This window comes from Microcaecilia unicolor, chromosome 4 (genome assembly GCF_901765095.1).
Source record: "Microcaecilia unicolor chromosome 4, aMicUni1.1, whole genome shotgun sequence".
NCBI classification, from domain to species: domain Eukaryota; kingdom Metazoa; phylum Chordata; class Amphibia; order Gymnophiona; family Siphonopidae; genus Microcaecilia; species Microcaecilia unicolor.
Window position 1 is genome coordinate 86,069,701 of NC_044034.1, and position 72,089 is coordinate 86,141,789.

Here is a 72,089-nt window from a genome sequence, read left to right on the forward strand (position 1 = left end):
TCTTAAAGGATCATCATTGCGTTCCGTGTTCAGTTTAAAACATTGCTCCTGGCTTTTAAGGCTTTCTATCAAGGTAATGTGGTTTATTTATCCACACTGACTGTTCCATACTCCCCAGCACGGGTCATAGTAACACTGGTAACATAGTAGATGACGGCAGAGAAAGACCTGTACAGTCCATCCAGTCTGCCCAACAAGATAAACTCATATGTGCTACTTTATGTGTATACCTGACCTTGATTTGTATTTCACTATATTAAACTTGGGTTCAAAATAATTTATCTTTTTTTATTTTTATGTATGCACTTTAAAAAAATACTATAAAGTGTTTTAAATTATTTTAAATGTGCTCAGACCATACCGTTTACACCCATTATATCCCCAAGAGGAATATGTGGTGGTGTCACAATAGAACCCTCATTGCACATATGATGTTCCACCTCCTAATATTTGTGTATGTACATACAGCTGAGCCCAAGTAGATCTTAATCACCGGTGTATGCGTATATTTATAATACATATGTATAGGTCATAAACTATTCACATTAAATATTGCTAGACTTGAGCTCAAACCTCCACCCATAAATTATGGTGCTTTCCTTATTACTATCTAATACATTTGTTAATAAAACATACCATTCAACATTTGTTTGAACCTAAAGGAGGTAAATGTTAATTCATGACACCCTGATCTCACTTCCTCCATTCTACAAGTGCACGCACCCTTTCAAGAATTTCCCTGTTTTGCATACAGCAGGGCACAAAATTTGGGGGAAATCCTCTTCAGGGGAAGTTGCAGTCCTCATGGGTACCTGTGAGCAATTTATGAAGTCCACTGCAGTGCCCCCTAGGGTGCCCGGATGTTGTCCTGGCATGTCAGGGGGACCAGTGCACTACAAATGCTGGCTCCTCCCATGACCAAATGGCTTGAATTTGGCCGTTTTTGGCATGGACATCTTTGGTTTCGAAAATCGCAGAAAATCAGAAACGTCCATGTCTAGGGACGACCAAATCTAGGGACATCCAATTTAAGGATTTGGACATCCCTGACAGTATTTTTGAAATAAAAGATGGGCGTCCATCTTGTTTCGAAAATACAGGTTTCCCCGCCCCTGGATTTCACCATTTTGCAAGGACGTCCAAATCACAACTTGGATGACCCTTTCGAAAATGGCCCTCCATGTCACCTGTATTGTCCTTATCACTTATTCTTTGGTTCAATTTCCTCCTGTATAGTTTCCTGTAGTCATTAAGCACATCATTAACTCCTCTGGAAACTTTAAGACTATGTTGACAATTTGGATGACCATCCATAGTTCCTCCCCCCTCCAAACATTCCATACCTCATATTTCCTCTCACCACATGCATACTCTTTTAGTAGACACAAAGGGGCCCTTTTACAAAGTGGCGGTAAGCCCAACGTGGGCTTACCACTTGCTAAAAGGGATGTACTACCGGGCTACCGCAGCAGCCCAGCAGTAGTTTCCACCCCCAGTTCGCAACATTTTCTGTGGTAGCAGCAGCAGGGCTATTTGTCCTGTGCACTAGGGCTCCCAGGGTAACCTGGCGATAACTGGGCAGCACATGGCGATGTCCAATTACTGCCGGGTTACCGTCGTGCTATTTCCGGGGTTCTTTATCTCCAAGAAATGGTGCATGCACAACCCAGAACTACCACTGGCGGTCGCGTTGGGCTGGCGGTAGTCCCAGAATAGTGAGCGGTAAGTCTGCGTAGTTGCAATGCTACCTGGATCATGACTCAGAGGTCTTTCTTTCATTTCTTGGAGAAGATCTGTCATTGCTCTGTTCATCTATAATTAGCTCCTGGACGTTCTTGGTCCACTCCTACTTTTTTCTGCTTGTTGTATTGAATATAGGGGTTTCTTTTCCTGCTTTCTTTGTTTGAACAAGAAATCCTGAATATTTCCTGTTGGAAAATACATGTGAAATGGACATCCATTTTGGACATAATGAGCTGGATGTCTCTGACCTCGACATCCTTTTGACAATGCCCCTCTTGGTGTGCAACTGCTTGGGTATAGTAGCATGGGTGTGTCATGGGTGTTTCATTTAGCAACATATGAAACTTATAGAATAATATACATTGAGTGTGTGGCATGGCATACTTAGGTCTGCCCACTTACACCTCCCATTGAGTTGATATAAGTAGCTGTGCCTGTATTTTGGTACACCAATGCTGCCATACACTTGAGTTCTATAACAATTTAGTCACTCATATGCACTGTTATAGAATTGATGTTAAGCACAACTTTTTTTGTGGCACCTAATTTATGGTGTCAATTTATAGAATTGCCACAATAACCTACCATAAATAAACCCATCTGTGCTTCTATATATCAAAGAGCAATGTTAAGAGGAAAAATCTTATTCCATATACTGCAATTTTGTCTAGGTAGGAAAAGTTGGAATGAAATCAAACCATATTCCTCTCATTATCATTAAAAGCTTTAACAATGACAGTTTAACAATGACTTACAGTGCTAGCTGCTGCTGGATGTTTCCCAACACGCTCATAATTTCAACCTGATTCGGCTTTAAATTTACTTCTATTATCAGTGCAATGGACCAGCACAATTTAACTTTGAATAAAGTAACTTCCAGTTCAGGGCTCACTTTTTGACAGTCTAACAACTTGGATGAGTCATCTGTGTTGAACCAACTGAGTTCTTGTTTGTCCTTGTCATCTTTTTCTACTTCCTTTTTGCTTTCCTGTCTTCAGCATGTCTCTTTGAGTAGTTATTTGATTCTGATTTTGGCAAAGTATTTTTCTTTCTTTTTAACTATTCTTAAGTAAAAATGTGCGTATTGCATGTTTTGGTGCCTTACCACATGGCTTGAACCTAATAAGAAAGTTATGTGCCAAAATGGGTCAGACCTATGGTCCACTGAACCCAGGGGCCCTTATACTAAGAAGCGTAGGTGCCTACGCGCATACAACGCATATCAAGTTAGAACTACCGCCTGGCTACTGCATGCCCCTGGTGGTAATTCTAATTTCTATGCGCGCCCAATATGCGTGGCAGAAAATAATTTCTATTTTCTACCGCATGGCGCTAACCGTGCAATAATCGGCAGTGTATGTGCACTGATGATTATCGCCCGGTTAACGCGTGAGACCTTACCGCTAAGTCAATGGGTGGTGGTAAGGTCTCAGGCCAAAAATGGACGCATGCTGATTTTTGTTTTGCCACACATCCATTTTCGGGGGAAAAAAAGGTCTTTTTTGCAGGTGCGCTGAAAAATGGACCTGCGCGCGTTCAATCCACATGTCTACACCAGCACAGGCCATTTTTCAGCGCACCTTAGTATCTTGTCTCTGACATTAGCAAGTCCAGGCTGTGTGGAAGTAACTCTAAGATTGCAGATAGGAAAGCCCATTCTATGTTGCTTTCTCCCAGAAGCAGGAGATGCAGACACTCAAAGCTCTCCAGCTATATAATGGTCCTTATAAGTATAAAATTTATTTACATCATACTGATTCAAAGTGTGGTTAGCGTTAGGTTTACCTAGTAGTCGAAGTGCATTAATATGCACTGTTTACATTGGTCTTAGCATCACTTTCATAATGCTAACATGCATGCAACTATGCAGTTAGCAACCTCAGAAGGCAGCATTGACTTGGGGCCTAAAGATCAGAAACTTCCTGCTTTCCCGACTCCATACCAGGTATTACTTTTTGTTCCACTCATCATCCCTAAAAATATTCAACCTCTAATTCCAGTGATCCCCACCATTATCCTCAAACTAGATAGAAACTTCCAGGTCCTCTGTCTTCCATAAACCTTTGAAGCAGATAAGGAGACCTCACTACCAATATTATTTTTTGGGGAAAGGGATGGTGAAAGTAGAGGTAAGTTTTTTGTTTGTTCAGGATTGTTTTGTGGTCTTCATTTCTCTAATCTTTTTTGGAGTATTTATTCCTTGCTTCATTGTTTTTATTGAATTAAGTTAGACTCAGAATATGTTCTGTTTTTCAAGCATTTATTGGTCACACTTTTCTTTTGGTGCAATGGGTCTGTTTGTAGTTGTCCTCTGTATACCTATCCATTCGGTATGTTTGTGTATATACATTTTTTCTTTGTGGAAGGCATTTTATTTATACTATATAATTATTTCTTCAGTTATTTGATTTATAACTCTATATATTTTTTTTGGTGTGCTGTATAGCTCTCTCGTTCTCTTCATATCTTGATGGTAATGTGAGCTACTGTCACTAGGTGACATATACTTTTTATCCCTCCATTTTGGAATGTTTCATGTGAATGATACATATTCAGCAATTTTAGGTATTACAATGCACAACACATTCAAATAGTTTACTTAGGCATTTGCCTGTTTAGTCATAAATACATGTTTTACACCTATGTTTTGTATAAAGTTGATGATCTATATACATATATATAGAATGGCCCATTTTAACTGATTTACATTTTTTGAAATAACAGGAATTTTATCCCTCTGTAGTATTTTAAAAATGTTTTTATCCTTTTACAGTGGATTAACTTGCATACATAAAGGAATTATTCAAGCCTATCAGCTTCTTCTCAGAGGCTTGACATTATTTCATTGAATTATATTTATAATTAATATGTAAATATAATGTAGTTTTAAATGGTGTCGGATCATGATGTCTTGAAGTATTTTACTTGTTCAAGTTGTATGAATGTATTTTTTACTATTAGATCAGGATAAATATATATGTAGATATGTCGATGTTTCATCAGCCTGACCTATGCCTTTCATTTATCAGTCATTTATTTGACAGTTATCACTTTTCAATGTTTGGTGTTTCTCTGTCCACAATATCTGCTCACATAATTATAATATATTAACATTTGTTTTACATAATTTATCATTATATACTTACAAATGTGCAATACTATTATGAATGTCCGTATAAGTTTGGCTACATATTTTATTAAGGCGGGTATATTTTATTTGAAATCTCTTACTATTATGTTCTTAATTTGTCCTGTTTTTTTTTTTTTTTTAATATTTTTATTGAATTTTCCTTACATTTATGTAAAAAGCATAAATTGGAATTAAAGAAATATACATTCTATTTGAAATAAACAATCAGGCAAAATGTCAATTATGTTAGTCCACATTAAATGATCCAAGAACTAGGTACTTAAGTTAACAAGGCTGAAACAGTTTGCTATCACAGTCTATTTACAAGAGGAAGGGCAAGAATCCAAATCGGGGCAGCCGATAAAGCGTACAATTCAAAGTTAACAACACATTACTCTTTACTAACTATAAATTCCATTAATTTTCCTGGTTCAAAAAAAATATAATTTGTGGATTCTAAAGAAACGTAACATTTACAAGGAAATTTAAGTTTAAAGGTCCCTCCTAATTGGAGGACCCTTGCTTTCAATAGTAAAAATTCTTTTCTTCTTTTTTGTGTCTCTTGAGAGAGATCAGGAAAAACTTGAATTTTTGAGCCAAGAAAAAGTGTAGAGATATGACGAAAAAAAAGTCTAAATATGTTATTTCGGTCCAATTCTAATGCAAAGGACACTAACAACGTTGTCCTTTCCGTGATAACTTCCATAGAGTTCTCCAAAAATTGTGTTAAATTTAGGTCAGTCTGGGGAGGTTGTAAATTAGAAGCTCCAGCACCAGAAATATATATTACCCTAGTCAAGGGGGGAAAAGCTTCTGAGGGAAGCCCCAGAACTTCAACAAAATATCTTTTTAACATTTCTTTAGCTGGAGTCAAAGGAGACTTAGGAAAGTTCAAAAAACGAAGGTTATTCCTCCTCAATTGATTCTCTATATAGTCAATTTTCTTCCTTTGAATTGTTATCTTTAATAACAGCCAACATAGAGTTTTTAGTGGATGTTACCTGGGTTTCAAGGACATCAATCCTAGTCGTCTGTTCAGAAATCTTACCCAAAAGTTCAGAATGAGCCTGAGAAAGTTTCCTCACATCTCCTCGAAGATTTTCAGCTACTTGCAGTAACGTGTTGTTCAAGCCCCGAATCGCCTCCCAAATGGAGTCCATTGTCACAATCGCTGGTCTTACAATCTCCCCGATGCAAACGGAGGGCTCGTTCTGATATCGCTTGGGCTGTGAGGCTTGCGGCGTCAAACCCGTTAGCGAAGATGTTTCCAACGGAGACGAGGTCGCTATGGGGTCTCCACTGCTAACCGCAGGGGCTACACTTCCGGAAGCTCCCGCGGGTTGCCTCTCCATAGCTAACATATCCCCTCCGGGTCTCGGGGGTGTTGCAGTTGGAGGGGGACTAAAAGTCACTCCCTCAACGCTGAGGTCCGAGGTCTCCGTCGGACCCCTCGAAGCGCCGATTTGGGTTCTCTGTAGCAGCAGTCCCGACTCCTCCAGCGTCGACTGTCGGGTGGAAAGGGCTTTAACCAAGCCTGTGGAGCCAGGTACGCTGGTTTTACCCTTTCTCTTCCCCATAACTATAAAGGAAATTCTCACTCGCAATTTGGTGTTAGAGAGTCAGGAGCTGCTGTTCATACTTCCTTCCTAGTCGCCATCTTGGATCACCTCCTCAATTTGTCCTGTTTTTTGTAGAAAGTTGATTGTGACCCCTGAGGCAGGCACTTTGGCGCCGAAACACGGACCATGTCGGGTCCTTGATATGAATATTTAGAATAAACTGTTTTTTGATATTATCTCCCTATTGGTTTGCGCATTTGTCAGCTTCTACTTTTGCTGTTTTGCTTTGACTTTCCGTGGAGGCTCCTCCTGTTTTCTTGAAAGTAGAGGCCCACCTTTGAGTCAAGGGACTGTGGAGTAAGTTCCATAGGCTCTCTCACATTATGGAGTGGCCTAGAGCACCGGTCTTGACCTCCAGAGGTGGCTGGTTCAAATCCCACTGCTACTCCTTGTGATCTTGCACAAGTTATTTAACCCTCCATTGCCTCAGGCACAAAATTAGATTGTGAGCCCTCCAGGGACAGAGAAATACCCAGTATACCTGAATGTAACTCACCTTGAGCTACTACTGGGAAAAGTATGAGCAAAAACTAAAAAAAAAATTATGCACATTACCAGAGAGAAACTTGAATTGTCAAACACCACAGTATGAGCTTGATTATGTTGTTTTTCTAAAAATGTTTATGTGTCCCTGATATCCTATATTTTGCAGTATAAATTGGTATCTTTCTAACTTCACCACACATAAGGAAGCAATCCCTACAGTATACCAATGAAGGAGGTATAAGTAGTAGGGAAGAGATGCTGACCAACCAATAAATCACCTGTCCAGAGGTTGATTGTAGTAATAATTTATTGAATAACAAGACATATGGTTTCAATGGGCAGGATCAAGCAGCATTATAAATCTCACACTGCTTTGGGATGTAAGTTCAAAACCAGAACTGGCCAAAAAATCTACAGCCTGGAACTAGGTAACTTGACATCTCTGTGCAAGCATTCTAGGATGAAGAATTTTTGGCCAGTCCTGGATTTCTGCCAACCTCATCCTGGTGCTTTATGGGATCTACAAACAAAAAAAGTAACAAGACTTCAAGACTGAAACAACAGTGATTTTTTATTGACAGGTGACCTGACACGGGCCGTGTTTTGGCGCAAGAAGCGCCTGCCTTAGGGGTCAAGGTCTCTGTTCTGCAGTATGTAAAATATATAGATCCAATGCCTCAGAAATTGAGAGAATTTCTCATCAGTGAGCGTGTCTGTAGAAAACATTACAGCCGCGAGTTGGAGATTGAGCTCCGTTTGAAGCCTTGGATCTATATATTTTACATACTGCAGAATACAGACCTTGACCCCTGAGGCAGGCGCTTCTTGCGCCGAAACACGGCCCGTGTTGGGTCACCTGTCAATAAAGAATCACTGTTGTCTCAGTCTTGAAGGCCCAGTGTTACTTTTTTTTTGTATACTCTATATGTTTGCTGTACTACCCTCTCTATCTGTTTTGCTTTATGGGATCTGCAACAATGATTTCAAGGGATAGAATCATGGACTACAAATACTACATTGCTTTGGAATGTAGGTTTACAACCAGGACTGGCCAAAAAGTCTCCCTCCTGGGATGGGTAACTTGGCAGCAGTGAACACTATTTAACCCATTAGTGACATAGCTGCAGTAAAATATGTCAAGCTGCGTTAGGGCTCTTTAAATCGCATTAAGGTGCAAATAAGCTGTTTAAGGGGCCCTTTTACTAAGCCATGGTAGGGCTACCGCGTGGGTAGCATGCGCCAAATAGGCCCTTCCGCTGGGGTAGCAAAGTAGTTCCAAAGTTGGTGCACGTGGTTTCCCACAGTAGAAAATAAATTTCTATTTTCTACTGTGGGGCATTCCTGACGGTAATCGGCAGTGCAGCCACATTGCCACGCACTGCACAATTACCGCACCAGTAGCAGGTGAGCCCTTACCACCTACTAAATAGGTGGCAGTAAGGGCTCAGGCAGTAAATAGCCACATGCTAATTTTAATATTAGCACATGCCCATTTTAAATAAGGCCTTTTTCCTGCTGGGGTAAAAAGTAGCCCAGTGCGTGCCAATTTCATGCGCCAAAACTAGTGCAGGCCACTTTTCACCATGGCTTAGTAAAAGGACTCCTTAGTGCTTTAAGTATACGGACCCCCCTCCCCTCAATGTACAAAACCACCATGACTAGATTTGGAGAAAAAACATACTTAAACCTCATTCTGAGATCACCAAATTGTTTTTAGTTAAACTTTATTTATCACAGAAGCTGTGTACACTTCAACATTATGAAATGTTGCAGGCACCTAAAATGTAGTATTTACATTCATGCGGCCCTCTGTAAAGAAAGGTTGCCCTCCCCTGCACTAGAATAACGTGCTGCATGCGCACTGCGGGCAACAGCACCAACAGCCCTCCCAAACCATCACACTTGAAATACCAGCTCCACCTCAGGCGTATGCCTACAATCAAGGAGGTTTGATTGAGAACAGGAGATGACATGATGTCAAAAAGTTGAAGCCACTTGTTAGTCTGTGTTTCTCCTTCCCTACGCAGCCATCATTTTGCAAACACTCAAAAGAAAGCAAACAACCTATGAGCTGTTGCATCCATGTTGTCATTCTTTATTGTTGGTAGCATTTTTATTTAATCTCATTTATATTTTCAAACATGCCAGCTTGTGCAGCGTACAGATGTACACAGAGGAAGTATAACAGAATAACTTTTCATAGGTAGAGTAGTAATTTGTTATAAATCGTTATTAGTATATTTGGAGAGGCTGATTATAGGGACACCCTAGCATGTGTTATATCAGTGCAGAGATTGTTTTCTCCAGGCAAAGGGCCACAACAGACATCATGTTGTGAGAACCAGGTGCTCAACATTCAGAGTTTTAATCTATTTATTTATTTACTTATTTATATACGCAACCAACTCACAATAAAGGACACACACTAGACATTATCACATATAAATTCGATCCCGACTCAAACCTTATATTAATAGACACAAAATGGACACCCGCACCGTGGTCAGACCACTACAAAGCATACATCTCACTCCAATGGCGTACGAAAGACTCTATTAACAAACAAGAACGAAAAACCTACACCACGAGAGGAAAAATAGACCCGGTAACATTCTGGCAACAGATCTATCACAATGGATAGACAATAAAAACAGATACAAACATATTCCTACGAGAATGGGACGATAGATGCAAATCAATACTAGACAACATCGCCCCAACTCAAACCAGAACTTCACACAGAAAAAAATCAACACCATGGAAAAACTCAAAAAACAAGTTAGAAGATTAGAACGTGCATGGTATAAAAAGAAGGACGAACCCACACTCAACGCCTGGAAACAACTTCAAAGAAAATACAAATATACCATAAGACAAACTAAAAGACTATACTACAAAACTGAAATTGGACCAAACTACAAGGACACGCACAAACTCTTTCAACTCATGAATAAACTACTAGATACCACACCAGTCACTACCAATAACGAAGATACACCAGGAGCAGACAACCTCGCGAAATACTTCAACGAGAAAATCGTTCAATTGCGAAAAAAAAAATACCTGTCAGTACCATTGACTATGCCGAATTCCTTGACCACCTAGACCTAGACCCTGGCGTATACCCAGCAGACAGAGCCTGGACCAACTTCGAGACATTATCGGAGGAAAACATCTTCCAAACGCTCAAAAGATTTGCCAAATCTCACTGCAAACTAGACACATGTCCAAACAACCTTATGACATATGCCCCTCAACAATTTATAATGGACCTAACGAATCACTTAAACTATATGTTACAAAACGGACTCTTCCCGAAAGAGATAGGAAACATTCTACTTACCCCTATACCCAAAGATACGAAGAAAAGTGTTAGTGAAATAACCAACTACAGACCAGTAGCATCCATTCCCTTAATAACCAAAATAACGGAAGCGATGGTGACTAAACAACTCACACACTACCTAAACAAATTCTCAATATTACACGACTCCCAGTCAGGATTTCGTTCACACCACAGCACAGAAACAGTACTAGTCACTCTCATGACTAAATTCAAACAAATGATCGCAACTGGAAAGAACATACTACTTCTACAATTCGACATGTCTAGCGTCTTCGACATGGTTGACTATGGAATACTACTACATATCCTTGAGTACTTCGGAATTGGAGGCAACGTTCTCAAATGGTTCAAGGGGTTCCTAACCACAAGATCATACCAAGTGACATCCAAATCGACCACATCAGCCACATGGATACCTGAATGCGGAGTCCCACAGGGATCCCCCCTCTCACCGACTCTATCCAACTTAATGATGATACCCTTGGCCAAACTACTAACAAACCAAAATCTCAACCCATACATATACGCAGATGACGTAACGATCTACATCCCATTCAATCAAGATTTAAAGGAAATCTCCAATGAAATCAACCAAAGTCTACAAATCATGCACTCATGGGCGGATGCATTTCAGCTGAAACTCAATGCAGAAAAAACCCAATGCCTAATACTCACCTCTCAGCACAACATGAACAAATTCACCACCATAAACACACCTAAACTGAATCTTCCAATCTCAGACACCTTAAAAATCCTTGGAGTCACAATTGACCGACACATAACACTTGAGAACCATACGTAAAACACAACCAAGAAAATGTTCCACTCAATATGGAAATTAAAAAGAGTAAGACCTTTCTTCCCTAGGTCCGTCTTCCGCAACTTGGTGCAATCAATGGTACTCAGCCATCTAGACTATTGCAACGCACTATACGCTGGCTGCAAAGAGCAAATAATCAAGAAACTCCAAACAGCCCAGAACACAGCAGCTAGACTCATATTCGGTAAAACAAAATATGAAAGTGCTCAAATCCTACGAGAAAAGCTACTCTGGCTCCCAATCAAAGAACGTATCACGTTCAAGATATGCTCCCTAGTTCACAAAATAATTCATGGGGATGCACCAGCCTACATGTCAGACCTGATAGACCTACCACCCAGGAATGCCAAAAAATCATCCTGCACATTCCTCAACCTTCACTTCCCCAACTGCAAAGTCTAAAATACAAACTAACGCAAGCGTCCACCTTTTTCTACCACAGCACACAATTCTGGAACGCGCTACCGCACAATTTAAAAATGAACTATGAACTTACTAACTTCCGCAAACTACTGAAGACCCATCTCTTCAACAAGGCATACCACAAAGACTAAATGTAAACCTCTCCACAAGTATCCAGAAAAGACTTAGCATATCTGCTTGTTAGACTACTATCCTGTCTTATCATAATCATGACACCCAAGATCTGTCTGCAATACTAAATATCTATCTTATCATGTATTTCCATTATTCATGAAGTATTATAAGCCATATTGAGCCTGCAAAGGGGTGGGAAAATGTGGGATACAAATGCAATAAATAAATATATCCCACATTAAACATGAATTAGGTTGAAACCTGGGAGCATTTAAAATCTTTTTTTTTTTCCTGTGCCTAGATCTAAAGAGAAAGATGGTTTGTGGGAACTTGCTCCTTTTGTTTTGTGGACTGCAGTGGTATATTTTTAAAAAATGCACTTAATATTGTTTATTACTACTATTTAAAGGAGTCAATAATGGGCAAAGCATATTCAAACTGTCCAGAGTCAGTCTAAATGTGACATTTTCCAGTTCTGTGTTATATATTTATTTCTTCTTCAAGTCATTTTTCAACAGCGTTTTCTCAGTTATTACCCAAATGTGATCATAATTATAATGTTAATTAATAAGTTTTGGATGTTGTTGAATTCAATTATTCTGTTTCACTGTATTTACAGTTTTGGCACAGAATAAGTCATCACAAGGACAAAATATAAGAAAATCAATGGACTGCATTAGGGGCTTATAGCCCATTAGTTATGTTTAAACAAATGAGAGATATGCATGAAAGAAAATATTTATTTTTATTATTTTGACTTATGAAAAATATTTGTCCCTGAAACATGGTCAAATCAGAATAATCCATTTGAACAAAAGAGATGAGGTGATCATGTGATTCCATGTGCCCTAATAAAAGGAGAGTTTATTTTTACTTCCAATCTTCATAACACCAGGCTTCCCAAGGCAGATTACAACAGTTAAGATGAACTCATCAATAAACAGGATATCCTCACTGAAATTTGACCATTGTATTACTGTATTGTATAGAACAGTGTAGAAAAATGAGCATAAAATACAGACTTCATTAGTGCTGTTTCCACCAGCTACAATAATTTTTGAAGCTGTTTCATGATATGGGAACCTTTGAAATAAATTAAAAAGCTGTCAAATAAGTAAAAAAAAATATTTTTTTCCTCCGCCTTTAAAGGCACTGTCTATTCAACTGGAACAGCTTTTGACTTTTTACAGATGGACCACGCATAGGTAGTCCCTTATGTCTAATAACCTTTAACTCTTTTGTTAGCATTTGCTATTGTTTTGGGAGAACTAGTGACTCCGCCTATTGCCAGCGAACTCGGTCTACTCGCTTTAGCCCATGGGCTAGGTAGCCTCAAGGAGGTTTAATAGACAGGAGATGAAGTGACGTCAAAACACTGAAACCAATTAGGCCAATCTGAGTTTTCCCTTCCCCGCACAGCCATCATCCCCGTATACTCAAACCAAAGCAAGCAAACCTATGAGCTGCTGAATTTACATAATCGTTCTTTATTGTTGGTAACATTTTTATTTAATCTCACTTATATTTTCAAACATGCCAGCTTGTGCAGCATATGGATGTACACAGAAGAAGTTTAAAAACTGGATAATTTTTCAAAGGTAGAGTAGTAATTTGTTATAAATCTTAATCAGTGGTCAGTTGGAGGGACTGGTTACAGAGACACCCTAGCACGTGTTATATTCATGCAGAGATTTTTTTTATCTCCTGGTAATGGGCCACTAAAACAGACATCATGTTATGAGAATCAGGTGCTTAACATTCAAAGTTTCAATTTATGTATTTATTTATCTCATTCATACCAAACATTTAACATGTATTTGGTTGAAACCTAGGAGCATTTGAAAGCTTTTTTTTTTACCTGTGCCTAGATGGTTTGTGGGAACTTGCTCCTTCTGTTTTGAAGAATGCAGTGGTATATTATAAAAATGCACTTAATATTGTTTATTACTATTATTTACTACTGGTTGATATACAGCAGAAGTTAACCAAGTCAACTTCATGCTTTGTAATATAATTTTTAATAGCATTTTTCTCAGTCATTAGCCAAATACAAATAAAATTGTAATGTTAATTATACAACCGTGTCTGCCTCTTATGGTAGCTTTTGTCAATTAAAGCCGCATCAGAAAAATATTTGCAAGTGCGATTTTATTATGCAGGCAAACAATACACCACCAAAATACAAAATAGCAAGCAGCACAGTATTAGTCGCCAAGTTTATACAAAGTTGATTATTTTCATTTGAAAATAAATCTGTTGGCTGCCTGCTTTGTGAATATTCCATCACTGTTTAATTTATTGCTACCAAGTATTACATATTAAAGGCATATGCCTTAAACATAGATTATTTACATTTGTTTATCTAGATCTTACATGCACATGGTATTGCTTATTAAACCCGAAGGCAAAACCAAAGTGTGGTTAAACAATTTGGTATAAACTGTGTTGTTTATGACTTTACTCGTTATGAAATGCTTTGAGTCCTACTGATCTGTACATCTGTTGTGTTATTTAGGCGGTTGGAAAGTCAGGGTGGGCTTATAGGGAGCGAGGGGAGTACGGGAGGGGAAGAGTTCTTGGGGTAAAAGTAAAAGTTTTTATTGTTGTGCCATGTTGGATGGTTTACTGTTTTTTTCTTGTTCTGTATGAAGTTTATCAACCAACATGTTTTGCTTTTAATAAAGATGATTAAAACATAAAAAAATAAGTTTTGGATGTTACTGAATTCTATTATTCTGTCTCACTGTATTTCCAGTTTTAACACAGTATGAGCCATCACAAGAACAAAATATAAGAAAACCAATGGGCTGCATTAGGGGCTTATAGCCCATTTAGTTATGTTTCCAGAAATGAGAGATGTTCGACAGAAAATATTTTTATTATTTTGACTTATAAACCACTTGTCCCTGAAACACACTCAAACAACAGAATAATTCATTTGTGTATCTAAAAGGCAAAGTTCTACAAAATAGATGAAGATGTGATTACATGTGCCCCAATAAAAGGAGAGTTTAATTCTACTTCCATTTAATTTCAATATATTCCATCATCTTTACAACACCATACTTCCCAAGGCATATTACAACAACATTTAAGATGAACCCATCAGGAAACAGGATATCCTCACTAAAATTTGGCCATCTGTATTGTATACATAGTAACATAGTAGATGACGGCAGAAAAAGACCTGCACAGTCCATCCAGTCTGCCCAACAAGATAAACTCATATGTGTATCCTTACCTTGATTTGTACCTGCCTTTTTCAGGCCGTACAAGTCTGCCCAGCAGTATTTCCCGCCTCCCAACCACCAGTCCTGCCTCCCATCACTGGCTCTGGCACAGACCGTATAAGTCTGCCCTCCACTATCCTCACCTCCCAACCACCAACCCCTCTTCCCCCACCTGCTCCACAACCCAATTTCGGCTAAGCTGCTGAGGATCCAATCCTACTGCACAGGATTCCTTTATGCATATCCCACGCATGTTTGAATTCCGTTACCGTTTTCATCTCCACCACCTCCCGAGGGAGGGCATTCCAAGCGTCCAACACCCTCTCTGTGAAAAAATACTTCCTGACATCTTTCCTGAGTCTGCCCCCCTTCAATCTCATTTCATGTCCTCTCGTTCTACCGCCTTCCCATCTCCGGAAAAGATTCGTTTGCGGATTAATACCTTTCAAATATTTGAACGTCTGTATCATATCACCCCTGTTCCTCCTTTCCTCCAGGGTATACATGTTCAGGTCAGCAAGTCTCTCTTCATACGTCTTGGAACGCAAATCCCATACCATTCTCGTATCTTTTCTTTGCACCGCTTCCATTTTTTTAACATCCTTCGCAAGGTACGGCCTCCAAAACTGAACACAATACTCCAGGTGGGGCCTCACCAATGACTTGTACAGGGGCATCAACACTTCCTTTCTTCTGCTGAACACACCTCTCTATACAGCCTAGCAACCTTCTCGCTACGGCCACCACCTTGTCACACTGTTTCGTCACCTTCAGATCCTCGGATACTAACACCCCAAGATCCCTCTCCCCCTCAGTACCTATCAGACTCTCCCCGCCTAACACATACGTCTCTCGTGGGTTTCTACTCCCTAAATGCATCACTTTGCATTTCTTCGCACTGAATTTTAATTGCCAAACCTTAGACCATTCTTCCTTTTTCATGCTTTCCACTCCCTCCCGGGTGTCCACTCTGTTGCAAATCTTAGTATCATTCGCAAATAGGCAAACTTTACCTTCTAACCCTTCGGTAATGTCACTCACAAATATATTGAACAGAATCGGCCCCAGCACCAATCCCTGAGGCACTCCACTACTCACCTTTCCCTAGGGTTACCATTTTGTGTCCTCTGAAAAAGAGGACACATGTCACGCCCCCCTACCCCGCCCCCGCCCCGCCTCATGCCCCGCCCCTGCCACGCCCCCTTCAGGTCCGGGTTCCGCCCCTATTCCCCCCCCCCGTCACATAGTCCCCTCCCCCCCATCACATACCCCCCCCTCACTTACTGTCTAGCCCTGGTGGTCTAGTAGCGTCTTCTCTTCGGGGCAGGAAAGAGCCCCCTCTTTCCTGCCCGGAGCGCTGCCTGCCCTTGCCTGCTGCATCCTCCTCGGTATGGCTGGGGATTCAAAATGGCCACCGAGAGTTGAAGCGGCCTCGCGAGAGTTCAACTCTCGGCGGCCATTTTGAATCCCCAGCCAGACCGAGAAGGATGATAGACAGGGGAGGCAGCGCTCCGGGCAGGAAAGAGGGGGCTCTTTCCTGCCCCGAAGACGTCACTAGACCACCAGGGAACATGGTAAGGAAGGGGAGGGGACGGGAGACCACGCGCCGATCGCCCGCCCACACGCCCACCGCACGCACGCGCCTGCCCGCACCCGCGCCCACGTTTGTCCAGAAATCCGGACAAACGTGGGCGGGGGCAAAATCCACCGGACGCCCCGGACATGCCCTCAAAAAGAGGACATGTCCGGGGAAATCCGGACGTATGGTAACCCTACCTTTCCCTCCTCCGAGCGAACTCCATTTACCAACACCCTGTATTTACTTAGTTTTTAGTGTAGAAAAATGAGCACAAAATACAGAATTTAAAATTGCTTCTACCAGGTATAATAATTTTAAAGCTGTTTTAGTGATATTCAATTGTTATTTCGTGATATTTATATCTACATGTGGCTGTGCCACATGAACTTTATCTTACCACATCATCACTTTGCATTTGTTTACACCAGAATCTGTGGGAAAATGTGGGATATAAATGTAACAAATAAATAAAAGAAATACATATGGGAAGCTTTGAAATACATTAAAAAGCTGTCCAATAAGTATGTCCTCCACCTTTTAAGGCACTGCCTATCCAATTGTGAAGCGCTGCGTACGACTGGTAGCGCTATAGAAATGATTTGTAGTAGTAATAATTGAATCAGCTTTAGTCTCGTCTCGTTACAGATGGACCAACATTAAAAAAAAAAAAACGACAATGTGGATGCAGCTCAGCAGCTCACAGGTTTGCTTGCTTTGTTTTGAGTAAACGGGGATGACGGCTGCGCTGGGAAGGGGAAACTCAGACAGTCCTAACTGGCTTCCTTGCTTACAATGGACTAGATAGGCTCACTTCCACTCCTGTTTATTAAACCTCCTTCGGTAGCCTCGTACAGTCTCCAGTTCTCAATCTAACCTCCTTGCCTACAGAAACGCGCTAGTGCAGGAGTCCACGTGATTGACGTGCAGCGAGAGGAAAGGTGACGTCGGACGTGATGACGTTTGCTTCGGGCAGGTCCTTGTGTTGACGTGTTACTGAGGCTGCCTTGGAGGACTTGCCGGCCTGTAGCTTCCGGTTCTTCTGCTGTGTTACCCGGTTTCACATTAGTCGTTGTAGCATTTCTGCTTTGTGGGCTTTCAGCTTCTGTCCCACAGCATGTAAGTATGAGACAGCCGGGTAGTCGGTCCGGCCAGTGGAGGCTGGAGTTTTGCTCCAGGTTTTGGCAGTTCCTGAGTTGCTGTTTGCTGTCACCTGCTCCATGAAGGTTAACTGGCGGGGCTGGTTAAATGGTTGAGTTACTGTCTGTCCGACTTACTTAACTTTTATATTTTAAATGTTTGAAGCAAAATGCTAAATGGTGATTCTACTCCCGCGGCATGAGAAGTCAAAATATTCAGGAACGTTATTTAATTTTAAGAAACTAGCGGCTTTCATCCTCATTTATGTATATATATGTATGTATGTGTGTTGGGTTAAGGATAAGATCCTGCTTTGTGAGTTAAAATATGAGAGTTTAAAATAAGAGAAATTATGTATCTTGGCTACCTAATGGTATGCTTAACAGTGGCTCAGTTATTGTCAATGGCTATTGCATCCATGGACCAGGTGACAAGTTAATTTGCCCTTATTGTATAGGGATTTCACAAAACTCATAACTTAGGTTTTATATTTAATTTTTGTGTAGAGGTGTCTCTTGGGATTTTTTTAAAATATGGATTTTAATCAGCTTAGGAGGCCTTTTACTAAGCTGTGGTATAAAGTGGCCTTAGCATGCTCTTTTGTGGGTTTTTCCTGTGTGCTAAGGCTATTTTTACTGATGTGGGCATTTGGCCAAAACATTCTGGGCAGTATCCCTATACAATATGGGCGAGTTAACTTGTCGCCTGGTTTATTAGTGCAGTATTCTTTTGTGTTATAATGGCACTGGGCGATTTAGCATTTAGCACATACTAAAAATGCTAGCATGCCCTTAGTGCGACTTACTGAGTGGCCTAGTAGTTAGGGTGGTGGACTTTGGTCCTGGGGAACGGAGGAACTGAGTTTGATTCCCACTTCAGGCACAGGCAGCTCCTTGTGACTCTGGGCAAGTCACTTAACCCTCCATTGCCCCAGGTACAAATAAGTACCTGTATACAATATGTAAGCCACATTGAGCCTGCCATGAGTGGGAAAGCGTGGGGTACAAATGTAACAAAAATAAAATAATCAGGGCTCTTTGTTTGTAAGTATTCCGTTTTTTATATATCTTTCTAAGATATCTCATTTTTATCCTGTAGGTCGAAAGCTACATTTAAGATCACACTGACGTCTGACCCTCGGCTTCCCTACAAAGTGTAAGTTTCACAGTGAGAGGACTTTGTACAGAGAATTTTTGTGTATGTTAAAGGTAGTGAAGAATTTGTATAATGTGAATAAAACTGAAAATGTACTTGTGGACATTTTTAAATCAGTAGATAATATTACTGTATTTTTTAATTACGTAACATTATCCAACTCCTCATAGGCAGCCCCATTTTAGATAGAATGTAGAAACTGGAATTGAGATGTTCAGGTTTGAGCATGTCAAATTCCAGGGAAAAGGATGTGCGGACATAAAGCTTTTCTTTTTAAATATATGAAGAAATGCACATGTATATACCAGCTACATGTTAAATATAAAATGGATGCTCCTGCCACATCTAAAGCGTCAACAGAGACAACTTGCACACATCTAAGTATCAGCACTTGGATGTGGTATGCATGTAAAAGGATACTTCTGGACATAGACATTTAAATGCAGACACTTAGACATGTATGCATTTTGGAAACCTACAAGTGTAAATGCATCAGAGGCTGAAGTCTTTCTACACTGCCAATTTTGGTTCTGTTCTACTGTGTCATACCAAAGGTCCTCGAAACATTTGTTAGCTTTACAGTAAGCGTTTTTCACTTGTTTGTGTAAGATTTTTACAATTTCTTTTATTTGGTATTCTGTTTGGAGTTTACTTCATAGAACATTTTAGGTGGCTGCCAGAAAGTCTCCTTCAGAAATAGGGGTTGAAGATCTTTTATAATTTTCTTTTAGGTGTTCTAGTTCTTTATATTGCTACAAGCATTACAAGCTCCACAGTTCTCCTTTCTTTGTATTGTAGCATGTTTTTCTTAGCCGTTTTGGGGATGCAGTCTTAAAAATGATTTTGTTTGATGCACTCTATTAGATCTTTATGGTGTTTATTCCTGTCCTTTGGATCTGAGTAGCTAGATTGTATAGTATAGTTGACTGTTTGAAGGGTAGGCACTGGAGGTATGAAAATATTTTTGCATCTGTCATTTCTTTAAACAGTCTATTGTGAGTCTGATTGTGGGATGACATGTTTTGAAGGGGTACTGTAGAAGTTCTTAAGGTTCCTTCCCTTGTACTGGTAATATCCAAAAGGTTTATTGTGGTAACCATGCAGGAATTCTGCCCCCCCCCCCCCCAATTCTGATATGAAAAGGTGGACATAATGGGTCTCATTCTGGTGCTCGTAATGATTCCTGTTATCTTTAAATAATTGTAGGTTATAGGAATTCAGTTAGTTTTGCAAGAGATTTTGCTGTGTATTTGTAGTCCTAGGAAAGTTGTCCTTAGGAATTTGTAACATGCAGCTATACCTTCTGAATGGGGAATGATGCTGTACATTGATTCCACATTCATTGTCACAAGAAGGATGTCGGGTGGTAACTGCTCGATATTCCTTAACTTGTTCAGAAAATGTGTGGCACGTGGTACACCTTTATGCAAATGTTTTAGGCACTCTGATCAAATTGTATGTTTCTGTGAATCCCTTAAGAATGAACAGAAAGCTGGTACAACCGCTTTTTGGTATAAAGTTAAACTCAACATATATCTGCATTTCTAATGCATAATTACTGTTTGATTTTAGAAAATAAAGATCAAAAAGCAGTGAAAAAAATATAGATAGCAGGTGCAAAAGTTTTGCCTCCATTTTAGTCAATACTTTGTGACACCTCCTTAGACAGAAATATTCACTTCCAGTAGCCAGCTAAATGTGTGTCTCTCTTCTTGATTTTGAGATTTTTTTCCCCACTCTTATTATTGTAGAACTCTTCCAATTTAGAAATCTCTAGGTTTCTTTGCATGAGCTGCACATATGGTAATCATGCAGCTGTGATCTGAAGTAATCAGAAAGTTCCGTTGTTTTCAGCATCTCTCTCCAATCCTGGAATCTGTTCATTGACTTCCCATATATTTGCATGTACTTTTTATGATTTTAGTGTTAGTTCCCCTGGCATTAAAGAACAGTGCTCCTTTATGTATTGCTACTTCTTTGAAAATTTATTGTCCATTTAAGGCTATTGCAATCAGCTGAAAATGCTTTTTGGTGGTTCCCTCCTTTCATAAGATCATCTATTGCTTGGGATAGAGGACCTATTATTTTGCAATGCATTCTTCACTAACTGGGGGACATTTCCCCCCAGATTCTGTATGGGTCACCCAAATTTGGGCATGGACCCCAGATCTGTAGGTAAACTAAATAGGCAGAGTGCCCTTTACAGAATACTAGTTTAATGTGCTCCGGTCCGCGATGGTCGTCTGCGCTGCTTGTGGCTGGCTGCTGTGCATCGAGGCCTTCATCGCATTGGGGAGATATACTGCGCATAGCTGCATCTTGAGGGGGTCTTGCCTCCTATTGGGTCACCAGATGTTGCCTTTGGCTCCGGTAGACTGCGTCCTCTGTTCCTCAGCAGTGTTATTGCCGGACCTGTTGGCTGCTGTCATCTGCCTCCAGTAGCCGCCTCCACTCTCCAGGCTGCATGCTGCTTCTTCGGCACTTCGTCCGCGCTCGCTGGGACCCTCTACAGTGCCTTGTTGGGAGCTGTTCCAGCTACTTTGAAACATCTCAACGCCTGGCTTTCCACAGTCTATTTTAGACTCTTTTCGCTTCCCTTCCCTTCTTCCTCTGTTCCTCTACCTCCTCTCCTGTCATTGTAATTGTTTTCTCAGTTCATTGTAAACCGCTTTGGGGCTGCTTTCGGTGGCAAAAAGAAAAAGCAGGGTATAAATGTTCTAAATATAATATAATAATAATAATAATAATTTTATAGCGCCTAGCCTTGGGTATTATTTATGGAATCTGGCTCTTAGTTGTTAGGGTATATTTATTTAGTTGTAGAAAGACTGGCTTCTACCTGCACAATATTTCCTATGCCATTATCATCCCTATGCTCAACAGTTAACAAAATTCTTTTTTCTTCAAATGTCTTCTGCGACTATAGCCAGACAATTTAAACTTTCATTTAATCAGTCCAAAGTATTTTGTTCTAAAATGTTTGTAAATTTTTTTTTTTTTTTTTTTTTTGGGGGGGGGGGGGGGGTTGCATTCTTAAGGTGACAGAAAAGGGTTCCTTCCAATAACTCTCCAATGCACTTAATTGGATAAACATCACTTGTACTGTGTGAACAATTACTTCAGTGTTAACTAAACGTTTCAGCAGGACAGTTGCAGTAATCTGTGAGTTTCTGCAGATCTTACAAGTTTTTGGTCAGTTCTGTCAGCAATTGTTCTTGGTTTTCCAGATCTTTCTTGACTTGAACAGTTCCATGTAACTTAAATTTCTTACCCTCTTGTTTACTAAGCTGTGCGTCAATGCCAACACAGTCCATTCAAAATGAATGGGCTGTGTCGGCATTAGTGCATCAGCAGCTGCAAGCACGGCTTAGTAAACGGGAGTTAATGTTTCCAACAGTTAAAATTGCTAGCATGAAGCATTAGAGATTTTTTAATAGACTTCCTTTGCTTTATAGGAGTGAATTTCTTCGTTTTCAATTGCTTAGATAGATGCATAGAGGAATCTATTGTTAAAGTAGTCCGTATAATCACAGCCTCAAAAGATCATAGTATTTGTACAGCTGTAGAATCATCTTGACCTTATTAATTGAAGAAATAATGAGCCAATTTTTGGAGGCCTTGTTAACAGATATTTTAAAAAAGTGTTCTAATGAATCAATGGGGTTACCATATTTGCGGAGACAAAAAAGAGGAACAGAAAATAAAATTCTGCCCTGCCCCCATCACACAGTCACCTTGACCCCACCCCCTCCCCCCCCCAAGCAAGCTGGATTCTATAGTCCAGTGAAAATACCGGTAAAAGTAACAGAAATGCCCTCCTCTGACGTCATTTCGTCTTTAGGCGAGGGCGGAACAGTGAGAGGGAAGGGAACGCTGGAGGCTTACTGACGTCAGGATGTTATGAACCCAGACAGACAGCCAGCCATAGAACGTTGAGGTACAAATTATAATATAGATGAACATAACTAGCTTAACCATCTAATGAGCGCTGATAACAGCACTTAAGCAATAACGAGCACTAATTGGCACTGATTAGAATTTAGGTGTGCAAGTCGCTAAGCGTATTCTGTAACGATATGCACTGAACTTCTAACACTCGCAGGCAAAAAGGGACATGTTTATGGGCAGGGAAGTGGGGGTTCTGAAATTTACAAGCCTAGTTACAGAATATGACCCGTGCACCTAAACCTATGTGCTGGGATTTACGCTGTGTTTTTGTTGGTGTAAATGGATGCACGTAGATTTAGGCACTGAAATATCAACTAAGTGTATTCTATAATCGGCGCCTAAATCTAGGCACCGATTATAGAATACACTTAGTTGGCACTGGTTTCATTGTTGAATTTTTTTTTTTTTTTAGGCACCATATAGCATCTCTCCCTCCGCCTAATTTAGGTGTTGGGATTTACACCAAGCGTGTGGAACTATTAGTCACCTTATTTTCTAACTCTTCTTACTCTCTTATCTGTCTATATGTTCTATCTTTGCTTATACCCTACACTGTCAATTAAAGTGTTCTATTACATATTGTGTTGGCATTGTAAGTAGTATACTATGCCATACTTTGTATTGTTATTTGAATATTTTTACTGCTGTAATTGTCTATTGCTCATGTTTGATTTATTCTTACTGTACACTGCCTTGAGTGAATTCCTTAAAAAAAAAGCCAGTGATTAAATCCTAATAAATAAGTAAAATGTGGCATAAATGTCTGCGACTACATTGGTCACTTGGAGAGGCGCTTGGCGTTATTCTATATACCACACAGAAATTTAAGCCTATTCTTTAAAACTTAGGTGCACTTTGCAGAATATGCCTAGGCGTATCCGTTTCCATGCAGATTTTTAAGACTCCATATATATAGAATCTAGCCCCATATGCTTTCTGGATACACTCTTACTGTATATACTTTTTGTATGTATGTTTCAATCTTTTTATTGATGGCAAAAATACATAAACAGCGTTTGTCATCTTGTCTCTCCAAAAAGCCTAATACTCCAAGGCATTTAACAGATGTAGAAAAACATCAATCATCATCAATAAGTTTTGTTTTATCCCCAAAACATTCCCACCCTCCCAATCCCACTCCCAATCCCAAGTACTTGTTTCCCACCTTGCACAGTACAAAAACAAACACTTGTGTTGCTTAAAATGTCTTGTTGGTCCCCTTAAGAATGTGTGCTGCAAAAATATATTTTGCAGTTTGAAAAAGAGGTAATTTGGGGATGTGCTGTTGTGTTCTGTGCAGCTGGCTATGTTTCTTCCTTCTGTGAAGCCTACAAAGGGAACCATCATGGAAGCATATGGTATTCTGATGTACTCTGCAGGGGCTTGGAGAATGGCAGGGAAGGAAATAATGGTTTTCCTGGCATGAACCAAGCTTCACATTAATGTAGCGCTATATCCTTGGTCAGTATTTCAATGTAATCAATTCTGAGTCTGCTAGTTTGAAATACCAGTTCCAAATCCATTGCAGAAAGGCCAACTCTTGCAGTGAGTTTCTGATGCTGAACAATGTCATGCCTCGGTGTGAGCCATTACTTCTAATACTGTGCTCTGCCTACAACTTCTATAATTGAATCTGAGTGTAGATTGGCTTTCTTCCTGTGAAAGAAATTGTACTCCCTGCCCTTTCCAGCCAAAGGACCATATGCTAGATACAGTTCCCTCTAGGGTGTACTACCTGGTAGTCGAGAAGATCTTTGTAAATGTCTCTGCATCTTTCATTTACTCTTGCTTGTGCTTTTAAATTAGTCTGCAAAGGTCAACAAGAATACATTAACTAAGAATCACTATCAATTGGATTATCTGCATTATTTCAGTTAGGAAATCGGGGATAATGCTGGGAAGTCATTAGTCTTAGCAGCTGTGTTTCAGATTAGTGAGAAATAAATTACTTCTGGATATTGATTGAACTAACTGACAAATATGACAAAAAAATCACTCTGCTTCCTTAAAAGAGAGTCATGTAATCAGTAAAACCTGCCTCTGTGCTAATGAGGAGAGACCAGATGATATTGTAAGCAGGATTCAGAAATGGCTGTCTTGTTGCTTTTACTATTGCCTTTGACTGTTTTCTAATAGTGTTAGTTATTGTATTGAATTTATGTATATAGGGCTGGGTATTCAAAAACGTTTACTGTATACCTGCTATGGAGAAGTTCTCTGTCCACAAATATTTAGTGACATTGTATGAATGGACCACCCCCCAGCGCACATGCAAAAAGGGGCATGGTAAACTTATTTCTTTAACCATTTTTTTAGTATTAATGCTTTATATATTATTATAATGAGCACATAGAACAAAATCATCAATGCAGTTATGAAGATGGCTGTTAGACACGTGCCCCCAGATTCTATATATGGTGTCCAGGTTGTGTTCCAAAATTTGCGCATGCATAAATTGAGTAACAGGCCTTTAACTATCAATAGCTGGGACTAACAACCAATTTTTGAAGTTGATTGGCACTCATTAAAATTTGTGCATGCATCCGACTGCACACTATTCTTTAAGGCATGGCATGGTGCCTAACTCTGAAAAAGGGGCATGTCAGGGGCGTTCCTAAAAGTTGCACATGTAGTAATAGATTACTCCCTCAGCGTTCCAAACTTTGGGTGCCAATTTTCCAAAAAAGGGTTCCCAAAATATTCTCTGGTAGAACTAAACAATCACTCTCAAAGAACCAGAGTATTAAGGAAAAACACAGTGAGAGGAGGATTGACCCGAAAGAAAAGAATCTAAAAGAAATTCTTTATATAAGTGAAGGAGAGGTTCTCAGAGACTCACCCAAACGAAGCAAAGCTAAGTTTCGCCTCTAGGAATGGACAAGTTTCTCAATCATTGAATGTCTCCAAAATAATTTTTGATTTTTATTAGCAAAATCCAAACCAGTGCTCTTATGAAACTGATAATAAACACCTCACCTAAAAAAATCTTTTAAATTACTAATATTTAATTCTAAGGTCAATCCTATCACTTTCAATACAAACCTCGTACACACTTTTCACTATATCTGCCAACTACCAGTCCATTTGCAGGCACAGTGATGTAATTTACATTCCTAAACACACTTGTTTGCAATTTCTGCTTGCCCAACTCTCAAACTTTCAAGTTCTCATATAATATTGTCTATCATGTGTGTCGGTCTCCCAACCTTTCCTATGATATTAACTCTCAATAATTTAGACAATAAACAGTGAACCTAAGAAATGGCACACACAACTTGATCTCGCCAGGTGTACCCATACACCCGGATGATGTCCAGCTCTTGTCAGCATCTTTCTGTGTTCTTCGGTAGTACACCAGTGTAGCGTTTCTCAAAGTGAATCAATCTCAACTGTCTCCGTGTCTCAACGCCTCCTCATCTTAATATCTCCATGCTGCTAAATAACTCAGTGAGCTGCCTTGTTTAGCAAAATCATAGCGAGTCCAACTCTGCAGGGTTTCAATGAATCTTCAGGAATTCGAAATGTTGATTGCTAAAGATTCACCAAACAGAAAAGAAGAAAGAAAAGTGCCCCTACTCTAGTGGTGCCCAGCTCAACTTTGGGTGCCAGCATTTGCATCAGGTTTCACCAGACGTAAGTCTGGCACCTAAAGTTAGGTGCAGCAATCGTTGCTAAGCGCTATTCTGTAAAGGGTGCATTCCCTCTTTAGAATAACACTTCCCCCCCTCCCCATTTACAAAGCTGCGCGGCAATGCCGCCAGCCTATGTCCGCATTAGTGCACAGCAAACAGAGGGGTTAGTTTTTTGTGCCCATTTTTTAGTGCCGTTTATAGAATTTCCCCCCTTGGTTCATAGTTTTTTGCTTCAAGTGGTTCTACCATCTCTTAACATAAGACTTCTCACTATTCAAAATGAAAGTGGAGAGTTAAAAGGAGACAGTATGGTTTCAAAGTTAGTGGCCGAAAGTGTACAGTCAAACAGATTAGCATTTAAAAGGTACAAGGAACCACATAAAGAAGATAGGGAAAAACCTGAGAAAAGAAAGGAAGATGGCTATCTTTTCTTCTGTGTGCATTTTTGCTCTTAAAGACCCTAACTTTTAGGCTGGTGTAATAAGACTGTGTTAAAAGTGTGCATTTGATTTTTAATACGCATGTTCCTTTTTATTTTTGTGCTTTTTTTTTTCTTCCAATGAAATAAACTAGTTGTATGCCAAAATCTCAGAATTGTAAAATGGAAGTAAAAGTCGACTTCCATTGTAACGTCAGCACATTGGAGAGCACAACCAGGCCTTACATTTGTTGCAGTGTTACCGCCTTGGCCCATGATGGGCAGAGTTCTAGGCCGGGTGGCAAAGCACCAAGGCAGGGTGGTCCTGGTGGGTCCGGATTGGCCCAGACGTCCTTGGTATGCGGACCTAATCAGGCTTTCAGTGGACAGTCCCCTGCGGTTGCCAGCAGAGCAGGGCCTCTTGTAACAGGGTCCCGTGGTGATGGAGGATCCCTCCCCCTTTGGTCTTACGGCCTGGCTATTGAGCGGAAGCGACTGAGGAAGAAGGACTTCTCAGATAAGGTCATCGCCACTATGCTGAGAGCGAGGAAGTGCTCTACTTCTACTACTTACGCCAGGGTTTGGCGTACCTTTGCATCGTGGTGCGAGGCAGGCTCTCTATCGCCCTTCAGTGTTGGCATTCCTGCAAGAAGGTCTGGAAAAAGGCCTGTTGCTCAATTCGCTTAAAGTCCAGGTGGCGGCTCTAGCTTGCTTCAGGAGTCGTCTGAAGGGTGCTTCCCTGGCTTCGCAGCCAGATGTGGTGTTCTTTCTAAAAGGGGTTAATCACCTGCGCCCCCCTCCGCACTCGATAGTGCCTACGTGGAATCTCAATCTGGTGCTATGGGCCTTGCAGAAGCCGCCTTTTGAGCCCTTGTCAAGGGCGTCTTTGAAGGACCTGACGTTGAAAGCAGTCTTTTTGGTGGCTATCACTTCAGCCAGAAGAATTTCAGAACTCCAGTCGCTCTCGTGCAGAGAGCCGTTCCTGCGGTTCACTGAGGCAGGAGTGTCGATTCGCCCAGTGCCTTCCTTCTTGCCCAAGATTGTTTCTCGCTTCCATGTGAATCAGCAGCTTTGTCTATTCTCCTTTCAGAGGGAGGATTACCCAGAGGAGTACTCTGCTCTCAAATATCTGGATGTTAGACGAGTCATCATCAGATACTTGGAAATTGGATCACCTGTTCGTGCTGTTCGCAGGCCCTCGAAGGGGTCTGCAGGCATCTAAACCAACTGTGGCACGTTGGGTCAAGGAGACAATTGCGGCAGCTTATGTGGTTGCAGGGAAGGTCCCGCCTATTCAGCTGAAGGCTCACTCTACTAGAGCACAGGCGGCCTCGATGGCAGAGTCCAGATCCTTCTCCTTCAAAGAGATTTGTAGAGCAGCAACTTGGGCGTCGGCTCATACCTTCTCACGACATTACCGCTTGGATGTGGCGGCTCGGGCCGAGGCCCAATTTGAAGCTTCAGTGTTGCGTTCAGGGATTTCCATGTCCCGCCTTGGGTGAGTACTGCTTCGGTACATCCCACCAGTCTATGGATTGATCTGCTTGATGAAATGGAAGGTAAAATTATGTATCATACCTGATAATTTTCTTTCCATTAATCATAGCAGATCAATCCATAGCCCCTCCCAGATATCGGTATTGTTTGTGTTCTGGTTATGGTTCAGGTTTAATCTTCAGTTCCTGTTCAGGAGGACTTCATGCTCAAGTTCTTCAAAAGGAATTTCCTTGAGTTGAAACGATTTTGTGTTACAGTGAGCTACTGCTTCCTCTCCCCCCGTTTCGACGGTGGCTGGATTGATAATTAAATTATGCCGGCGCTCCCTCCTGCTTTGTGCGGCAGTAGGGTAGCTTTGTAACCCTCCCACTTCGTTGGTGCTAGGGTAAGCCAGCTCCTCCCGCGGTTGCGGTAGCAGGATAAGCCAGGCCCCCCCACGTCGGCGGGTGTGGGTTCCCCTCCCCCGTTTCGGTGGTGGTGAGCTGGGCAAAGTGTCCCTTTGTGGGTGTAATTCTCTAAGTGCTGAGTCCTGCGGATGGAGCTTTGATAGCGACATACTGAGGAGTTTCCGGCAGCACATGACCACATATAGGGAGGCAAAAGATTGCCCTCTATCTCCACCTGCTGGTAGATGGACACAACCCACCCGTCTATGGATTGATCTGCTATGATTAATGGAAAGAAAATTATCAGGTATGATACATAATTTTACCTTTACCCATAGATGCAGGAAGTTTATTAACGTTTTCAAATAGTGTCTTTTTTTTTACAGCCTGTTGCCATTTCCCTTCCACAGTTCCATCAGTAAATCTCTCAATCAATGGAGGTTACATTCAGAATCAGAAACATTTTCCTCAGAACTACATGAATATGTTCTGATGCTCACGGTTTTGTTTCACATTCTGTTGTCTTCTGTATTCATTGTATTTCTATCCAACCTTCTCTTCCTTGCAATCTATTCCATCCCCTAAAACTCTCTAATCATGGAGTCTAGATCAAGATGGCGACCGTGTGAGGGTGTGAGTCACACAAGCTCCCGATCGACAGTATCTGCTTTAGTAGCGCTTACCTTTTTTTCACCTGCGATAATGGTGAAGAGAAAGGGGAAAGTCGGGGCAAAAGCCGCTGCGAGCCCCGGCGGTAATCCAGCGCTCCAACAGCCGACTCTAGAGTCATTTGGCCTTTGTGCTCCGGGCGCCCAAGTTCCTGCCTTGGTTGGGTCCCCAGGACAACAGGGGGACCTTAGCGTTGAGGCGACTTCTTTGAGTCCGCCCCTGCAAGCTGCGCCGCCGAGACCGAGCGGGAAGTTAGGAGCGATGGGAGAACTTCAGACGACCCTTGCTGAGGTTAGCGGCGGCCCCATCGGCTTTTCGACTCCGGGAGGAGTGTCAACAGAAGAAGGGGCGGGAGGCTTTGATTCCTCACCCTCTCTCACCCAGGAGATCCCGCTCAAGGAGCTCGGAGTGAGGAGTAAACCTGCAGCGGTAACTTTGGAGGCCCTCTGGGAGGTGATCCAGACCATTAATTCGTCACTGCTACAATTAACAAATTCCTTCAATACTGAAGTTAAGGACCTAAAGGACTTTCGTAGAACGATGGAATCAAAGGCTCAGGAACAAGAAGCAAAAAGTGAGCCAAATTTGCAAGAAATAAAGAATTTACAGACCGCTGTCGCTAATATGGTGGTTGAAAAAGATTTGACTCGAAGGAAAATTGAATTTTTTGATAATCAACTCAGGCGTAACAACCTGAGATTTTTGAATTTTCCCAAGACTCCTTTAATATCATCTATAGAAATGCTGAATAAATATTTCCTTGAAGTACTTGCTATTCCAAAAGAAGCTATGCCTCCTATTGTGAAGGCTTTCTATGTTACAGGAGCCAAAGTAGCTCAAATAGAGACTCCGGAAATAAATCTAACACAATTCTTAGAAACATCATCTTTAGAAGTGGTAACTGAGCGTACGACCCTTCTTGTTACCTTTGCTTTTGAGACTGATAGAAACCATGTCTTCAGACTTTACTTCAGACATATGGCTGCCCAGTTTTTTGGATCAAAAATACAAATTTTTCCTGATCTCAGTAAAAATACTCAGAGAAGGAGAAGAGAATTTTTGGGACTTAGGCCCCGGGTTCTCGCTCTAGGGGGTACATTTAAATTGAAATTTGCCTGTAGATGTATAATTTCCTTAAATACAGCATACTATGTATTTTTTGAACCAGATAAGCTGCGACAGTTTATAATTGCTAAAGAGAGTGGTGGCGAAAGAGTTCTGGTCACCCCAGTAGGGAGCTGAAACCGCAGGCAGGAACTGGGCTCTACCCTTATAATTATTATTATTTTTTTTTTTCTTGTTTGAATATTTCCTTATATCTTGATCGTATATTGTGGACTAAGTAACAATGTAATTTCTTTTATTACTCCTTGAGTTAAAGGGGTGGGGGAAAATATGCCTTTGAATATTTACCTGATTTTCCTATATTTACTTAATGTAAATGTTATTTTGAAAATGAAAAATAAAATAAAATTTAAAAAAAAACTCTCTAATCATTGATCTTTTTCCTTTTCACTTTTAGGAGCCCTTTTACTAAAGCTTAGCACAGGTTTAGTGTGCTCTAACATACATTAGCCGTGCTAAGAAGCCCATTACATACCTGTGGGCTTCTTGAATTTAGTGTGCACTAATTCAGTTAGCGAGCACTAAGGTTTAGTAAAAGGCTCCTTAGAGAGAGAGAGAGAGAGGTAAGGGCTTGTCTTTTTTATGTGCATGTGTACCATCCACAGTGGCTGATCATTATGTCTCATCTCTCATTTACTACAATAAGCATTCTTATGGAATAGAAACTGATATAATTAGAAGTTCTGATTATTCATAATATTTTTTACATCCATATATTTTTACAAAGCATTTACATTTTAAAATCCTGGGTTTTTTTTTTCTTTGAACCAGATTCTTTTAACACTGTTTTTAATTAATAGTTCAGAGATCCTGTGATAGTTATTCTTATTTCTGCTTTATCATGCAGTAAGTTCTCTGTTGTCAATTGTTAAAATAAATTTAGCATTTTGGAATACAACTTGTTTTCATATATGAAGCTGAATAAGAATTAGATATCTGTCTAGTTGTACATCACAATGGAGAAATCTGAAATCAGTTCTAAAAGTGGAAGGTTTCTTCTATAGCAGTTAATATGGTACACATATCCACAATACTGTACCATAATTCCTGAGTTGAAACATCCGAGATATTTAATTCAGAGATCTGAAATTGTACATAGCTACTTTTGTGATGTAAAATAATGCTCCATGGGGCCCTTTTACTAATGCTTAAAGAGCACTCTAATGGAATTAGCATGCACTAAGGGGGTCTTTTTACAAAGGCATTCAAGTGTTTTTAGTGTGCAGTAAACACTATAGATGCCCATAGGAATTATTAAGGATTGCACTATAAAAAAAAAGGAAAAAAAAGTTATAAAAAAATAGATAACATACGGGTAGATCAATGACGTTGTGTGCAGCGCCATGACGATATTGGGGCGTTGTGCTCAGATGGTGTATGCTGTTAAAGATGATGAAGATCCCCATTGGAAAACTAACATTTTTGCAAAAATTTATTGATGTACTTTGACTGTGGAAGATATATTTGTCTACAAAGTTAAGATATTTGGAAGTGTTTGGGACATTATAATAATTATATACATAGGAATATATGGGCATCTCTAGCTTTTAGCACATACATATTTAATGCACAAGCTAAAAATGCTAGTTCGCCTTTGTAAAAGGAGCCCTAAGTGCCACATGGCCCAAAAATATAAAATGAGCTGCACGGCATTTAGTGTGCACTAATTTCTTTAGTGCATGCTAAGCTTTAGTAAAAAGGCCCCTATCCTATATAATAATTTGCACCTTGAACGTTCCATTGCTGTCTGACTGCCTGGGTTCGTGATATCTCATGACGTCAGCCAGCCTCCATTGTTCCATTCCCCCTCACTGCCCCACCCTCACGTCAAAACGTAATGACAGAGGACGGAACAGTGAGAGGGAAGGGAACGCTTGAGGCGAGCTGACGTCAGGATGTTACCAATGGAAAGGAAGCCAGCCAGGTCAGCCAGAAAATGATGAGGTACAAAGGAAGAGAGAATCGCGGCACATCTAGGGGAGAGCAGAGCAGAATCGATGGACATGGATGGGAGGAGAGGACAGGAGAGAAGAGAATCGCGTGACACGGATGGGAGGGCAGGGAAGAGGAGAATCGCTGGACATGGAGGGGATGGGAGGTGAGGGAAGGGAAGGGAAGAATCGCTGGACATGGAGGAGAGGGGAGAGACAAAAAATTGCTTACAAGAGAGCCTTTCTAGGGCCCGTTTCATTGTTGAGGAAACAGGCTGGGTTCCACAAGTATGTTTATAATTTGGTTGAGGCAACCTCATTCACTTAATTTGCTCAAAGACAGAGCTTTGAAGTCAAATTCTAGCTAAAAAAAAAAAAAAAGATGATCAGATTTCTACTTAACTAGTTTGCATAGTTTGGCAATAATGTACTGGTCATGAAACGCCTAGCCATCCGCCTTGGGTTAACCCATGGCCACTTATAGGGTCAATCCCCAGCACAGCTCAGTTCCACCTGCCACTTGTGCTCTACACTAGCACCCTTCTTCCACCGACTGGGTCACAACTGCGTCTGTGCGAGTCTCCCGCTCTCCAGTTATCCCCAACACTTTTCTATAACAGCTTTAACATAAACATGTACTACCTGCTGGCCAAACTAGAGAAATGTATTTCAGAATTAATAAAGGCAATTTTACAGGTTTAAAACACACTGTTCTGTTACAGTACTTTTGATAGCAGTTTCACACTTTCACCCCCAAATTCTGTGTAGGTTGCTCAGATTTGGGTGTGGATCACAGATACACATGTAAAATATTTGGTGATATCAATAAATTGGTCTTATCAATTACTAGTTGGCACTAATTAGTTCCACACATATCTGCTTTGCACCTCTATTCTAATTCATCTCGTGCTTAACTCCAAAGGGGGCATGGGCATTCCCAGGATTTAGGTGCAGAATTATAGAATGCTTCCATTTCCATGCCTAATTAGGTTGCTTGCACCTAAAAGTTAAATGTGAAAATGAAGTTTTCTCTAAAGATAGTTCCAAGCTGAACTGCCTTTATAGTAGTCTTGCTTAGTGCATATCATCCCAGTGCCTAACTTCAGTTTCTGCTTTTTTTTTTTTTTTTATTGTTCATTTGAATTCTTTTCTTTTTCAGATTAAGTGTTCCGGAATCTACACCTTTTACAGCAGTTTTAAAGTTTGCAGCAGAAGAAGTAAGTATCTTATTTTAATTCTTAGATTCTAGAACTACCCTATTCGGGTTCTATGCAGATAACAAATGAAACACTTGGACAAAGACCAACGAAATGACTAAAATTCTTTAAAAAATAGCCTTACTAATCAAACAGAACTATAATAACAGCATAAAGGTAGTCAAGATAATAAAAACTTCATTTAATGTCTTTACTGCCTTTCTAAAAATGCTATATTGCTGAATTTATCTTATTGACCATGGAAGATTGTTACAAACTGTGGCTGCCCAAAAAAGTGAAGATGAGAAAATCCTTTGGAGATTTCATCTAAGTGACTGAGGAATGACTTGTGATTTTTGGATTATGCTTTAGTCTGTTTTTATGACAACAATGGAGATTTCAGCTATGTGACTTTTTGAAGTTTATTCCAAGACCACATAAATGGAATGTTCTTTGCTTTTTGATTTTTCTAGTGTTACTATCTTTTTGGGGTAGACAATAAGTATTGAAGAGATTATTTCCAGTTTGTGACTCACGGTTTTTGAAGTAGTGATATATTTTTTTTCTCCTATGTGAGTTTTTTTTCACTGCTGTTTTTCCATTGTCTGTAGAAGCCTGTGATAGAGGTCTATGTGGGGTTTGTTGAAAAGTCTGACTTTTTCCCTGGACAGTTACGGCTTCATTTGTTTTATACATTATAGTATTTCAGAGGTCTTGGGTCCCTGGCAGTGACGTTCGATGTGGTTCCATGTTTCAGAAGTCTCTTCTATCCTGCTGGTCTCCGATATCTCAGGGTTATGATCTCTGCCTTCCTTGGACTGCTCAGGTACAGAGCAGGATGTCATGGTAGCTTCAGTTGAGCAGTCTCCTCACAGGGACCTCTCTAGCCTCTCCATCTTGTATAGCGGTGGTCACAGATGCGAGTCTGACAGTTTGGGAAACACTGTCGTTAACACAATTCTCAAGGTCTTTGGAACAAGACGGAAGCGCTTTTACCAATCAATCATTTAGAGCTCAGAGCATTTCGCAAAGTCCTTCTGACCTTTCGTCTCATTCTGGAGGGCAAACTGGTCCACATTCTGTCAGACAACGTAACACCAATGGCTTATATAAACAGGCAAACAAGAACTTGACATGCTCATCTGGTGATGGAGTCTTGTCTGCTCATTCAATGGACAGAAAGGCAGCAGGGCACATTGAGGGGACACTCAGCGTCCAAGTGGATTAGCTCAGCAGGAACTCCTTGGATCTGGTGAAATAGAAAGTATCACCGGAAGTCTTCAAGTTGGTCACTCAGAAATGGGGCTTCCTGATTCTGGATCTCATGGCAACTTGTCACAACACCAAAGTTCCCAGGTTCTTCAGCAGAAGAAAAGAGTTTGATTCGTAGGGGCTGGATGCTTTTTTTTTTTTTCAGCCATGCCAGATATAGATCTTCTTCGTCTTTCCTCCAAGGCCTATTCCAGGCAGAGTTCTCCACAAGAATCTTCATCATCCGGGTCTGGTAATCCTGATTGCCACAGACTGACCCAGGAGGCCATGGTATGCGGACCTGATTCAGCTACTAGTAGACAGGCCATTTTGGCTTCCTCTGTCAGAGGCTGCTTTGTCTGAGTCCAATCCAAATGGAAGATCTGTCCAACTTTGGTTTTACAGCCTGGCTGTTGAAAAGTCAAATTTAAAGAAGAAAGATTACTCTGGCAATGTTATTACTACCTTGCTACAAACAAGAAACTGCTCTATTTCATCTGCTTTTTTGAAGCAGGGTGTTCAGAACAGGCTATATCACTTTTCATTCTTCCTTACAGCAGAGTTTAGCCTTCTTGTGAGAGGGTTTTAAAAAAGGACTGGCCTGCAGCTCGCTTGTTAATGGGGATGGTTGCTGAAATCCTCTTTAGCCGCACATCTGGATGTTTTGTTTTTTGAGATATATAAGTCATCTTAGACCTAATCTTAACAGCACATCTGGACGTTCATTTTTTTGAGAGTCGTCTTAGACCTCATCTTAGACACCCTTTTCCAGAGTGGAATCTTAACCTGGTGCTACAGTCCCTGCAGGCGCCCTTTGAGCCTCTGAGAATGGCTGTGTTGAAATACCTTGTCTGTGTTTTTTTTAGTGGTGATCACTTCTGCACATAGGACATCAGTCATTGTTCTGTAGACATTTGTTCTTTCTTTTCTCCCCAAGGTGGTTTCTTTTTTGCTTCACCTGAATCAACTGTTTCTTCCATCCTTTCAGAAGGAATATTATGGGAAAGACTTTTGACTTACTGCATTTCCTTGATGTCTGCCGTGTGCTTCTGCAATATCTCCAGCCACCAATTAGTTTCGTTGCTCGGTCCACCTTTTTTTCCTTATGTTGAGACCAAATTGGGTTAATGCAGACTTAAAAGCAATGATTAGAGAAACTATTGAGTTGGCTTATGTTCTTTCCAGTAAACAACCTCCATCTTGACTTAGAGCTCGCTCTACCTGAGCTGTTTCAGCATCATGGGCAGAATCTCGAGTTTATTCTCTTGAAGAAATTTGTAGTGCAGCCAGGTAGTTCTCCTTCCGTAGTGGTTCCAGGCACTGTCATTTGGATATTTTGGCTAGGTCAGAGGCATCCTTTGGAGCTTCAGTTCTTTTTATGGGTGTTTCTAGTTCCCGCTCTGTTTAAGGACTGCTTTGCTATATCCTACAAGTCTCTGCATTCATCTGCTGCTCATGACAAGGAAGGAAAAATTGTCTTACCTGATAATATTCTTTCCTTTTTAATTGCAGCAGATGAATCCAGAACCCCACCCTGTTTCGGTACTTTAGTTTTGTTCCTAGTATGTTTCTCTGCTTAGGATTTTTGCTGCAAATTGCTATTTGTTTCAGCTGTTATCATATTCATGCATTGTAAAGAAGGAAAAATGTTTTTTGTCTAACTTTTCCTTCTGCTTTGTTATGAGTGAGACTAACTGAGGAGCGCACACCAGCCTATAAGGCAGAGATCAGCTCTCTACCGCCACCTGCTGGTTGATGAAAATAACCACACATGTTTCTGGATTCATGTGCTTTGATTAAAGAAAAGAAAATGATCAGGTAAGACATTTTTCCTAATCTTATTTAGTATTATTTTTATGTTCTTATTTTACGTTATATATTGTTTAGTTATGTTTTTATGTTGTGATCTGCAATTTTGATTTTGCACAATTGCAATGATCACCTATATCTCCATTTGTGGAATGATGCTAGTTACAAATGTTAAATTTATGATACGCTGTGGTGCATACGATGTCCTAAAATGCCAAATGGACATCCGTGTGCTTGAACTGTCCAACTCTCTATCTTGCAAAGGCAGGATTTGGATGCCCAACAGTGCCATATGCCCAAATAGCAAGGGGGAGTGTTTTGGACGGGACTAGGGAGGGCCCAAAATTAGGACATTCAACAGCGATTATCAAAGGGAAGGAAACAGCCAAGTCTAAAAAGGACGTCCTTTGTTAAGCCATCAATCACACCTAGGGTACAAAAGGTGCTCTGGTTGAGCAGCTGATCACTGAATAGATTAAGGCATAACAGGTCCTTAATCCCCCAGTGTTTGCTTTCCCCCTTCCTCTCCCCTGAAAGTGAAACTAGAAAGGAATATGAGGCTCTATGACAGCTTCTGGTATTATGGGCATTCTGAACAGAGCAGCATACAGCTCTAAATAATAGCCTTAGTGCAGTGGACTGTAAAAGGAAAGGGAATGGGATTCGATATACCTCATTTCTATGGTTACAATCAAAGTGGTTTACATAGTATATGCAAGTAATTCATGTCATTCATTTCACTTTCTATACCACCCTTACTAAATGGAAATCTTAAATTGTTTCAGTGATGATTCACATATAGCTAAGAGACATTGAATTCCAAAGGAATAGTGAAGTGAAAAGGAAAGCTCTGTGTCTGTTTTGGGCCTGGGAGAACCAGGTGATGATCCTGCAGGGATCGAAGAACACAAGATTGGTAATAGGGGATTGTTAAGGAAGATAAGTATTCAGGTACCTGAGGCAATGGAGGGTTAAGTGACTTGCCCAGAGTCACAAGGAGCTGTAGGAATTGAACCCAGTTCCCCTGGTTCTCAGGCCACTGCACTAACCATTAGGCTACTCCTCTACTCCCCAAGAGATCCAGGTTCAAATCCCACAACAGCTGAAGAGAAAAAGCAGGACTACCAGCGAGGTTGGTGGGGTAAAAAGATAGGGAGGAGAAGAAAGAAGGTGGTTATGAAAGTGAGTAGAGGAGGGAATAAGTGCAAGGCAGGACAAATCGTATCATCTATCATACCTCTAACCCTTGCCACTGATACCCTTCTCTGCTTCTCCTCCACTCCCTCATCTGCCATTCACACCACTGATGGCTTCTATTTATGGAGTTATACATTCAGCTCAAACTAATGACTCACCCAGTTAAATCCACCTTTGTGTAATAGTGTATACCTTTCAAAATTAAATCTTCGAGAAAAATAAAATTCAATACTGAAACTTCTGTGAACTGTAATTTAAGCACTAAAATCAGTTAGAAGTATGAAAGAAAATACATGCTGATAACCCAGAGAACAGAATTCCATTACCTCTTTTGCCACAGCTTGCACATTTATAATCCTGGTTTTCAGTGGCTTAATAAGGGACAGCATAAAAAGCATGCATTTCTGTTCTAAGAGCCTGACTCACGAATCATAGACAGAGAATGTGAGAAAAGATGTAGTGAGTCAATCCCTAAGCATATTGTTAGGTATAAGCCAAAAACTGAATGACTTGCCCTGGAGTTTATTTCATTTCATTGTATTATTATGTATTAAATTCAGCAGACTGATAAATATATACTTCAGTAAGTTCCAGAAACAGAATGACTCTAAATTCTTAGAGTAAAAGGATTATTATACATGGTGCCCCCAAGTAATCATTGTGCAGTAAAAATCCTGTTATGAAAATGCCCTGATGTGGTCAAGTTTGCAACAAAATGTATGTGCCAGAGGGTCTTATTTTAGAATACTTAATAGTACGTTATTTGCAGCATGACCTGTTTCAAATAAGAATTGTTCTTTACAGAATATCCCCTTGATACAAACAGTTCTCGTGAACACAAAAGTGTAAGCAAACAAGTGCGAAATATGTAGGAAAGAGGGACTTACTCTAGTCTAAAGGGTCCTTTTACTCAGGTGCACTGAAAAATAGCCTGCGGTAGTGTAGACGCGTGTTTTGGGCACACACAGAATTATTTTTCAGCGCCCCTACAAAAAATGCCTTTTTTTCCCCGAAAACAGACATGCGGCAAAATCAAAATTGCCCCGCGTCCATTTTGGGTCTGAGACCTTACCTCCAGCCATTGAGCTAGCAGTAAAGAATCTGGGCAGTAATGACCTACTCGTATCAAATGCCACTTGGCACGCATCCAATACGCGCTCCCAAAAATAAAAAAATATTTTTCAGACACGCGTATTGGACGCACGCCAAAAATGAAATTACCGCAAGAGCCACGCGGTAGTCGGGTGGTAACTCCATTTTGGCTTACCTTGGGCACGCGTAGACACTTACATGGCTTAGTAAAAGGGCCCCTAAAATTATGTTTTTGAACTAAATTGAAGTTCCAATATCATGCTTCTGGCCAGTGTTAAAAGGAAGTTCTGTACAGTGGTAAATATCTGTAGGACAGCACTGAATGTTTTGTTTGGAGTATAAGAAAAATGCCACACATTGAATTTCTCAAGATATTCAGTGATTTAAGGGACTCAATTCTGCAGCAGTGAGGCAAGAGATGTTTTCTTGTATCCACGGATTTATTTTGAATTGTTGCTTTACACAAGGTTTTGAATCTATGGGCCTATTTTGTGCATCTTCACCCAAGCCCTTTTGCAGTTAGTAGACCCTCAGTACAAGCAGTATAGAAAGTTTTAATAATAAACATAAACATGGAAATTAGTCTCAAATTTTTTGTTGTCATGCTTATTAAACTGTAAAATTGTCCTGAAACTGCAGTATTCTATTTTTCACTTGGTCTTTCTCTCAGTGAGCATAGCATGTGCCTGAGGAGGTCATGTACTTTACTCCAAACTGGCTTCTCTTGAGTGATAACACTTAAATAAATCCCAAAGGAGAGACAGTTCAACTTCAGTTTCAAAAAAATAGTCAATCCCAAAATAGTAGAAAGGTATATCGGATGCCTAGAGATGTGAACACTCTAAAGGGCATGAGGGAGAGTTCAGTATAGGCTGTGCCTACAGCCGAGCATAAATTTCAGTGAGTCAAACCGCACAAGCGGCTCACTTTGAAGCTCTACACAGGCTTCACATGCAGTATATAGGATACACATGACAAAAATTTCCCAACACAAGCTGTGTTTTGGCACATATGCTTTCATCGGGACCACATAAAGAAAGAGAAGAATAATGAGAAGAATATGAGTGAACATAAAAATAAAATTCGCTGTGATGTAATTTTTATAACGTTATGAAAAGTGTCATCATGTGGAAATCTGGAATTTGAGTACCAAAATAAGGCAAAGCAACACAAAAATTAGATCTAAATTGCAATGAGTTTATAGGATTATAGAAGGAATAATCCAGGACACCTTATTTTTCCAAGTTAGACAGTGATGTCTGTTTTAAAAACTTTTTTTAATGTTTATTTTTTCACTTTAATTAAATATTGATATACTTTTTGTCTCCTTTAGTTCAAAGTACCTGCAGCAACAAGTGCCATTATAACAAATGGTAAGAATGGTGCATGAAAATATGTTGCTCCATAAATGAACAAATGCTGTAATGTGACTGTAACCATTTTTTAACCTGATTGATTCAAAACATGATAGACAGTTGAGTGATACATGGCAAATATAATATACATTGCTTTGTGGAAAATAGGGCTATGTAGTTCTGCTTTTCACATTCAGTTTTGCTTTGGTGAAGAGCAACGTGAGAACATACGGGCTTGCAAATACATAATTGACGTATCTGCTTAATTTCAGGACTATATATATATTTATATCTGCTATAATAAAACGAACCCTGAACGTTCTGAGGACAAAGATTCTGAACTCACAGCACAACAATAAAGGGTTCATAAGTTCATGGTGGTGAAGCCATCCCACTATAACTCTGTGCTCCGCCCTCGCGTCAAACGTCATGACATCGAGGGCGGAAAACATACAAAAAAGTCAACGAACGAATCGCAACCAAGTAGGGGGAGGAGTAGGGAAACACACGGAGCGTGTTTCCCTACTCCGCCCCCTGGATGTCCAACACCCAACCCCCGCGCCCCCCCCCCCCCCCCAAGCCACCCACGAAAAACCTAAGAAACACAGAAGCCCCACTTCAAAATGCTGGAGGTGCAACAACCCCCCCCGCGCCACCCCCCCCCCCCCCAAGCCATCCAAGAAAATCGGCAGAAAAAAAGAAGCCCCGCTTCAAAATGCAGAAGAAGCAACACCCACCCCTACCCACCCACTGTCGCGTAGCTTTGCCAGCGGGGAACCCCAAATCCCGCCAGCAGAAGTCCTCTGTTGTGTGCTGTGCTGACTCTGGCGTGATCTTCAGCATTGGTAGCCTCTGCAGGCAGGGCTTCTCTGCGTCTGACGTCCTGCACGTGCAGGACGTCAGACGCACATAACCCGCCCTGCACAGGCTAGCAATGCTGAAGATCACGCCGGAGTCAGCACAGCACACAACAGAGGACTTCTGCTGGCGGGATTTTGGGTCCCCCGCCAGCAAAACTACATGACGGTAGGGTGGGAGGGGGGGTGCATCGCGCGGCGGTGGCATCAGAGCAAAGTTTCACTCATTAATGACACCTGGTCTTGGATTCTTCTCTTCAGAACAAACGATCCCTTTTAATAGATTTACTTCTCCTCTTGATTCGTGAATTTCCCACCCCCTGACGTTTCCAGCAGCCAAAGTGCCAGTGAATCGCGGATCAATCAGGTGGGCAAAAGCTTTTCTCCCGATCCGCAAGGCATTGTGTTGGTAATGTTATGGGAGACGTAGAAAAATACCTGAATACTAACCCACCTTGAGCTGCGATTGAAAAGGGCGTGAACTAAATCCCAAATCCCCTCACTCCCTTTCTTCCTTTCTCTAGCAGCAGGTACCTTTATTTCGTGGCGATGAAAGATCGAACACGTGTAAAGGGCAGATATCGGTAAACGGAATGCTGAATACTTCTCTGCGTTCATCTCACAGCTGCGTTTATTTTTATTACTTTGAAAGAAGTGTTTGCCTAGATTTGAGTCTAGCTTGAGCCTGCTGCTGGAAATCAGTGCTAAACTCCTCTTTTCTCATGCCCTAAATCTGCTTTATTTCCACCCAATTTATTTTCCTAAATGTAAGTTAAGTGAAATTTTGATTATAAATTTAGGCACTCAGCCCTAGTAAATATTGAAAGAGATCAAATTAGAGGCATAACTTTAAAAGTTAGATGCATAAACCTGTTGAATATCAGACTTTCATAAGTTAAATGGATAGTATTGGACCATTTAATTCTCTAAACTATCTGTGTAATTGAAGGCCAGGTTAGAGGTGATGATACTCAGCTGCTTAGTGGATATTTATCTATTTTGTTTAGGCCTGCTGAATAGTGTGGTTATCAGCAAATACATATATTCAGTCCTACTACCTATACAGGTGCTAGATATACAAATTAAGTTAAACAGTAGCACTAGGGCCTAGCATAATCCAGTGAGTACCATGTTTTTCTACAATACAGCTTACCATGTAGCCAGTGGGCCAAGTGCAGATATATAGATGGGAACAATTTGGGTGGTACAGAATAAGTTGGGATAAATAGATGGGTGGCTAAACTCAAGGCAAGTTCTTTGTACATAGGCATTATTATTATACCAATCATTCTTATAACCTGCAGATACCAACATAGTTCACTGTGGTTCACAATAAGATAAAAATAATTGAACCATATGTTCAAGTAAGCAACAAAGGTAAATCATTAGATAAGAGACATATCAGTGTACAATAAACTCAGCACCAGATTTAAACATATTTATGAAATAAAAAGGTCTTACCAACCTTCTAAAGACTGAATAGTCTTTCATTTTCCTAATCTCAAATGGAAAAGAGTTCCATAAAAAGACAACCTGATACATGAAAGAAGAAGATAAGAATTTTACAGACTTGATGATTTCGAGATTCCAAGATGGCGACATGCAGGTAGCAACGCAGCAGACCGTGCTTTACCTCAGTCATTGATTATGCCAAAACGGAGAGGGAAAGCCTCGGTTTGAGCTCCCCTGACGCCTACCCCAATTCCTGTAGGGTCCTATGGACTGGTTTGCTCGGCCTGCGGGACAAAGCGTACAGGTTGGAAGCGGTTCATTAGGAGACACCATGGCTAAGGAGGGCATTTTGGCGTCTCCTGGACTTGAAGTCAGCTTGAGCCCCAACGGATGGACTCCGCCCCCGCAGCCTCAGCGGTCGAGCTCCCCCTCCCAGGAATCGAGAGGCCCAGTACCGGAAGGTGAAAGGGAAACCTCTCTGAGTGAAGCTCGAATGGAACTGCATGTGAGGGAGTCTGAGGTGCAGAGTTTACCCTCAGAAAGCAGCAGTCCGATTTTTTCCGAGGCGGGGAATCCCACAGAGATGGAACAGGTCCTAGAACCATTCTTACTTCCTCCTGGAGGTCTGGTGAAGCCGGCAGAGGTAACCCTTAATTCATTGTGAGACTTAATGGCTCAGACATCTCAAGCGGTTTTTAAGCAAGCTAATTTTATGTTACAAAAATTAGTTGAGACTGGAAAAAAAGTGGAGAGAAATGCTTCAGATTTAAAGACACTTGAAAAACGATGCGAAAAAGTAGAACAGGAGGTCCTTAAAGTTGGAAATATTCAAGCTACTATCCTTAAAGACATATCGAACCTTAGGAATAAGGGTGAGACATATGAAAACTATATGCGTCAATATAATTTAAGATTTGTGAACTTCCCAATGGTGAAACTAATTAGTCCACTAGATATGTTCAAAAGATATATGAAGGAGATATTGGAAATACCGGAAATAAATTTTCCTCCACTTATTCAGTCCTATTATATTCCGCAGAAAGAGAGAGTTGTACAAGAGCAACGAACATCTTTGAACATAACAGATTTTCTAGAAACATCAATCACAGAGCAGACGACGACAGCAACTTTGGTTGTAGTTGTTGCTCTGCTGCCAGATAAACAGTGGATATTTAGACTTTTCTTCTGACACAAAGCGAAATTATTCTTGGGACACAGAGTATTATTGTTCCCCGATGTTGCAAGGGATACTCAGAAAAAGAGGATGCAGTTCCTTTTATTGAAACCAGCCGTCTTACATCTAGGAGGAACATTTTATTTAAAGTTCCCATGCAAATGCATTGTGAATTATAATTCCTTCAAATATGTGTTCATGGACCCGAGCCAATTGTCAGCATTTGTGGCTTCAAAAAATGCTGTAGGAGTTCAATGAGAATTGCTTTGATAGCTTTGCTACATGCATTATTTCTTTGATGTATTACTTCTTCTTTTCTCCCACTTAATCTTGGAATTTTATAATGAGGACTTATGTGTTGTAACTTACTAATGATGATTACTTATATAATGTTTTTCCTTTTATTAGAAGTTGTGAAGTCATAACACTTTCCTATCTCAAGTATATTTTTGGAAATGTAATTTGAAACTATTAAATAAAGGAAAAAAAAGAATTTTACAGACTTAATCCACTTTATAGTTGGGGAACACAATAATACTTCACGTAGGCATCCTGCTCTCTTCCAATTGGGTTTGCACCAATAATCCAGTATACATGTATATTTACTTTGATTATTACTGCAGGTACTCTTTCCAGGCAAAACAATATGTAAATATTACCTTCTTTCGTTTTAATCCCACCCTGGAGAACATCTCCACAACAGTGCATTTAAACAGCCCATTTTCCTTTTATTATTGCCCTCCTGGTTTGTTCTGGTGCTCAAAAGGCAATATAATTTACACAATGTAAGCATCTATATGTTTTTCTCCCCCTAGATGGAATTGGAATAAACCCTGCACAAACAGCTGGTGAGTACATTCTAAATAGAATATTCCCAAAAATCAGTGGGTTGGTTGGTTTGTTCGTTCGTTCGTTTTTAATGGTCATGTTTAAACTTCAATTAAGAATTGAACCAGATTACTTATGATCTATATTATTGTATCCCTTTTTTAGGGATTTGAATGTGCTTAAGATTTCTAATTTCTCCAAGGTCAAACAAGACTGAGTCCTCACACATAGGATGGTGTCACCAACAGAGCCTGGCATGGGGTCAGTTCCCCAGAAACTTCCTCTAAAAGCATTTAATCTGTCATACTTTGCATGCAGGCCTATTCCTGCATACTGCGGTTGTACAAGATCTCTTCAGTCTAATCTTTTCTGCAGAGTTGATCGGACCTGTTTTTCATCACGGTCATCTCAGCCCCCTCAAACTATTTTTCACTTGAAGTCTGTAAATCTCATCGCTGTTGCCTGTTTTTTTTTTTGTGTCTGCCTGATAGTTCCTTACTCAGGTTTTTTGCCAACTTTTAAAGTTTTATTTCTTTTCTGAAGTCATCTCAGTTTAGGCCATTTTTTGGCCTTGAGCACCTGGCCAGGGTAATTTTGCTATGGCTATTTTCTTTGGACAAAATGTCCCAAAAGAAGACTCCCAGTGGTTTCAAGAGATGTTCCTGGTGCTACAGAACATATCCACTACAGATATGTACTGCAATGCCTGAGACACAACTATAATCCTTCTCATTGTATTCTTTGCTCACAGATGTCAAAGAGAGAGATTCATGAATAGTGCAAGCAGACCGGTGATAAAGCCAGTCCCTTGACATCAGCAATCAGCACCGTGGATTCAGGAGTTGCATCAGACACTGAAGCTGCATTGACATCAAGAATGTGTGTCACCCTTGATAATCAAGTATTGGTATAGTCCACTGGGAGTGGTCATCCAGTTCTTGCCCAAAGAAAAGGAAGGATTAAACCTTGTGTTCATCAGTTCTAAGAGAGTGCAGTGCAGGACATTGGGCAACAGCCAAGGTGTGTCTGCATCATTCTCTACATAAAGCGTGGTACCAAGAACACTGAGGTCATCAATGTCCTCAAACTACCCTCAGCATGAGGACCACTCATCCTCTGTGCCATTGGAAGAGAGTGTCAGCCTCCACAAACCCAAGATCTTGGTTATTGATACTCCTTAGATGACTTAGGAGAACATGGCCATACCTACTGTGCTGCCCCCACCTTTGTTGATAGCAGCCTTCAAGGAACAGCTTATGCAGATGTTCGAGGAGCACTTCTTAACTCAGTTTGTCTCAAAAGCAGAGTTAATCCAATTAATATTTGAGACCTATGCCTTGCCTGAAGGAGACATTGAGGTCCTGAAGGGGCTCAGTTGAGGTCAACTGCACCTGTGTCCATTTCCAGTTCATTTGGAGAGGAAGCTTGACAAGACAACAAAGTTGACCTGTGAGTCTGAATCAAAGTTCTATTGGGAGTCTGAGGAGTCAACTAGCTTGTCAGAGGAGAGGTCAACTTGTATCCTTTCATACCCCTCCCCCCCACATTAGAGATGCAAATCACCACTAGAGGAAGCTTTCTTTCACCAGTTTTATTCGGAAGATTACTCAAAATTGAAAAAAGGCAAAAGTGGGACAGCCTGATGACTACATCAATATTATCATCAATAAGTACTGAAAACCAAAAAGGAAAATATGAATATCATTTGACCCAAAACATTCATTAGCCCAATTCAAAGGGAGAGAATGGGGTGGGGGGGGGGGGAAGAAAAACTTGATTTAAAAAATGGGAGGAAATAATCCTCCAAATATAATAATAGATCAAATTAGACTCTTACTACTCAAAAATACTTAGCAGTCAGCCATTCTTATAGTCATCCAGAATTTTTTCAGCTGAACAGAATCAAAAAATACAAAAGAATTGCCCTAAAAGGATACCAAACCCTTGTATGGCAACTTTAGAAAAAGAAAGGTAACTCTCAAAGCAAAAATGTGAGGTTTCAGTAAAAGGAAAAGTTTGCTATCTGTTTGGGAGGATCAGAGACATCAGGAAATACTTGAATTTTTTTTTCCTCCACAAAACATCAAATCCTTATTAAAATAAGCCCTTAAAAGAGAAATCTTATTATTTTCTGATGGAAAACTCTTAAGGAGAGTAGCCGTGTCTACAGAATTATCCTGTGAATCCTCAAACTGGCTCAAAACATTTGACTGTGCCAGGGCATCCATTTCCTTGTGACCAGAAAGAAAAACACAAGATTTAGTAGAAATGAAATAGCAGAAAAATGTACAAGATTCCTATGAAATATTTATGTAGTAGCATCTCAAGGGAAATTAATTGTGTAATTGGAAAATTTATAAAATGCAAATTCCGCACCTTACGTGTGTACCCTCCAATTTCATGTGAGTTGCAAAGGAATCTTACAGCAAATGTTGAGCCTACCTGCTGGAAGAAACCCTTGACTCCAAGAGAGAATATCATTTGTCCACCTGAACAATATTAAAAGTTCACATGTGAAAATTTGGAAACTGTGTCTTGCGTAAAATGTGCAAAAATGAGGAACCGTCCCATTAAGTGTCCCCTCTAAATGCAATAATGCAGACCAAACATCACATAAAGAAATGTCTTTCTTCTCTCTGTCCAAACAATCTGAGGCAATGAAACTGCATTAGGTAAAGGTGTAAAGTAAAGTGTAGCATTGGAGGGGTGCGCTCAGACCTACCCACTTTCAACTCAGGGCCACCCAAAATTCTATCACCCTATCCCCAAGCTCCACGTGCTGCAGAGGTCCTTCGGCGGCAAAAACACTCCTATCCTTCTTGCTCCAGCCGGCAGCACCAAGGAGATTATAGATTGAGACCTCCTTAGGCAGCACTGTATATGCACTACTGTCATGCTGGCCTTCCCGTAGTACCCCACCAGCTCAGGTATTTAATGTTTTTTGTTGGTGCCGGGGGGGGGGGGGGGGGGGGGATGTAGAGATTGCCTGTGCCCACCTAGTTTGTCCAGTGGTCCATCCAGAATATGAGATCTGGCTATGCCTCTGTAGGAACCACAGTTACCCCAGGTGACACACCATCTAATGGATATGAATCCACAATGGATGAGCTTTCCAGAGAGTCTGAAGACAAAATAGGAGGGGAACATGAGTAGCCATACTAGGTCAGACCAGTGGCCCATCTAGCCCAGTATCCTGTTTCCAACAGTGGCCAAGCCAGGTCACAAGTACCTTGCAGAAACCCAAATCATGGCAGCATTCCATGCTACAACTCCCAAGGCAAGCAGTTGCTTCCCCATGTCTGTTTCAATAGCAGACTATGGACTGTTCCTCCAGGAACGTATCCAAACCTTTTTTAAACCCAGATACGCTAACTGCTGTTACTACATCCTCCGGCAAAGAGTTCTGGAGCTTAACTATTCATTGAGTGAAAAAATATTTCCTCCTATTTGTTTTAAAAGTATTTCCATGTAACTTCTTGAGTGTCCCCTGGTCTTTGTACTTTTGGAATGAGTAAAAAAATTGGTTTACTTTAAATCCGCTTGGAGGAAAGGAAGGTGAGCAGTGGAGTTCCTCAGGGGTCGTGACTGGGGCCTATTCTGTTTAATATATTTGTGGGAGATATTGCTGAAGGGTTGGAAGGAAAGGTGTGCCTTTTTGTGGATGACACGAAAATAGCCAATAGAATGGATACCCTGGAGGGAGTAGAAACGATAGGATCTCCGAACGTTAGAAGAATGGTCGCGGGTCTGGCAGTTAAAATTTAATAATGACAATTCCACCAGTATATCTAATGTATAATTCAATTATTCTTATTTTTATTAACAATCAAATTATGGCTCACTCATTAATTGGCGGCACTCACAGGTATAGATTTGAAATAATGGGCAGCTACACATGTGAAGATGTAAAATCGCCATTCCCACATGAAAGTGGAGATAAAGCCATGCAGAAGCTGCTGGGCTTGTGCTTTTTACTTTATATTTCTACTACTACTACTACTTAACATTTGTAGAGCACTACTAGGGTTACGCGGTGCTGTACAGATTAACAAAGAAGGACAGTCCCTGCTCATAGGAGCTTACAATCTAAAGGACGAAATGTCAAGTTGGGTAGTCTAGATTTCCTCAATGGAGGTATAATGGTTATGTGCCGAAGGCGACATCGAAGAGGTGGGCTTTGAGTAAGGATTTGAAGATGGGCAAGGAGGGGGCTTGACGTATGGGCTCAGGGACGTATGTCCTTGGAGAACACCTGCTTACAGGTAAGTAACTTCGTTTTACTGTTAGTGCTAGAAAACTTAGATCTCAGAACACAATTTAACTTGGATTGTGAGCCACAAAGAGATGGCACACTTGGGTCATGTAGGTAAAAATTTCAGTAATTTTCTCTAATACAGTGAGCAGTAGCTAGCTGGGAGCAGCATGAAAACAGAGTAAATGGTACTGTCCTCTTCACCCCAGAACAGAAACTGCAATCATTCTTTGACAGGAATAAGAAAATAGATATGCCTTGTTTTAATAAGCTTTTTCCTGTAGACATAAAAGCTTTAGTAAATTAGGCTCTGAGCACATTAAATACATAAGTTGAATATGCTGATAGAGAATTAGGTTTGACCTAGACTTCCCAGGGCTCCTTTGGTCTGCACTGATTAATTTTCTATTGTGAGTAATAGCTTACAGTGTTTTTGTTTTGTTTTTAGGAAATGTTTTTCTAAAACATGGCTCAGAACTAAGACTTATTCCCCGAGATCGTGTTGGATGCTGTTAATAACTACTGAATGGTTGTGCCACCACATATGGGATTATTCTTACAGTTAATAGAAAAATATTTATTTTGGAACTCTATTTTCACCCTGAATCTGCTTTTATATTAAAATTTTGAATTAACATCCAGAGATATAAAGTCAGCTATATTCTTTCTTTTGTCAGTAGAATTGAAGTAAGTCGGTGGCAAAAAGCTGTCCTATCATGTTGAAAAGATCCTTCCTTTCATTTTTTTTTGACTGAAAACAATGTGTACCCCCTTCTTAATGCTGCTGTTTTTGTAAGCGTTTCCATGTAACCATAGTGTAAAATACATCTGTACTATGGATTATTTACTCAGAACCCAGGACAGCCTTATTTTAAGCTCTTAAGGGCCAATGCTGTTTTGTTAAGTTTTCTTTTTTATTGTTTTTCTTTTTTATTGTTGCACTTATACTTGTACAATGTGTACAAATGCACACTGTGATAAGTAGACACTTGTATGTAACTAGGGTGCAGGTATGATTGGGAGAAGATTTTGGGTGGAGAATTGGCAGAGATCACAAAGTATTCATATAAGTTATAACATGCACACATTGATGCGTACTTGAGCCAAGCAAGCACAGATCCGTAAATCCATGTTTTAGCTGCAATTTTGGCTGCTTTTTCGTATTATATAAGACACACAAGTGCTCATGTGCCTTTATTAAATAGGCTTCACCTACTTGGCCTCCTAACCTAGGTGACCTGTTATTAAAGTATCCTCTTTAAGAGCAACTTCCAGTGTCTGTTCCCAGATAGATTGGCCTGTCTGAAAATAGATGCCATCTGCCAGACTAGAAATATGTATGAGCTCCTATAACACATTTACCTTTTGCAGAAAGCATTTCCTTCAGTAAGAGAACCTTGATCTTAACTAGCGGGTCAGGGTATCCCTAGTGAATATGCATGCGAGAGAATTTCTTTTCAACTGCCTCTCTCATGCATATTCATTAGGGATATCCTAAAAACCTGTCCCGTTTGGTCATCTTTGAAGACTGGGAGTAAAGAACAAGGGTATAGTGACATAGTAAATGTCGGAAGCTAAAGACCTGCATGGTCTATCCAATCTGCCCAACAAGGTGGCCAGAGTTGAATCTAGCATTCTGCACAGGTTCCACTTCTTCATGATTCAACACTGGTGTACTTAACCTCTGTCTCTCCATGCCAGTTTTGGGGCATAGACCATAGACGCCTGCCTAGCACTGGTCCTACTTCCCAAAGCAGGTAGATTGGATTTTTAATCTAGGTGCATTGTTTCCCAGACAACGTTTGCCCAATGAGTAATCAGGTGCAACATCTACAGGTATTTTGTTCCCCCTGGGAAGATTTCAAAGGGAAAATAATTGTTTTAGTTTCCATTTTGAAAATCAACTGCAAGGTATTGTAGCCAGAGACTTTACAGTTACTTGTTCCATTTGAAAATTATCCCCTTAATTTTGTTTTGTAGTTCATGCCAGTTTGACCATTACTTAAGAAATGAAAGCCCAAATGTTAGACTATGAGAGCATATTTAATGACCTGTTTACATCTGTTTTGATGTAATTGAAAATATTAGACTCAAGCTAGTTTGATCATAGAAATTGGGCAATGTTATATGTCTAAGTTCCATGTCAAATTTGCAGGTTACAAAAATAGTTCTAAAAATAATTTTAAATTATCTAAATAATTATCCTACTTTGGAGCTCTTTTACAAAGTCGTGTTAAGCGCTAATACCTGCTTAACATGGGGGGGGCGGAAGCATTGTACAAAACACAAAGGTGCCCTTTTACTATAGCTTAGAGCACGCCAACAGAATTATCACACAATAAATACTAAGAAACCCATAGATATTAAATGGGCTTCTTAGCATTTAGTATACACTAATGTCCATTAGCGTATGCTGAGCTTTAGTAAAAGGGCCCCCAAAGCGTTTGTGATATTTTGCCCCGGTCACGCCCTCTACCCAGGGCCCTCGGGACCGAACCCTGTCGGACCCGATCCCTCGAGGCCGAGGGGGATCTACCTCCTCCTCTTCAGTACCGCCGAGCGCCGATGACAGGCACCGGAAAAAGACGAAAAAGCACCGTCATCAGTCGCCCACGGCGCATATGGCTCCCGGCTCCAGAGACGATTCGATGCCGAGGAAGCGACAGCGCCGGGAGGAGCGGTCCCCCTCTGTAGTAGAGGTATCGTCACGTCAGGGTGCCAGCACTTCGGTGCCGTCTCCTGGACCTGAACAGCTTAACTAAGCCCAGATTTTAGCATGGCTTTGTAAAAAGTGCCCCTTGATTAACAAAGTAAAATAATTTTTAGAAGAAAGTTTTACATTACAATAAATGTGTTTGCATTCTGTAATGAGTCAGAGTTTTTTTTTTTTTTTTTTAAATCTGCCTTATTAAAACCAGAGTATGGGGGTTCTAAAATATTTGTGATCTGGCCCTGCTGTAAAAATGCCAGTTCTACCTTCTATTTCTTATTCTATTGAAATGTAAAAAGTTTTTGTTTTAAGCTGAAAAACACAGAAATTGTGGTGCCTTCAATGAATGCAGATATATCTCATGTAGGCACATTCTAGAAATCCTTAAAATCTAATTGGGTTATGGCCCTCTTGAGTTTGCCCACCCCTGGTTTTACAAAATAGAGGTAGAAAGTTTATTGTATTGTAATAGTTGTAAAAGTAAGCATTTGTCTGGAGGGGGGAATAAGAAGCTACTAGCTAAGATTGTTTCTTACTGAAAAATACAGCCAGCTGTATTGAAAAGGTGGTAATATTTAGAAAACAGTGGTAGACTGACACAACTTTGAAACTTCTCAGCAGTGGTTCTGACAGTCTTGAGCTTTGACACGACTACTCACCAGTTTCAAGCTTATGCTCAGTCACGATACGAAGATCTTTTTAATAAAGGCTTTTTCCTGGTGCCAATTCTATTTTTGGAGAAAATATGATGAGTTATACAGATATGTGTGGCATATACACAGTTATGAGAGACACTGGGTACATTTAAAGGCTTTCTCACTTTTACATGTAAATGGAGTAAATTATTCTCATTAACTAAACTCTGCCTCCTCTCCCAGTGTATGATAACTAGATCACATAACTTGCCCAAGATTTTCCCAGATTTATATTAATCAGTTACATACGTAGCAATGATGTATTTTGTTATGTTAGATTATTCCATTATCCATCACCCTATAAATAACAGTTCTCTTGATTTTTGCCACAGCCAGCTACATTAGTTTAGTTCAGTATTCTTCATTGCATAGCCGAGAACCAATGGTGGCCACTTGAGACTTCTGGGGTGGCCCCCATGTTCATTTTTTTCCTGCTACTCTTCCTCTCTACCCAGGCTCAGGATCGAAAAGGAAAGGTGGATGGGGGAGGGGGTGAGCTTACATGCTTGAAGAACAACGCATTTCTAAAATTGACAAAAGAGAGAGGATTTAGAAATGCTCACAACCTTGAGGATTCCCCCCCCCCCCCCCCCCCAAATGAAATTTGAAGATGGGCTGGTTTGAATGGATGTCATTGACACACACTGGTAAACACTATTGTGGCCCCACATGGGATGATATTTGGTGGTTCTCCTTCAGTTCATTAGAATCTAAAGTGGCCCCAGTTTAAAAACTGAATGAAGACCACTAGTTTAGTGTATTGATATAAATATGCACTTTCCAGAAGTAAGAGACTAAAGGCTCCCATACCCCACACTTACTTTTACTTGCAAGAATGACAGGTGAACTTGCCCAGTTTTTCCAGTTGGTGTCTGTGGAATTTAGACCATGTGTAAGGTAAGCTGCCTAACTGAAGCTGGAGGGTACCAGTTGTCACACTTTCTCTGCTTTTTTAATTTGCCCTAACTAAACTGAAAACACAACAGTTACCAGTGTGTTTCTAAATCTACTTGGTGGTATCAGATAGAAGGGTAAGAGGGGATGGAAATGGTAAAAGTTTGGTTCATGTTAACAGTATTGCTATCTCTGGGTCAGTCGTCTTAGTACACAGCATCCCCGCTTCCACTTGTTAGTTCATTATAATGTAGGCTGTGCTTTTATACACATCAAGGGGGGGGGGGGGGGGCGAGTCTACATATGGCGCCTGGAAAGTTGTATGGAAATCATTTTTGCCCAAGCGTATTCTATAAGATTTAGGCGCGGTATATAGAATACACTTAGTTGATATCCCAGCGCCTAAAACTATGCGCATCCATTTACAGTAACAAAAATGTGTTGTAAATCTCTGCACCTGGACGTGCATAAATTTGGGACCGCCTACAAAATGCCCATTTCCCCTCCTATAACCACACCCCTTTTTGGATGTGCACATTAGAATTTAGGCACAGTGAGTTACAGCATACACTTAGCGAGTTATGTGCGTAAATTCTAATTATTGCCAATTAGTGCTCATTATTGGCCACTATTGGAAGCAGAATACTGAACTAGATGGACCATTGGTCTGACCCAGTATGACTGTTTTTATGTTCTTAGTGGAAGGAGCAGCAGGTGCAGAGGTGCTGGATCAAAGAGCAGACTGTTCTCTGCTCTGATCCAGGCTCAGTGCAAGCTCCCTGTTACTTGTTTTCTGTGTTTAATTGCATGTAGTAGGATTCTCACTTTCTATTTGCATGGAATGTTCGAAGCAGCCAATTTAACTTCAGCTTTTGAATGTTCCAAGATTTAACCCATGAGCTATTTTGTTTGAGAGATTGGACTGAAATTGTTTTAATTTGCAATATAAAACTGAACAAAAGTTTGAGAACATTTGTTTTCCCTTTGGGACCAATTATTATATGAAGGAGCTTTTAATGCAGCAGTGACAAAACTCCCCACCCCCCCCCCCCCCCCCCCCCCACACACACACACACACACACCATTTACAAAACCGACACAGCCCATTCACTTTGAATGGGCTGTGTCAGCGTAACCATATAGGCAACCGCTAGCACAGCTTTGTAAAAAGGGAGGTGCAGGGAGTAAGTGAATATATTGCTGTCATCTGGCTCTCTGTTCTGAGGTCCCTTACACCTATAAATACAATTTTTCCATATAAACCCTTTTGCACAGGATTACATTTTTTTTTACACATCTGTGTATTGTTCCCATTCTTTTTTGTGGTTACCGCTTTAGAATGTAAACTTTATTTAAAATTGGTATTTTGTGGAAAATCTCTAGGATCCTTGTTATGAAATTAGCCTATAGGAAGTGCAGTCTTCTGAATTGCTTGAAACTTGAAAATATAAAAATAAATGTGCAGGTAAATAGAAAAGATATCTCTATATATAAAAGGCACCACCAACGTTCTAAATGAAGCATCCAGCCGGAAGTGTGAAGGGGGAGAGATATCCGGTTTCCCCATGAGTGTCTGCCCCGCCCTCGCTCTCTCTGTAACACAAACAGTGAAGGAAAACACAGCAAAGCACGAAATCAAATCGCTCTCTCTGTAACAGTGAAGGACTCAGAGGGGGGAGGGGAGAGAGGGCAGAAGCCCTCACTATCTCTGTAACACAAACACAGCACAGCAAGAAACAACACTGAAGGACTCGACTCCGAGGGGGGAGGGGACAGCACAGGGGAAGGGAGAGAGGGCAGGGACACACACACTCCCACATGCACACAGAAGAAAACCTTGCTAGCCCCCGTTTCATTTGCATCAGAAACGGGGCTTTTTTACTAGTTTGTAATAATGAAGGAAAAAATGTACTCAATAACGCTAGTAGATATTTTTAATATTGCAGTACAGGGCTGCAACTGTTTCTAAAATGTATTCTCCAAAGTACATCTTTTTCCAATATTTCTTCTATCCAAATATAATATAAAGATTTTATAGGTTATTAAATTATAATAAAATTATCCATTCATATGTAAGAAAACATCATGTGAGTGTGAGAAATGAAATACACAGGCCAAAATTCTATATATGGCACCAAAATAAAATGAGCACTATTTTCTAAACAGCACTCTTGAGTTAGATGTTGTTTATAAAATATTGCCCAGTGTTGGAATCCACGCCAACCTTTTAGGCATGAGGCTTTACACCAACTGAAACCTGAAGTAGGTCCACACACTTAGATGGATGGATTGATTTAGTCTGGGAGGTATGGTGTGTCTTACCTATATGTTACAGTGTTAATTATAAGTTACTAGAGTGCAAAAGAGATGAGTCAATCAGATATTAAATATGTCAGAGAATCAGGCGTGGTTCTACTTATTGAATCTCCTCCAAGGCACATTTTATGATCCAAACCACCACTCAAGCTCAATGTAAGCAATGACTGTGAACCTTGAAGGGCAGTCTATGATCTACTGTCATTCATATTGTACCCAGAGGTTAAACCTTAATGTTGTACTACCTGTGGGGGAGGGGGAATCTGGACCCCCTGGGAGGTAGCAGAGATGATGACTGTGATGATCACAGGCATCCTGGGCCAGCAGGAGTTACAGAGACCCTGGGGCAAGGATGCAGGAAAGTACCCGGCTCTCTCTGAGACTGTGAGAGGCTGCTGGCATTACCCGCAAAATACAAGAGAAGAAGGGCCTTGAGACTGGCCTGCAAAAATATATGCTGCTAAGAGGTGGCAGATGTGTTCTGTGACTTTTGTGGTGCTGTGTCTGTGTTCAAAAAGCTGATTAATAATCTGTTACCTAGTTTGAGCTTTAAAGGCTGTGATTTTTATGTCATTTTCTCATAAGAACTTCCTAGTAACATTATGTCAGGGATTAAAAGTGAAAAATGAAATTTATTTATGTATGTATCTGAAATGATTGCTTCAGCTAGCAGTGGTCAGTGTTTCATTCCTGGGCCCTGCTGCTAATTCAATATTGACCACTACAGTTTTAACACTCTGAAACTGTAAAAAGAATAAAAAAAGTAAGATGTCATTTCATCTGACCTGTGTAGACAATCATCAGGTACAAATGCAATAGACTCTGATGATCATTAAGCTTGAAACCAACTTTTTATACACACGTTTCTGAAAGGATCATAAAGTAACGGTTTCTTCTCACAGCTGTGTTATAAACTTAAAGAATTTACCCATCCACTTAGCATGATTAAGCTGGCTTAATTTGGGGGGGGGGAGGGGGGGTACTTTTAGAAGAGTTGTATTCCATTTGCATATATAAATCAGCATGAAGGTATGGGTAATGATTTTAGAACAGGTGCTATGTATATGTTGTATCATGCAGAAATTTAAAAGAGGTATGTTCTGGGTGTGGCTTGGACGGTCCTTTAAAGAATATGTATTGTTTCTTAGAAGAGCAATAAAGGTATACGTGGGATATTTTCCCTACTGGAATTTAAATCTGCTTTGTATCACCCATAACCCTCTGCAAAAAGTGGCATTGCTGTGCCTTGCATTTTTAAACTAACTGTACTGATTTGGAAATTTCCAGGAAAAAAAGAAATTATTTTAGGTGCTGCCTAATGTATGTAACGTACAGGGACAGGGAGAAAATGTTTTGGGTTTTTGTTTGTAAGTCTTTCCTTTGCAGTTCCAGGAATCTTCATTTTTCAAGGGTACAACAATCAGATTGCACCATAAGGCACTCAAGATTTATTGTATGGCATAGCAGACCTACAAAGGAAGATAGTTAGCCTGAGGACCTGGAATCTATGAACCATTTTAAAATTAATGTCCATAATTAAGCAATAACTTCTGCTAGACATGAATGCTTTTGTGTAAGAGGAATAGATTATAAATATTCATGTTTGTCTACGCATTCTTAACTGTAAACACACCAGATCCCAAGTCTACCTAAAGAAATGATTAGTAGTCATGAAAGTAATAGGACAGTTTATTAATTGGAAGACAGTACACTGCTTGGGTACTTTATTAACTGTCACTAGAATATAAGTCCTGGTAGACGTCAAGTCAGGGCTGAGTGTACAAAACATGCAAAAGACCTGAATACATTTACAAGAATTATGGTTGTACTAGTAAAACAGGCCCATTTCTGACACAAATGAAATGGGTGCTAGCAAGGTTTTCCTCGGAATGTGTGTGTTTGAGAGAGTATGTGTGAGATTGACTGTGTGTGAGAGAGAGAGAGTGAATGTGCGAGTGTGTGTGTGACAGAGAGAGAGTGAGACTGCTGGGTGCGAGTGTGTCTCCTCTGTCCCCCCCTCCAGCCACCCAGCGATTCTCCTTTCTCCCCTGCTCCCCCTCCAGCCACCCAGTGATTCTACTTTTTCCCTTGCCCCCCTCTAGCCACCCACCGATGCTCTTCTCTCCACTGCCCCCCCTCCAGCCACCCAGTGATTGTCCTCTCTCCCCTGCCCCCCTCCAGCCACCCAGCGATTCTGTGTCCGCTGCCCCCCTCCAGCCACCCAGCGATTCTCCTTTTTCCCTTGCCCCCCTCCAGCCACCCAGCGATTCTCCTCTCTCCCCTGCCCTCCAGCCACCCAGCGATTTATCCTATCTCCCCTGCCACTCCTCCACTTTAATCAGCATATATTAAATTCCCCCGATGTGCTACAGAAAAGCACCGAGCACATCCTACATAATAAAACGCACTTCCAATGTTCTGAAGCCGAGAAAGTGAAGCTAAAAGTTCCGGAACGTTGCAGGAATGCTTCAAGGCTTGAAGGCTTCACTTTCTCGGCTTCAGAACGTTGGAGGTGCATTTTATTATGTAGGATATTGTTAGAGTGTATTAAGGGACCCTTTTACTAAGCCGCTTAAGCATCAACGTGTGCCAAAATGGAGTTACCGCCCGACTACTGCGTGGCTTTTGTGGTAATTTCATTTTTGGTGTGCATCCACTACGCACATCTGAAAAATATTTTTTATTTTCGGTTGCACATAAAGGATGCGCGCCAAGTATTTGGCGTGCGTAGGTCATTACTGCCTGGTTACTGTGTGAGTCTTTACCACTAGGTCAATGGCTGGTGGTAAGGTCTCAGACCCAAAATGGATGCGCTGCAAATTTCAGCAAAAAGCCTTTTTTTTTTTTACAGACTCGCTAAAAAATGGATCTGCACATGCTCAAACCCCGCGCCTACACTACTGCAAGCCATTTTTTCAGCACACCTTAGTAAAAGCACACCTTAGCTTGTTTGGGAACTTTAAAAAGTGCATTATATATTTTTCAGTGCGCATCCCTAAAAACACACAGATTAGATAGTCACTTTGTGCTCCTTCTATAAAGCTGCGCTAGCGATTTGCATATGGTTCCTTTTACAAAGCCACACTAGCAAGTCTGACATGGTAAATGCAATGAAGCCCATAGGAATTGAATGGATTTCTAGAAAGGACTTCCAGATACCACATTGATGGCTACAGTTAAACAGATTAGATATCATAAAACTTAAGCCTCTTCAGATAAATTAGCTCCTTTACAGAACTTTTGAAAATTCCAGCTAGCATAAAAACAAAAAGCAATTTAACAGAGCATGTATAACAACCAAGATCTGTGCTTTTTCTAGGCAAGAATGACTGTGTTGCCATTTAACACCAGATGTGTAGAATTAAAGAATAGCAACACTTGTTTTACCTTCTAGCTCAGTGTTTCTAAGCCTGTCCCAGGGGACCTTAAACTAAACAGATTTTAAAGATGTCGACAATGGATATGCACATGATAGATTTGCATAGAGTGAAGGCAGTGTATGAAAATCTATCCATCTGTATTCACTATGAACATACTGAAAACTCAATTGGCTGGACAGGGCAGATACAGAAATTAGGTTACATAGCACAATCTTAATTGGCAGAAGTAAACTGGGCCATCAATATGCCAGGACAAACCAAGCTGTTGCAGGATCTTTAATGTGCTTCACTGAACTCTGTACGCAGCGGCCAATGTACTAAAGTGAGCTATTCCATATGCTGATGTATTAATGCTGTTACAAGTAGTTAACGTGTTAAGAGGCTGTTAACATGTGCAAACTAGTCTATATGTGTTAACAGGTTTGTTAATTCACTGAAGCTAGTTTGTGATAGTGTTTTCTTGAAATCTCTGCCAACGAGATGCAAAATTACATAAAAGAGCTTATTATCTATTAGCACAGTAAAAAAAAAAAAAAAAAAAAAAAGGTATATAGTGCATTCCACAATCCCAACTTCTGAAGTTGTCATCAAAGTCCCATTCAGCCCATCCAAATTCGTCCAGCCACAATCAGGGCAAAGACTGTAGCACTCTGCCTGCTGTTCTCCAGCTACTTCAGCTAAATTTTAACTTCACTACTATTCCTTATAAGCTGGGGCACTGTGCACACTTTATGCTCATAGTTTTTGCTTTATTAATTTTGCTTTTCTTCACATTCTTTTTCATTCACTTTGATGCTCAGTTCAAGGTTTTAGTCATTGACATGCCAGTTTTTTTATTGCCTTTGTGCTATCTATTTACATTCTCTTATCTCTATATACATTCCTTCCTTCTTTACTTCCTTACTTCTGTGTCACATGTTTCATTTTATTCCGAATTGCTCCTTTCTGTTCCTATACCTTGTAACACAGTAAATGATGGCAGATAAAGACCTGCAGGGTCCATCTAGTCTGACCAACAAGGTGGCCAAAGCCACACCTGCCACTCTGTGCAGGCCACAGCCACCCATGCTTAAACAGCCTACACCATGCCAACTATATATAGGCAGCAAAACATTATTATTATCATCCCCCAAGTATTACTGACAGTATTCAGCTTACCAGTCAAAATGTTTTCTGCTATCCCCTGAGCCACACAGCTTCCTCACTTGCAGCACGTAACAATAAAGTGATCTACAACACTGGAGTTGCTGAAGCTTCACCTATCTTTTGCCATTTGTGGGAAACAGACTCAGTGGCGTAGCCACAGGTGGGCCAGGGCCCACCCATTTAGGGCTCGGGCCCACCCAACAGTAGCACACATTTAGCGGCAGCTGGTGGGGATCCCAAGCTCAGCCAGCTGAAGGCTTCCCCCTGATGGTAACAAAAACACTACTCTCCACAATACTGGCACCTGAGCATGCTCATTTTTCAGCACATGCCTGCTGCGGACTGCCAAGGTGGAAAGAAGTGTTTTCCCACCAGCTGAGACATTTTTTGGTGATGGTTGGGAGGGGGGGAGAACACTTGGTGCCCACCCACGTCTTGCCTAGGCCCACCCAAAATATGTTGTCTGGCTACGCCCCTGCACAGACCGTAGAAGTCTGTCCAGCATCAGTCTTAGTTCCCCCAATGCTGGAATTGCCAAATCTTCACCAGTCGTTTGCCATTTGTAGGACACACACTGTAGAAATCTGTCCAGCATTGACCTTGATTTCCCCATGCTGGATTTGATGAATCTTCTTCATTCTTTTACCATTTGCAGGAAGACTGTCTTATCTAGATTGTAAGCTCTTTGAGCAGGGACTCTTTTTGTGTATGGTGTACAGCGCTGCTTATGCCTTGTAGTGCTATAGAAGTGATTAGTAGTAGTAGTAGAGAAGTTGCTGCCTGCCCATACGGGCTCTCACATCTCAGAATGCTTCCTTTGAAAAAGGTCTGCATGCAGGCAGCACCAACAACAGAGAGAAGGCAGGCATGTAGAGCATTGCCCTATGTGCACCACTGCTGGCTCTGATGGTTTCACCTCTCTTTAACAGGAAGTTACATCAGAGGAGGTGGGTCCAGAAGAGCCCATAGTAGAACATGTAAGGCAGTATCACATGTACCTGCCTTCTATTTTCTGTTGTCGCTGCTGGCATAGTAAGGGGTGGAGCACCCTGGGTGCTGTCTTGACAGGGGTGCCACCCAGCAGCCCAGCATCTCCCCTCTCCCCCTGGTGATAGGGAGGTCTCTTAACAGCTGTTCCCCCTCCATTACTCCTTAAATGTTTCTATTCTTCACAGGCAGTGAGTAGGAACTTCTACTCGCTGCTCACACCAGCCCCGAGCACAACTAAGTACCTGTCTATACTATGTAAAAACTGTTTTCAATGTAGTTGCAAAAACCACAGAAAGACGGTATATCAAGTCCCATTGCCCCTACCCTGGGTAATTCCTGTGATTCTCAGAGGAGGTCTGGGTGGGTAGGGGGAAGGTCACCTGGGTGTGAAAAAGGGGAGGACTTCTCTAACACTTTATATTCAGGGGATCCTCAGGGGATTGGATTCAGTGAGGGGGGGGGTTAGATCAGATAGAGAGTCAATCTTGGGTGTGCTGATATGGGGGTATCTGATTTTGGGGGTTCCTGTATTGATGTAATCAGGGGTCAGATGAGGGGGGAACAGAATTCCTTACTGTAAGGGCTGTGGTCACATTACCAGACTACCAGTAGTATGGCTTCACTTACCTCCTCCTCTTGAGGCTAGCTGTCACCAACAGCCATGCCTCTGTTCCATTCCACTCCCTCAGCTTGTGTAACTCGGTCCTGCTATCCTGGGTTAGAGGGGGGCTTGAGAGGCTGGCAGTCACTTAGGTCCAGGTCCCGTCAACTCATCCACTCAGGAACCACACAACACTCAGAAGGTTGAAAATAACTTAAACATTTATTTAACTAATTGATGGTTTCACTGCATTGATCTTCACACAGTTCGTAAATCATAATTGCTTTCAAGATGGTCACAAGCAATTGTACATTACTGGGTTAACATATGTGCCCAACCTTCATGCCTGTCCTGCAGTCTAAATGGAACCCAGAACAAATTTTACTCTCCCAATGTACCTCAATACCATCCGGGCTAGACTCTTTGTAGGTGTCTTCTCCCTTCGGGCTGCCACCCTGAAGGTCTTGCCTCAGTCAGGGGTAGACCACCCAAGCCCCGGTTAAAGCTGGACTCCACAATCCGCCGAGTGTCTGGCTCCTCAAATGGCTGATGCAATGTAACAGCTCTTGTCTATGGCTTCAATTCACTGGTTACAGCACTACAGGACCCTCCCCCCCTTAATTGCAATGGGTTACCTGGCAGGGGGCTATAATAAAACAGAACTCAGGCAACCAAGGACCTAGTTACTCTGTCAAGAGGCAGAACCAGGGACTAATCTTTTCCTCTGAGCTTCCCTTTTATAACCTCTGAACTCCTCCCGGGTCCTCCAGTCACTCCCCTAGTGACCTGCTACCCAGGGCTCATTCTATCATGTTCTTAAACAAACCAAGGATTACACTGCCACACTGTCTGTTTTAACATATATTAAAGGTTAGCACAGCTGTGTAGTAATGTCTAATACCTAGTAAAAGTCACACTTGCTGCTTAACTCAGTTTAGTAAAAGGGCCCCATAGTATGGTTAATACAACAAATATGAAAGATATTTGTCTAGGAGAACGTACAAAGCTCACTGCCTTTATAAAGTAGGCTAAACATATTTTGAGAGCAAATTTTGATGGAAGTTGCATAAATAATCATCAGTATATCCCATACTAGTATGATGCCATGGTAATTTTAATTTCTCTCTCTCCTTACAGTCTAAGAAATAAATATACTGGAAATCCTTTAATGCAGAAGAGCACCTGCATTTGTTTTATTTTGTTTAATAATTGTATTATTTGTGTTCATCGCTAAGAGAAAATGTTTGTTTGGATTGGCATTATAGGAAAAAGATCATGTGACTCCAGGGTTCCTCTTCTCACCACCTCACCTACTCATTAGTTTTCTCAGCATGCTTTAAATATTGATTTACACTGGGTTTAACAGTCCCTTGACCTATTCACCAGGTGGTCGCCCATCCTTTCTGACAGCCCTATACTTATAACTAGGTTGTGGCTAATTATTCCAACAGCGAACATTTCATCTAATTATACAACCAGGCACCAATGAGCCAGTTCTTAAAGAGCTGAAACCCATTGGACTGTGGTGCATGTGAAAACTAATCCAAATTCCTTGATCACAACTGCTAATTTACGTGCCAGAAGCAACTAAACTCAGATTTTCATTTTTGACCTAGTTTGTGGGCTGAATCAGCAGTAGGAGTGAGGCATGTTCCCATATTTTGACTAAGTTTAAGTAAAAATTATCTTAAGTGTAAACAAAATTTTAAGAAAGTTTACACATACAAATCTATATATTTTAAGAATATATATATATATATATAGGTTTGTATGTGTAAACTTACTAGATAGATAGGCTTAAAATGTTGTTCATACAATGTTGTACATTAGGATATGTTTTTATATATATTTTTTTAACTGTATGTCAATTTCTCCAGTATTTTGTCCTTTGTCTAGATTTTCTGTTTATATCCTATTTTATCATTTTTACTTAAGATCATTTTATCTTTTCCTGTAAGAGCAGTATACTATGCCATACTTTGTATTGTTATTTGAATATTTTTATTGCTGTAATTGCCTATTGCTCATGTTTGATTTATTCTTACTGTACACCGCCTTGAGTGAATTCCTTCAAAAAGGCAGTAAATAAATCCTAATCAGTAAATAAATAAATAAATAAAAGTTGGATTTTTAAAAACAAATATGTGTGTATTGAGAGAACTAAGGGGTCCTTTTACTAAGCTATGGCAAAATGTGGCCTGCAGTAATATGGACGTGTGTTTTTGGTGCCTGCTAGGCCAGTTTTTACCGCATCTGGGAAAAAGGGCTTTTTTATCAATGGGCCAGGGAAAGGGCCTGCAGTAAAATTGAAACCTGCGTGCGCCTATTTACGGCCTGAGCCTTTAATGCCACCCATTAATCTAGTGGTAAGGGCTCACGCGCTACACATGCGGTGACCAGTCAATGCGCATCAACTGCCGATTAACATTGGAAATGCCAAGCATGGTAGGAAATTTAAAAAAAAAATTGTCCCAATGGTACGGGCGTGGGCCAAATCTGAAATTACCACCAGGGGGTGTGCTAGCCTGGCGGAAGTCTCATTTTGGCATGCGCTGCATATGCGTAGAGCCTACAGCGCCTTTGTAAAAGGGCACCTAAAAGCATTAAAGATGGGTTCCGAGAGCTCATTCAGACATTTTGCATTCTGACAATAGGAGAGTAGGAAGCCTAAGTAATACCTTAAGAAGTAAGAGATAGTATAGTAAACTAATAAAAACAGCAGTACTAACAAAAATCTTATTTATACTACTCAATTGACAATTTAAAGTCATCTTAAAGATCCCCGGGGGGTTCTTTTGCCGGGGTGGGGGGTGTCCCTTCGCCGGAGGGGGCCCACTGCACGGGGGGGGGGGGGGGAGACGCATCGGCGATCCGCCCCGGGTGTCAGTGCCCTCGGAACGCCACTGCACAATCCTCACCCATTTCCTACCCCATTCTGCATTTGGCAGTTGACATAGGAGTATGCAAGTGCTGTCAAGCTGATGAGTTAGAAGCTCTCACTAATTCTCGCATTAAACAGTGGCATATAAGTACATAAGTAGTGCCATACTGGGAAAGACCAAAGGTCCATCTAGCCCAGCATCCTGTCACCGACAGTGGCCAATCCAGGTCAAGGGCACCTGACACACACACATACACACATACAATTTGGGCTCAGGCCTACCCAGCAGCAGCACAGCTATGATGTAGAATACAGGGATCCCCAGGCCAGTATCTTTTCCTCTCCTTCTGTACAGGCAATCAGATCTCTCAACTCCACTCCCCCAATCCCCTGTACCTTTTAAAGCCTTCAGTTCTGCACCAGCAGTGAACAGTGACTCCTACCTTCTGCTCATACTGACCACGACCCTTCCTTCTGACACAACTTCCTGTTTCCACATAGGCAATACCAGGTTAGAAGGAAGGCTCGGGCTGGTGAAACAGTAGGTATGAGTTGCTGTCCTCTGGTAGTGAAGAACTGAAGGCTTTAAAAGATAGAAGGATGTGAGGGAGTGTTGTGGAAAGAAACCCAATTACCTGGGGGGAGGGAAAGGAAAGATGCCGGGTGGAGAGCAGTGGCGTACCGAGGGCAGGGCGGTAGGGGAGGTCCGCCCCGGGTGCATGCCACTGGAGGGATGCAGAAAGCAGCCGTGCGGCTGTCAGCTCCGCTGGTTCACTGCTCCCTCTGTCCTGGAACAGGTTACTTCCTGTTCCAGGGCTTCCTGTTCCAGGGCAGAGGGAGCAGGGAACCAGCAGAACCAACATCCGCAAGGCTGCTCCCAGCAGGTAAGAATGCACCCGGAGGGGGCGTTGATGCATTGGGGGGTGTCGATGTGCCCGGGGGGTGTCATGCTGCACCCAGGGGGGACAGACGCCACTGCACCCGATAGGGGGTGTGCAGCGGCGATCCGCCCTGGGTGGCAGCCAACCAAGGATCGCTGTTGTTGGGGAGCATGGTTGTAGTGCTCACCCACTTTGGACTCAGGCCCACCCAGGCAGGCTATGCCCCTGCCTGCTTAGCATACTTTAATAAATTCTATAGGCCCTTAGGGAGGCCAGTTATCATAGAGTGATCTATCTGGGTTACCTCACTGTGTCAGGGCAGCTAGGAGAAGGGGGCTGACACCGCCACTAATGGATTTAGCACAAGCTAATGCTTAGCATAAGCTAAATGCAGCACAGACCATGGGCTACATGGCACTTAATGCACACTAATACATGAGCACATGCTAAATCCATTAGTGCACCTTAGTAAAAGGACCCCTAAATATTGGAACCACTGTGTAACATGCTGTACCCACAGGCATCTCAGTGGTGACCTACCATATAGTATAAAGGCAATATTGCATCACTTCTTTAGCTCCTTGCAGATGATCTACCGAATTTCCAAAATGATGGTCATCTGCTAGTTTTGCTTAGTTTTATGTATATATTAAAAACTTGAATGCTCTGCTCAGCAATATCTGAGGGTGTAATATAAAGTCTAATCCTGTCAGCAAATCCAATTGCCTAGTACAGTGTTTCCCAAGTCCAGTCCTGGAATACCCCTTATCAGTCAGGTTTTCAAGGTATCCACAATGAATATGCATGAAAGAGATATTCATATAATGGAGGCAATATATGCAAATCAAGTTCATGCATATTCATTGTGGATATCCCGAAAACCTGACTGGCAAGGCGTACTCCAGGACTGGACTTGGGAAACACTGGCCTAGTATATAACAGATTCGGCACCGCTGTGTTTCGGCAGATGTGCCTGCGTCAGCAGTCAAGATGCCTATCACATTCACCGGTTTTTCCCTGCAGGCTAAACACTGCTTGTTTTCTCACACTGTCGCTGTCATGGGCCGGGCAAATTCTATATTTGCATACTGAATTCCATTGCATCGGCGAATGTGACAGGTATTTTGACTCCTGACACAGGCTAGGTCAGTGGTTCCCAAATCTGATCCTGGAGGCACCCCAGCCAGTCAGGTTTTCAAGATACCCACAATAAATATTCATGAGAGAGATTTGCATGCAGTGGAGTCAGTGCATGCAAATCTCTCTCATGAATATTCATTGTGGGTATCCTGAAAACCTGACTGGCTGCGGTGCCTCCAGGACCAGATTTGGGAACCATTTGTACTAGGTGATCAGATTTGCTGACAGGATTAAAGATTTTATATTACAATCTCAGGATCCTGGTCCTCTTTGTTGCCTCACTTCTTTCGCCGGCTGTTGCACATGGGGGGGGGGGGGGGGGTCTGATTTATTTATTTATTTAACACATTTATATCCCACAATTTGCCACTTAGTTGCAGGCTCAATGTGGCTTACACAATACCGTAGAGGTAGGCTCCAGTTCACTAATACAAATACATAGTACAGTAGTAAGCCTGTAAGAAACATAAGTATAAAACAACAAAGAAATAAAAAGGGGATGGTGATAGAAGTCTAGTATGGTCCATATTTTGTTGTGTCACAGGAAGTAGGTAGTTAATTTGAGTCAGGGGGGTAGGCCTTCTTAAACAAGTTGGTTTTCAATAGTTTCCTGAAGTTAAGATGGTTATGGATAGATTTCACGGTTTTGGACAAAGCTTTCCACAGTTGTGTACTTATGTAAGAAGCTGGATGCATAAGTTGATTTGTATCTAAGTCCATTGCAGTCTGGCTAATGCAGATTTAAATAAGTTCGGGATAGGCTGGTACTGTTTCTGGGTGGTAGTTTTATGAGATCCAACATGTATCCAGGAACTTCACCACAAATAATCCTGTGGACAAGAGTGCAAACCTTGAAGGCAATACGTTCCTTGGTATTCTTGATCTTCTCCTTTAGTTCTCCTTTAGAACAGACCACCCGAACCCTCGTCCACTCGCTCGTTACCTCTCATCTTGACTATTGCAACCTTCTTCTCGCTGGCCTCCCGCTTAGCCATCTATCCCCCCTTCAATCTGTCCAAAATTCCGCTGCACGTCTTATCTACCGCGTGAACCGATACTCTCATATCACCCCTCTCCTCAAGTCGCTGCACTGGCTCCCGATCCGCTACCGTATACAGTTCAAGCTTCTCCTATTGACCTTCAAGTGCACTCAATCTGCAGCCCCCCTTTACCTCTCTACCCTCCTCTCCCCGTATGTTCCCACCCGTAACCTCCGCTCTCAGGACAAATCACTTCTATCTGTACCCTTCTCTACCACCGCTAACTCCAGACTCCGCCCCTTCTGCCTTGCATCACCTTATGCCTGGAACAGACTTCCCGAGCCCATACGCCATGCGCCCTCCCTGCCCATCTTCAAGTCCTTACTCAAAGCCCATCTCTTCTCCCTTGCTTTTGGCGCCTAACCACCTTCCCCATTCATGTTACCTACACTGACTACATAGTTTGTAACCTTTAGATTGTAAGCTATCTACACTGACCACATAAGTTGTAAGTTACCTACACTGACTACATAGTTTGTAACCTTTAGATTGTAAGCTCTCTTGAGCAGGGACTGTCCTTCCCCATGCTAAACTTGTACAGCGCTGCGTAACCCTGGCAGCGCTATAGAAATACTAAGCAGTAGTAGTAGTAGTTCTTAGTACTCTTTTGACTGCATATTATTTAAGAAGGGGATTGTAAAATTGTTTCATAGTTTAAGTTGTCTGTTTAATATTGTAGTTTCATAATCCAGATCAAGTGAGTAAAATATCAGTCATATCACATAAACTGTTAAATTGAAGAAAGTGAATTTTTTTTTTTGGTTCTGAATATAATTTGTTGATACATCTCTAGATGAGAAATTGTTTTTCTACTTTATTTAGAGCAGCTGGAAAGATGAAATCTTTTGAAGTGAAAATGACCCCTAGGGGTAAGATAGTTGAGAGGCAATTTATTTGCACATGAATTTTTACTAAATCACCATCTTGATAGAAGTGTCGCAGAAATGCTGTTGAACTGAAGCTGATCTTAGATTGATGTCATCTCTGAGGAAAACATAAAGGAAAACGAAGAAACAGGTTGTATTAGTACACCACTATATTTATTTGTCAAATGACAATACTCATCATGATTGTGGAAGCAGACTAAAATGTTATGTTTGCCTTTTCCATATTTTAGACTGTACTATAACACATCATTTTAGAATAAATTTTAATTTTAGTATAGTAGGATGGGTACTATAGCATGTCAGTACTGGGCTGTACAGAATAGACCATCTTTAAACCAATTTCGTAGGAGATTCTGATAATTCAATTGCTAACCACTGAAAAACCATTGTCTAATGTCCTTTCCTTTCTCCTTTCCCTTATCTTCTCTGAATCCCCCCACCCACCCACTTTTTCCTTTCCTACTGATTAATCCCCTATACTCACTCCTTCCCCTAACTTCCCCTAACTTCTTCTCCTTCCCCTTGCTCTCACTCCCATTCTCCTCCTTTGTTCCTTCCCCCCACAAGGTTTACAACTTCCTCTGCCCCCCCCCCCCAAGTTTCCTTTGTCCCCTTGTATCTCCCCACTTAGGGTTCTCCACCACAATCATATTCTCATCTTTCCTCCCTTTTCCAATTCTTCATAGGTCCCTTTCTCACCCTTCCCCCATTCACCTCATTTGTTTCCTGACTTGTTTCCCTTCTCATCAGATCCCTCATCTTCACTCAGTCCTTTCACTTTTACATATTTTGCTGTCCTGTGGGATGGATTGATGTAGCAGCGCAAGTACATGGAAGCTTTCTCTGGACCATTTCAAGACGAAGTCTGCTTAATATCAACTCCAGTGCTCGGTTAGTTATGCCAGGAATGGGATTTCTTCCTTCTGGGTCACCTGATCTTCAGGCCACATGAAAAAGTTTCTAGCCTTTTAAAGTAGCATCCATTCCCTTAATAACCAAACTAACAGAAAGGATGGTAACCACACAACTCACAAACTACTTAAACAAATTCTCAATACTACACGACTCTCAGTCAGAAACGGTACTAGTTACTCTCATGAACAAATTTAAACAAACAATAGCAACTGGCATGAACATACTACTTCTACAATTTGATATGTCTAGCGCCTTCGACATGGTTGATCATGGAATACTGCTACACATCCTCGAGTACTTCGGAATCGGAGGCAACGTTCTCAATTGGTTCAAGGGGTTCTTAACCACACGATCATACCAAGTGACATCTAATTCGACTACATCAGCTGCATGGATACCTGAATGTGGAGTTCCACAGGGGTCCCCTCTCTCACCGACCTTATTCAACTTAATGATGTTACCCTTGGCCAAACTACTAGCAAACCAAAACCTCAACCCATACATATACGCAGACGATGTAACGATCTACATCCCATTTAAACAAGATTTAAAGGCAATTTCTAATGACATTAACCAAAGCCTACATATCATGCATACATGGGCGGATGCATTTCAACTGAAACTCAATGCAGAAAAAACCCAATGTCTAATACTCACCTCGCAACATAATACGAACAAATTCATCACTATTAACACACCAAAACTGAATCTTCCAATCTCGGACACCCTAAAAATTCGTGGGGTTACCATTGATCGACACTGGAGAGTCATGCGAAAAATACAACCAAGAAGATGTTCCACTCAATGTGGAAACTAAAAAGAGTAAGACCTTACTTCCCAAGGAACATCTTCCGCAACCTGGTACAATCAATGGTACTCAGTCACCTAGACTACTGCAACGCACTCTACGCTGGTTGCAAAGAGCAAATAATCAAGAAACTTCAGACAGCTCAGAACACTGCAGCCAGACTCATATTCGGTAAAGCAAAATATCAAAGTGCTAAACCCCTCCGAGAAAAGCTACACTGGCTCCCACTTAAAGAGCGCATCACGTTCAAAATATGCACCCTAGGTCACAAAATCATTCACGGAGAAGCCCCAGCCTACATGTCAGACCTGATAGACTTACCACCCAGGAATGCCAAAAAATCATCCCGCACATTCCTTAATCTTCACTTCCCCAATTGTAAAGGTCTAAAATACAAGCTAACACATGCGTCAACCTTCTCTTACCTGAGCACACAATTCTGGAACGCGTTGCCGCGCAACTTTAAAACGATTTATGAACTAGCCAACTTTTGCAAACTACTGAAGACCCAGCTCTTTAACAAGGAAAATGTGGGATACAAATGCAACAAATAAATAAATAAAATTTATAATGATGTGGGAAAAACATGTATAGATTGCAGTATGAGCAGCATGAACAGCCATTTTAAAAAAAAGAATATGTTTGAAGAAGAAAGCATCATTTGAGGTTATTTTATAAGTTTGTATCATATGCTATGTACGTTCTAGGCTTTGTCCCATTCTTTGTAAGACGCACTGATCCAACCAAAGTTTGGGCATGTGCAGCCTATAAGCATTAATTGTAATATAAGGTAAAAATTGAGGTGTTTTTAAAATTTATTTATGGCACTATGCAATAAATTTATACAAGTTCAACACTTGAACAGAAATATTATAGTTCTTCCAGAAAACTATTAATATATCAAAGAAAACAGAAAGAATTAACTTTCCAAAATTCACAAATCCTAATATTAAAGTCCACAATAAAAGGGACAGAGCTATCTAAGGAGTCCTTTTTCAAAGTGGCCTTAGCGCACCCTTACGCAGGTCTTTCCCAAGCTCTAAGGCCATTTCTTTCCACAGCTGGAAATGGATGATTTCCAATTTCTGGCATTAATGACAATTGTTGACATTAGCAAATGGCCATTAAAAAAGATTAGTGGGTGAGCCCTTGTCACCTATTTTGTAGGTGACAAGGGCTCACCCGCTAATCAGTTAGCATCCCGGTGCTGATTAGCGTACAAACACCCACTCTCCACCCCCTGACATTTCCCTTCCATGAAAAAAATAAAGAATTCTTTTAGTGTGTCGTATGCATGTGCAGAGTGCAAAATTTCCGTGGGACACCTCAGCACATCCCATGGTAAGCCCTTTAAAGCTGTAGTAAGTGCATGCCAGTGCTTACTGCAGCTTGGTAAAAGGACCCCCACAAAAGGAAAAAAAAGCAATTTTAACTAAAGGAAAAAGTGTATGATGTCTATGAAACCAGGCACATCATTTGGACAGTTGCCGTGATACGGTAATAGAACACAGTTCTGTTGAATATATTTTCTTATTTTGGATTTATGATGTTGCTGTTTGTTTAAGAATTTTATGCAGGTTTTTATTGTAACTTACCTAGAACAATGGATGGTGCTGGAAATAAATATTTTAAATAAATTATATTTCCAATTACAGACTAAGGACCTCTTTTACTAAACCATGCTAGCAATTCCTAGCATTGCAATGCCGACAAAGCCCATTCACTTTGAATGGGCTTCGTTGGCATTTTTGCACGGGAATCACTAGCACGGTTTGGTGAAAGAGGACCTAAGAAAAGTCAGTGGGGCAATTCTATGGAGGAACTAAATCAGAAGAAGCAACAAGAGTTTTAACACTCAAAAATAAAGCTAAGACGGCTCATAAAAAAATGAATATATATTGTGATGGGCAAAAGTGATGCCCTGTCGCAGGGTTTCCATGGGGGAGCTCCTGAT

The 72,089-nt window shown here is 41.0% G+C and overlaps 1 protein-coding gene across 1 annotated transcript; it reads left to right on the top strand.

The window, feature by feature from the left end:
- Positions 1-17,462: 17,462 nt before the first annotated feature.
- UFM1 (ubiquitin fold modifier 1) lies at positions 17,463-51,395 on the top strand. Its single transcript, XM_030200406.1, has 6 exons — positions 17,463-17,606; positions 18,726-18,782; positions 33,548-33,605; positions 40,267-40,306; positions 44,587-44,619; positions 49,300-51,395. Coding segments are annotated over exons 1-6 (258 nt in total). The 5' UTR covers positions 17,463-17,604; the 3' UTR covers positions 49,368-51,395.
- Positions 51,396-72,089: the final 20,694 nt, after the last annotated feature.

Excerpts from the sequence above, each read along its gene's own strand:
- UFM1 (XM_030200406.1), top strand. Across the intron at positions 18,783-33,547 it reads CCTCGGCTTCCCTACAAAGT|ATTAAGTGTTCCGGAATCTA; the intron begins GTAAGTTTCACA and ends TTTCTTTTTCAG. Across the intron at positions 44,620-49,299 it reads AAACCCTGCACAAACAGCTG|GAAATGTTTTTCTAAAACAT; the intron begins GTGAGTACATTC and ends TTTTGTTTTTAG.